The sequence below is a fragment of the Dermacentor andersoni genome, chromosome 10 (genome assembly GCF_023375885.2).
Source record: "Dermacentor andersoni chromosome 10, qqDerAnde1_hic_scaffold, whole genome shotgun sequence".
Taxonomy (NCBI): Eukaryota; Metazoa; Arthropoda; class Arachnida; order Ixodida; family Ixodidae; genus Dermacentor; species Dermacentor andersoni.
The window spans coordinates 56,145,491-56,217,579 of record NC_092823.1 but is presented as its reverse complement, the minus strand read 5'-3'; the positions used below and the strand labels follow the sequence as shown (position 1 = coordinate 56,217,579).

Here is a 72,089-nt window from a genome sequence, read left to right as displayed (position 1 = left end):
AAAATTTTAGGCATATCATGTTGCGATTGACAGAATGAAAGATACAGAATTGCTGCAAAATTAGCACGGCTACAAATACAGATAGAGTTATTGTGAACGTTTAAGACATACGACAAAGTAGAACCCCAACAAAAACGAAACCATCTTAGTGTTTCTGACAATATACCAGATCATTAAAAAAACATGTGCAAACATTATAAAAAAGGCATTATAAAATGAAAATCTGCTTTATTTTTTATCCAGCTGGAAAGAAAGCATAAGGTGGGACATTTGGTCGTCTCAAATATGTCAAGTCAGGACATGGGATATAAACTTAAATGAGGGACTGTCCCGCTAAATTCGAGGTGGTCGGCAACCCTACTCAAGATCCTCGGTGTTGCAAAAATATCAAAAGCCTTGCTGTCGAATACAGGGCAAACAGGTAAGTATGGATGAACACGAGATATTTTTCGAGGCTGGCTGCCGCAGTTGGACCGGCAGTAAGCCAAACTCTTCCAAGGGCCGCAAGATAATAATGGCCGTTGACAACTGCAGTCCACATAACTGTATTACAGTAAAGTAACACGCACTTTTGCTTGTTCACACGGACAAGAATACATAAAAGCGTAAAAATACTCATTAGTGTAAGGCAAAAGATTGAGGTAGAGGAAATCTCGCAGGTTATCAATACATTACGGTAAATAAATATTACAATTTAATCAAGACGAAATTAATTGCGGGTACATATAGTAATAAAAAAGGGATACATTAACAAAGTAATCATTTTGCTTCGCAGGTTTCTTCGACTCTTACTCCTCACGCGGCTCGCCTACTATCTCGAGGAAGGTATAAAAAGACCATGCTTTGACCCAAGTCGGACTGGATTCAGACCAGTCCTATGTGTCATCAAATAAGGCATGATCATCATCAACGGTTCTTCATACTCGGGGCAATCTCCTCTTGCTCCACCGTTGTACCCAGAAGCAGCGGGCAAGGCAGAAGGGGCTCGGCGTCCTTGTCGCCATGGACCTACGGAAGGCATTCGACAGTGTCATGCACGGGCCCGCAATGTCGGCGCTCGAAGAAACGCACCCTGGAATACGAATTGTGAACATTGTTCAATGCTTCCTGTAGCACTAAACATTTATCTGTTGCTGTAGCGGCAATAGATAGCTCACTGCAGTGACGAACACTGTAGGCGTTTCCCGGGACGCAATTTTATCGCCTAAGCTGTTCAATCTAGTTATGCGAGGACTGGCTGCCCGTCTTCGACAGGTTTACGACATCTGATTTAGCACATATTGAGGTGACGTGACACTGTGCACGGAATCTCGCGGCCTTCTCAGGCAACACAAAAAACAACGAAGGCAATGCAGAATGCACTCGACACGTCGACGACAAACGCCTGCTTGCCACAGGCGTTTTCTGCCCTCAGTGGAGCTGACCGAAACAGGCACGCAACCGTCTGCCGAGAAAACAGTACATCCTGTCCGGTGGCGTGGCGCAAGAAAAGGGAAAGGTCAGGATGTACCCTTGCTAGCCAGAAAATATAAAAAGCACCGGAACTCCACGTCGCGACACCAAGCATTCCAATTCAAAAGGACGGAGGGGCGGCTACCTAGCTCAAACAACTGGAACCTAGGTGGAAGGAACTCCTGCACCTCGTGAAGTGCATATTACAGAAGCGTGGAAGAGCACGCGCCCTTACGGCTCGCACTTTGACGTCGAGGGAATGTTGCGATGCGGTGTGCTTTGATCTCACGAAAGCAAAATATAGCAAGCTCGAAATGATGCACTGGGAGTGTCCTCGGGACTGGGCACCGGGAGTGTCACTAGGAGCATCCTCGAGGTATCAAGGGCCTTCCCCGCCACACGCGAATGGAGGACGTGCATCAGTAATCGCGACTTCCTCCACTCAGTGACATCTTAGAACTCAAAGACAGACATGACCACCGTCGCCGATACACAGGCTCTGGACCGCAGCTCTTAGAGTTGGACGGGGAACGTTAGTCGGACAGGGTGGAAGTTCTTCCTGCTGTCATTCCTTGGAACGACGTGCAAGTTCGGGTTAAGAAACCTGTCACCTGCGGTCACACGAAAGAGCACCACGGCTCTTATAGATCCAACTTCGCAGAATGGGCTGATCTAAAAGAAAATGTCATCGTCACAGATGCGGTCTGGAATCCTATTACCTTACGAGCGGCTCTGGCAGTCGTTACTGGTGAGCAGCAAGATGTCTGGACCCACCAACACCAGCAAGAACCGACTAATAAGGCACTTGAACTGCAGGCCACCCTATTTGTCATAGAGAGGCTGAGAAAAAAGGTTGGAAAGGTTACAGAAGACCACATAAGCATGCAGTTTACAATAGTCACTGACTGCTTGGACGACCTGAAGGCTCTGACCAAGCGTCGATACGTGGAAGCGTGGTATTAAGCGTGTATACGTCAACCCTGGCCTTGAGGACTACACGCACGTCCTTGCGCGCCGCGACGCTGTGCGTCCTCGCTTACGGCCCCCGTATGATGGTCCGTTCAATGTACTCAAGAGTACACCTAGATACTCTATTGCTCATCAACAGCCGAGAAGATACGGTCTTCGTCGACCGTCTGAAGCCTTCCTGCTTTAGCCACTTTAGTGTGACATTCTAAAGTGGCTAGAGTGACACTTTAGCCACTTCTGCTGTCACACTCCCTCCCGACAAGGCGAGTCCTACTCGTCGTGTGCGTTTCGAACCAGCGCCATTCGCGCTTCGCCATTCGTCCAGTTCAGGGCTTCCTCGCTAGAACCCTGTAGCGCACTACAACGTGCCACGATGGTCCTGTCACAGAAGACGACGACGACGACGACACGACCAGCACGCTGACGGCGCGCGAACAGTGGAATCGGCGGAATGAGACGGAAGCCCGATTGAGCGGGCTCGGCTAAAAATATAATTTGTGGACCCCAGGCACCATCGTCTGTCTGGTTTTCCTTCACCCGCAAGTTCATTATCTCTCTCTTCTTTCGCAGGGGTGCTCATAGACAGCTCGACAAACGCTCCTATGGCCGTAGCCTCGCGCAAATTCTCCAAGTTCGAGTGCAACATTCTTCCTTGAATGGAAAACTGTTGGCGGCATAAAAGGAAGCGATCGATAGATTCGAGTCCATTGCAAACGTAACATAGTGGAGGTAGCGTCAGACCACACCTGCGCAAATAAAGATTAAGTGTAGGGGTACCACAGCGGTATCCTTGGTAATAAAACTTAAAATTATCGCACAGAACACTACTTCCGCTCCCAAGAAAAAATGTATAGGTGCATGAATTTTACGGGTTTTGCTTGTGACAGGCATTTCCTGTGCCCAGTCGAAGAAAACTGCCTACATTTGATATGCCACGAAGACGGCGACGATAACAAGTACGTGATCCGGAATGTTAAACAATCTCCTCGTAGCGGGTACGTGCCACCAGAGAAGAGGAAGCAAACCAAGCTCTGATGGATGGCTGCAGGTGGAAGGTACTAAACATCAAATCTCGCTGCCAGCGTTCCGTGGCTGTTTTCGAGCAGTCTTAAGAGTACGACGCGCTGGTCTTCGCAAGAGTCTGGCTGCCGTGAGTATCCCTTTTCTTCTTGTTCGTACTTTAATGTCATCCTTCTTCAACAAGCGTTTTTTTTTTTTTCTCTGGCAGTAATAGAGAAGCCGGTGTAACGCTCAGTCATTACATAATAGAGGCCACACAAATAGAACTCGTGCCACGCAGGAAAGTACGCTGCAAGTCTGTCACGCTCTAACCGAAACATAAAAAATTGGAGGGCGCTTAAGCTTCGCCTTCAGGAGTGGAACGCGACAGCGTTCCCGTCGACCCGCCAAGGGGTGTAAGACAATGCGCTACGGCGCAGCGATCACTTACGAGGCGCCCCGCATCGGACTTTGCACCCACCAATCACGCAGTGAGCGTCGAGCAACGCAGCGTTCGGGGCGGCAACGAAACGTGCGCCTGAGCAAGCAGAACGAACCAAAGAACTCGGTGTCTCGGAACGTCGTGATCGGCACGGACAACCGGGCGGCAACGCGCCTCGCACCGGTCCCCGCACAGCCCCAATGCGCGCGTGGCGCGCCACCTGTTGGGGCAGCGCCGTAGATTGCGAGGAGGGGGTCTTCTATGTTTGCCGCAAGATGGCTCTGCGTGTGCGGAACGCGCAGAAGAAATGTAGCGCAAACGTACTTAGCTACGCGTTTACCTGCGACTTCCGTAATTTACATGCTCACAATTACCGATATACACAGCAGTATAACTTTCTACGGCGCGTTTGTAAGTCAACACCGCATTCACTAAAGGCGTTTTTGTCCCACTTTGAACGTTTGAACTCATGACTGAGTGATATCGTCTCCGCTTCACACTCCGGAGACCCTGATCCGATTCCCATCTTGCAAGTTGTTTTTATTTATGAATTGCCTTCCGGAATTTTTCGCTCACGCCCAACGGCGCTGACGCCAACACCGACGACACCGGCTTTTCTGCGACACGAGCTCCTTAACGCTGTCGCGTTAATACTATTGTGGCTTGCATGTGCCCCATTGTACGCAAAATTGCTTGCTGCCGCACAACGTAAAGAGCGCTTCTGCAGGGAGCGCTAGCGAGTTTCATAAAATATAGCAAGTTTGATAGGAATCAAGGCAGCGACGTAGCGCTAATGCATGGGAAGCAACAGCAATGTTCCCTGCGGCAGTAAATCATTATTGGAAGTATTTTAATGCGATTAAAATTTTTAGGGCACCTTATGCACTTTCCGGGACGTTTCTGCGTCCCTAACCGTTTTCCTGCTCCACCAGATCATAAACGCTAATATGGCACTGCTATGTAGGTTGAGTTAAATTTCTGGAGATAAAATCATAATGTGAGGTATCAATGTTAGCGTATAAAAAATTATGCGTTGGACTTTGCGGGGTCATGTCGTTCTTGTTCAAGTGATGCTCGCTCTGGCCGCGTTTCACTGCGTTCCGGCCTCGGAAGTTGCCGAGCGATCTCTGGAATGTGCGGCCCGTCACCGCCACTCGCAGATGGCCACCTACACGTGCGACCTGTGCCGAACCCTCCGTTCCGCTGCGACTCCACACCTGCGCCACCTTCCCGCTCCAGGGCAACGCATGCGGTTCGAAGCGGCGCGTGGCACCAACGGGGTGGGCGAACTTGCCGCGTCCACCGAGGGGTTGGCCACAACCGAAGGAAGTGGAGACATAGCCGACGTCGGCGAGAACCTCCCAGCACCGAAGTCTCCCTTTGTCTACCTTTGTAGCGTATGCCAAGACCTGGTCAGCTCAGAAAAACAAGAGAGTATTGGCGTAAGAGTAAGTAACTTGATTATGAAGACACTGCGTGCCTATTTTTATTTAGCACGAACTCTTGGCTCGAAGTTGAAGCACTTAAGGCATAAAAATGCAAAAACCACGTTAACGGAAACTGATTAATAAAATGTTCGAAATACCACCAAATCTGAGCTGCATGCTAATTAATGTGTAGTCTGAACATTTTAAAGGGCGTGGGAACAACACGAGAGGGCGAAAACAAGGACACCCCACAAGCGCAGCCTTTTTTGCCACCGTCCTCGCCTCTGGCGCTGTTCCCATGACTTCTCCTGTGAACCAACTTTAAACCTTTTGTAGTTTAAACAATTTCATTCATTAGTGGGATAACGCTGTAAAAGTAAGGCGAATATCGATTGGCTCGTTGGCTGGCTGGCTGGCTGGCTGGCTGGCTGGCTGGCTGGCTGGCTGGCTGGCTGGCTGGCTGGCTGGCTGGCTGGCTGGCTGGCTGGCTGGCTGGCTGGCCGGCTGGCTGGCCGGCTGGCCGGCCGGCCGCACTGGGCTCTGGGACTGTGCTACTCTGGACATAGGCTGTACGTGTTCCAATACTCGCCGTAGACGGCAGAGCAGAAGGCTACACGGACAGCGGCCATTTTAAGTCTCGCTTCAATTCTCACGAAGACGTCAAGGTAGACAGCTTCGCGAAGACAGCATCGATGTATCGATGTCAAAAACTATGCAGGCTACCTTCCTGTCCAAACAAGATGGCGGCTGAGCAGGATGCTTGGAAACTTGACAGGAACGTCGGTTACGCACGAGAAAACATAAACACGGTTTCCTATGCCTTTAATGTAGGTCGCATTGTGTTTTCCGCAGGTTCACAAGTGCAAAGACTCAAAGTACAGTAATAACGTGGGCTTTTCGCAACGTTTGCTTGTCGCCGCGAGGTGACGTCGCAGAAGCGTCGTTCATGCTTTTTCCAGACGCTTGTCAAATTGTCAAATTCCGCCATACTCTCGGATTTGGTAACGGCGGCATTTTGAGCCTTTCAGGGAGGCCGTGGCGGCCTCCTCGACCATGCTCTCGGCTAATCAGAGCTGACAAGCCGGCGAATTTGACAATATGGCCCAATATGTCACTGTCCGGAATAGCACCCCAGTGTTGAACCGCATGTGAGACTGAGACTCGGACATCAGTTATTCTTAACTATATATAGGTTTAAAGATATCGGTAGAAGTACACTTTTGCTGCATCAGGCATATGTCAATACGTCTGGCATGCTTGGCCGATATTGGTGCTTTAGTGTGCGTCGTTCTTGCGCTTACAAACAGGAGCTGCCGATGTCTGCCGTATGCGATACAATCCATTTTTATTCTATGAATTTCCTTCTCATGATGAGAGTTCCCTGTGATTAGTTCACCTAAGTAAACGTACCCCTTAACAGCTTTAGAGGCTGACTGGCAATCCTGAACTATTGTTGCCTTGCCCGGCTATTTATCATTATCTTTGTCTTCTGCACATTAATCTTAAACCCCACTCTTACACTCTCTCTGTTAAGGTCCTCAATTATTTGTTGTAACTCGTCTGTAGTGTTGCTGAGTGGAACAATGTCATCCACAAACCGAAGGTTGCCGAAATATTCGCCTTCGATTCTTATTTCTAAGCCTTCCCAGTTTGATAGCTTGAATGCTTCTTCCGAAGACGCAGAGAAAAGCATTGGAGAGATTGTGTCTCCCTGTCTGACCCCTTTTTTATAGGTATCTTCGTACTTTTCTTGTGTACAAATAGCTGCGGAACCTCTGTAGATCATCTCCAATGTATTTACGTAAGCGATCTGTACTCCTTGATTGCGTAATGTCTCTAAGAGTGCTGGTATATCTACTCAATCAAATACCTTCTCGTAATGCATGAAAGCCATATAGAGAGACTTATTGTATTCTGCGGATTTCTCGATTACATGATTGACGGCATCGATGTGATCGATTGTAAAGTATCCCTTTCTGAAGCCAGCTTGTTCCCTTGGTTGACTAAAGTCCAGTGTTGCCCTTGTTCTATATAAAGGTGGCGCAGATAAACAAGAAATAAATTTGCACTATACACGTCGCTCCGCAATTTCCTTGCTCACACAGTGCAAGCTATGGCGCTTCACAAACCTCAATAGCAACATCGCTCATTACAAAATCCGAGAAAAAAAATTATTTTTGCAGCGGTAGATGGTCACCATGCTCAACGCGCACAAACATTCATGTGCAGACTATCGGACAGGATCAAGCTGTCGTGCAAAGAGGAGAAGCAGATGACTCAGCAGTAGCGCCGCCGCTGCCGCTCTGGTCTTCATTATCGGCTGCCCCGTCTGCAGCAATGCCGAGTCACGGCATGAGGACGCCGCCAGGCGGCGAACGGATCTCTGGCGATGCGGTTTGCGCTGTCAACGTTGCCGACAGTGCGGCAACTGAAGTGGACGGATCGCAATCCGACTGGCAGTCCACGAGCTCGCATCGGGGTTTCCGGCAGACGCAACTGAAGTCTGGATACGGAAACTTGGCGTCGCCGATTCCAGGAGTAGCGGATGACGCGAGAGCTGTGGCCGCCAGTGAGCTGGTGAGCGACGAAGCATGCAGACGTGCGTTTTCACAGCGAAGCTGTATACCTCTACCGTCCAAGGAAATTTTCGTGTCGTTGTAAGCAACACTCCCCATACGTGGGTCGACCAGCGGCGGAGCTGAAGCAGACGTTAGGCACACCCCATACGTGGGCCGATCCCGAAGATAGCGCAATGCCGGGCTGACCCGCGGCGGAGATGAAGCAGGCGTTAAGCACTCCCCATACGTGGGCCGATCCCGACGATAGTGCAATACCGGCTAGACCCGCGGTGGAGGTGAAGCAGGCGTCAAGCACTCCCCATACGTGGGCCGATCCCTACGATAGTGCAATGCCGGGCCGACCCACGGCGGAGATGAAGCAGGCGTTAAGCACTCCCCGTACGTGGGCCGATCCCGACGATAGTGCAATGCCGGGCCGACCCGCGGCGGAGGTGAAGCGGGCGTCAAGCACTCCCCATACGCAGGCCGATCGCAAAGACAGTGCAATGCCGGGCTGACCCGCAGCGGAGGTACAGTTTGCCATTAAGGGGCCCACGTACATAGCTTCGCTGGTCATCCTTCACAGAGTGGTAGGGCACCGCGATTTTTTTTCTCCTAAAATCGCAAGAAATTAGATTACGTGATTACCTCTGTTTTGTTCTTATGTAAATTTCGAATAAAGATCGCATTTTATGGTTCGCACTGTTCAGTATAGAACTTGATGCTGCTACTTGCCTGTTTTGCAGAGGAAAAAGAACATTACGAATTCCCCTTTCTGAACGCCTCGCGGATGCACCCCGGAACTAATAATGGAAACCGATCTCTAAAGCCATGCCCTGCCGTATTGCAGACGCCGGAAGTGACACCGCCGCCATGCGTTAAGCATTATTTCCCGCGAGTTAAGCATTATTCCCCACTTTGCTCCTCTCTTACTCTCTTGCAATTTTAAAATGAAGACCCACGTTTACTTATACATTGTTTGAATTAGCACGGAAAAGAACACCAACACAGTACATTGTGTGTGAAACAGCTGTAAGTTCGGTGGGCCGTAATGTTGCTGCTGTAAACATCTTCCCATGGTCCTTCCGGCAAATATTTAAAACAATCCAGAAACTTGCCGCATGCCCGCTGTTGATATCGCTCTCTTTGCGGTGCGCTCTTTTGTCTCCTCTGGGGGCGTTTTCGACTGCCCAGAATTTGGTCATGCGCATGGAAGGGGCCAACAGAACAAAAATAAAGTACTTAAAAGACGACGAAAGACACAGGTGCGACCACTAAGGACTTTCTTCGATTATGGTGTCCAATTGCAAGTTCGGGAAGCACGCGTGCCTTTTGCCAGGTCACCGTAAAAAGAAACCTAAAGGCAGAAAAAAAAAAGGAAGAGAAGACAACAAACTAGAGGAGCACAAAAGGGAAGCATAAAGACATCGTCATCTAATCACCGTCGGTGTTTTCTTTGTGCTGTCAAGCAGCTGTTTGCACTCTCTATGATATGAATTCACATTGCCTTGCGGGCACGCTTCGCCACAGCTTGGCTATCGGAACGGCCAAAAGCAAAGGCATATCGAGCAGTACACAGGTTACATCCTAGCAACAGCTTTTTTTTTTTTTTTTACATTCGCGAGCACACGTCAATACTGTGTCTAGACGGTGCGCAGTCGCCTGCACGGCAGGAGTGACCCCTTCATTTATTTTACCTTAAAGACCCCACTAGGGGGCATTACGTACATAATACATAATTAAGCGCTGATTGTCCGAGGTATGACTGCCGGCAGAGAGGTACATCGCACTTCCGCACACTCATTATCTGTTTCGGACACTTCTGAGGTTGGCCTCTGCCATACGCAGCCCGTTCACCGTGACAAAGGCATACGTTCTGCTGTTTGTGTTGCGTTTAAGCCAAACACAAGTTCGAACACACTCCATGGATTGGAATTGCTCGCCCATCGTGTTGTGTTTGGTCTTCACTACTTCACGTGGTACCGAAAAGGAGATGGGCGCTTGACACCCCTGCCGAGATCGTCGTGCCGTGAACACTATCCCAAACATTCATGACTTTGCGGCGAATCTCCTCGGAGCAAGCGTTGTTTCTCACAAATGACCTGGAAAAAAGCTTGCAAGACTCCTATGGCCGATGAAGACATTGCTAAGACCTTCATTATGACCCCTGTCAGGTTAATCGCATTTCTACGAATGTCGTTCGGCCTGAAGAGCGCTGTACAGTCATTTCAATAGTTTATGAACACTGTCGTTCGTGGATTGCCGTTTGTGTTCGTTTATTTTGACATCCAAGAAGGGCACCACAAGACGCTCATCACAAGACGCTCATCTTGAACTTCTTGAGCTTATTTTCAATCGTCTTCTAGCACATGGTCTAGTCGCCAGTTCGGACAAGTCCCAGTTCAGAATGCCATCTCTGGAGTTTCCTGCCCATATCGTATGCCGTGATAGCAACAATCTTCTGCCTACCAAGATGCAAACCATTGCAAATTACGCTCGTCCGAAAACTCCATATCATAACTCCGACGTTTCTTCAGCTTAGCAAAATTCTGCAAGCATTTTATTCCTTCATGTGCCACAACAATTTATTTGTTCATTTATTTAACTTTCTTGCAGTACTATCAGTGTATAAATACATCACAGAGAGGAGGGGCATAGATAGCAAAAAGGGAACGGAAGGAAATAACAGAAAAAGAAAAGTCATAATACGGAAAACGTTACACATTTCAAGTGAAAAACCAAAGTACATACAAAAAAATAATTGTGTAGTATTCCTGCAGCAACGCATGATAGCGCATTTTTAAAACAACTTCGGTCACTTAAGTACGTTGTGGAGCCAGGCAAGTGATTCCAGCTCCTTGCGGTTCCGGGAACGAATGATTGTGGGCCTACAGTAGTTGAAAAATATGCTATGCTAACCTTATGGGGATGATAAAGCCACTGTGAGCGAAATTGTGCAGCAAGTATATACAAGGAACGAAGAGCACTTAAACCATTCGAAGACCGTCTGGCTAACACGTAAGCCGCATCATCACCAGGTATGCCTGGGCATATGCGGCAGAAAAGCCGTTCGTGTCCGTAAAGGCTCCACTACCCAAATCGACTGTCTAAATGCATCCATAGCACGATGCTCCCGCCAGACTTATGGTAGACGCTTCCGGTGTCGCTGCTACGAGCAATTCTATGGCGGTTCAGTGATGGCACCTGGAAGCCCCTTAGATGTTTCTTGAAGAACCTGTCTGGCCTTGAGACGAACTACACTGTTCTCGGTCGAGAGCTCCTTGCAGCTTGCCTATAGTCTTCTAGGCCACGCTTTCCCAAAGGGGTTCGCTTCACCCTGTTCACAGACAATGAACCACTTACCTGTGCGCTAAGTTCTCAACAAATGAAGCACTCGCCATGGCAGACCAGGTAGTTGGCTTACCTTGCTGAGTTTTCGATACAAGTTGAGTAAATCGGTGGCGCGATGAACATCCCAGCAAATGTACCGAGTCGAGCAGAAGGAAGGAAAGCTAACCAGTGATGCAAGAACAACTTGTATCAGCACAGGTCGGCAACAAAGAACTTCTGCTGAACAGAGTAACCGCTTGGGTTTGTTGCTTAGTAGAAGGCTTCAGGGCGGAAACCGACGGAGACAGATGAGGCGCACAAAGTACACAGATGCAGCACTCACTTTCAACAAAAATGTTTATTTTGTCGGTGTTCAGCTAGTTTTATAGCGAACACTTGGAAAAATAAAGCAGAAGATCACACATGCGCACAGAACCTGCTCATAACGCTATCGCACCCTGGCATTTAAATCTTGGAAGGTCAGCTGTTTTTCACACAACGCTATCGATGGACAACTAACACAGATATTTCTCGCACGTGAAATTGTGGCAGCCCCGATAATTTCGCTTGAAAGAATTGATTTCCGCCTAGATACAATATTACATTTATCGAAGACAGGTTTACATCCACAGTCGTGAAGTGCACGCCTAGATGACCTTGAATTGTGTTGTTAACATTGTTGTGGTGTTTCCTAAGCCGATCGTTGATGCGTCGGCTAGTTTGCCCGATGTAGACTTTACTACATGAGATAGTTATCTCATATACGACCCACTGGGCGCATTGTGTGAAGCGCTGTCTGTGATTAGTTTTCCTGTGGGCCTTCTCTTGGAAAACAGCACAAAGTTTGCTTACTCAGTGACACCACTTGATACCATGACACCACTCAGTGACACCACTTCCATACGCGGAAACAACATCATCATTTTCACTGCGGCCAAGCTTCTTAAGGTAGGGTGAAATTGCATGAAAATATGGAATAACCGCCTTCTTTACGTTATCACGATTTTCCACTTCTGTAAACTGTGTCTGTGCGTGACCAGCTCTTTTTACTTTCTTAAGTATGCCTTCCGCGACGCGCAACCTGCAGACATAAGACATATCTAGCTGTACTGAGGCGGTATACCTACGACCGAAAGCTTGATTGCGTCTTGTGGACACAGAACTTCTTGAAAGCATTTGTAAGGCAGGATACTACATGTCGACAATTTTTTTAGTTCTTTAGCTTATGTACAACATCTTCCATAGTTTCCGTTTTAAAGATATCCCCCTGCCCAGTACAAGCACGACCACCCGAGGCCTTTTACGCCGCTCTCACTCCGGCGAGGAATATGTGACCATAAAGTGAGCGTTTCCTAAATGTGCACATAGACGTTGTCGGACCACTTCCACTCTTCACAGCTAGCCCACCGTTATCACTTCACAAGCGTCTGTCGGTCCACGAGACAGCTAGACGCAGCACCCATCAGCAACATCATGGCAAATCCCATTGCTAAAGCCTTTGTCAACATCTGGGTGCCACGATTAGCAGTTCCAAAGAAAATGGCGACAGACCGAGGCATACACTTTGAACCTCCATTCTTCCGCCATGTTTCAAGACTCCTGGGCATCCATCATCAGCGCACGACAGCCTACTATCCACAACAGGTGGAGCGTTTTCATCATCATCATCATCAGCCTGGTTACGCCCACTGCAGGGAAAAGGCCTCTCCCACACTTCTCCAACTACCCCGGTCATATGCCATTTGCGGCCATGTTGTCCCCGCAAACTTCTTAATCTCATCCGACCCCCTAACTTTCTGCCGCCCCCTGCTGCGCTTCCCTTGGAATCCAGTCCGTAACCCTTAATGACCATCGGTTATCTTCCCTCCTCATTACATGCCCTGCCCAAGCACATTTCTTTTTCTTTATTTCAACTAAGATGTCATTAACGCGCGTTTGTTCCCTCACCCAATCTGCTCTCTTCTTATCCTTCTTAACGTTACACCCATCATTCTTCTTTCCATACCTCGTTGCGTCGTCCTCAATTTAAGTAGAACCCTTTTCGTAAGCCTCCAGGTTTCTGCCCCGTAGGTGAGTACTGGTAAGACACAGCTGTTTTACACTTTTCTCTTGGGGGATAATGGCAACCTGCTGTTCATGATCTGAGAATGCCTGCTAGGCGCACCCCAGCCCATTCTCATTCTTCTGATTATTTCAGTCTCATGATCCGGATCCGCGGTCACTACCTGCCCTAAGTAGATGTATTCCCTTACCACTTCCAGTGCCTCGCTACCTATCGTAAACTGCTGTTCTCTTCCGAGAGTGTTAAACATTAGTTTTCTGCAGATTAATTTTTAGACCGACCCTTCTGCTTTGCCTGTCCAGATCAGTGACCATGCATTGCAATTGGTCTCCTGAGTTACTAAGCAAGGCAATATCATCACCGAAACGCAAGTTACTAAGGTATTCTCCATTAACCCTTATCCTCAATTCCTCCCAATCCAGGTCTCTGAATAGCTCCTGTAAACACGCTGTGAATAACATTGGAGAGACTGTATCTCCCTGCCTGACGCCCTTCTTTATTGGGATTTTCTTGCGTTCTTTATGGAGGACTACGGTGGCTGTGGAGCCGCTATCTATATCTCAGTATTTTTACATACGGCTCGTCTACACCCTGATTCCGTAATGCCTGCGTGATCACTGAGGTGTCGACTGAATCAAACGGTTTCTAGCAATCAATGAAAGCTATATATAAGGGTTCGTTATATACCGCACATTTCTCTGTCACCTGATTGATAGTGTGAATATGGTCTATTGTTGAGTAACCTTTAAGAAATCCTGCCGGGTTTTTTGGTTGACAGAAGTCTAAGGTGTTCCTGATTTTATTTACAATTACCTTAGTAAATATATACTTTGTAGGCAACGGGCAGTAGCTGATCGGTCTATAATTGTTCAAGTCTTTGGTGTCCCATTTCTCATGACATAGGATTATGTTGGCGTTCTTCCAAGATTCCAATACGCTCGAAGTCATGAGGCATTGCGCATATAGGGTGGCATGTTTTTCTAGAACAATCTGCCCACCATCCTTCAACATATCTGATGTTACCTGATCCTCCCCAGCTGCCTTCCCCCTTTGCATCCCGCCCTAGGCTTTCTTTACTTCTTCCGGCGTTACTAGTGGCATGTCAAATTCCTATAGACTATTCCCTCTTCCATTATCAACGTGGGCGCCACTGGTACTGTATATATCTCTGTAGAACTCCTCAGCCACTAGAACTATCTTATCCATATTACTAATGACATTGCCTTCTTTGTCTCTTAACGCATACATCTGATTCTTGCCTATTCCTAGTTTCTTTTTCACTGCTTCTAGGCTTCCTCCGTTCCTGAGCGCATGTTAAGTTCTATCCATATTATACTTCCTTATGTTAGCTGTCTTACGCTTGTTGATTAACTTCGAAAGTTTTGCCAGTTCTATTCTAGCTGTAGGGTTCGAGGCTTTCATACAATGGCGTTTCTTAATCAGATCTCAGCAGTGAATCGACGCCTCGCCTCTTGGCCTCCTCACTATACGCCATACCTTCAAAGCAGACTTGCAGCGCGACGCAACACGGCTATGTTATGGAACTTCCATTCGACTACCCGCCGATTTCATCTCGCAGCAGCCCCAAGAGCAAACCCGACCAGCTCCATCATATCTCCGTCTTACCTCAAGCGACTGCGCGGCTTTGTCAAGGCTAGCCGAACGGCGGCACAGCGGCACAAGTCAACGCCAAACCCATTTCTCTTCGAGTACCTGCAAACTGGCACTCATGTTTTCTTTCGGATAGACGCAGTTCGCAAGTCACTCCAACCACCTTACACGGGCCCACACTTGATGATGGACAGGCAAGATGAACATTTCCCAATTCGTGCTGGTGCCAGAGAAGAGAACGTGCCAATAAACAGGCTCAAGCCCGTCTTCATCCAAGCTACCATGGCCGGTGCTGTAATATCCGTCTCTCCCTACCCTCCTCCGTCCCTCTCAAAGGCACCTGCATCAGAACGAAAACACAAACGCTGAGCTTCTTTCCACCGAGGGCTCTGTAGCGGAGCCGATATCCGACGACGACGAAGTGCGACAGGGCAGAGCGAGCCGAGTGAGCGCGTGCGCTCGTGAGCAAAAATAAAGTAGTTCGTCCTTGCTTCTTGAGAAAGCAACCGCTCTCTTCGCTTCGTGGTGATCCGCCGGCGTAGGCACGCATGTTCCCATTCAGGAGCACTTGCCACTGCGTTCGCGGTCTGCCACTGACTACAGAAGGAGGTATGGCGCTTTAGGTGCCTGCGTGCGCTCTTAGTATAGTGGTTAAGCCAAGATGTGAATCACTGACAGTATAGACATACTTTTGTAGGTTCGTTCTTCGGGCTTCAAAAGTTTGGGTGGGTTAGCGTATATTCAGCCCAGAAGTTACCTGCCTTCTTACCCACAACATTCATCGCAAGAAGGTATTCTAAGACTGTGTGACTTAGTCCTTATTTGATAAATTGTGGAACATTTACTGTCGAGAAAAGAAAGAGTTCAATGTATATTATCAACAGTATTCCCATAGTGTCGTCGCCCGAGTGCCGCTACAATTCGCGACACCCATACAACGTAATGTGCCGCGACTGATTCATTTGATAAATCTATTCATAAGATAAATTAGGCTCGAACGCAAAACGCTCCATTCTTCAACAACAAAAAGCAAGTCTATTGCTTAGCGCGGTGCAGCGTTGATGTTAATTATGAATTGTGACCGTTTTTTGTCGAACAGTTTAAACAAATTTAGTCAGCAAATTGTCTCGTTTTGCTTCCATTTCGCAGCTGGGTCTGGTGGAGCAAGCCTTCTGCCACCAAGGCAACGAAGCGGACAAGGACTTGATGGAGACCCCGCAGTGCCCTCTTCTGAATCGAGACGGCCTGGATGACCACTCACGACGACGGAGTCAACCTGGACGGCATAAGTGGCAAGAACTGTCCTTTGAGAACGCAGGCAACGCCTTTGCAGAAGGACCAGTCTGCCATGAGGAAAAGATGGACTACCAGGAGACAAAGGAGGAACATCTGGTCACTCCAAAGAGGGACGCGGGCGATTACTTCGGAGACCCGACGCCAAGGATGTCAAGACTGACAACACTGCTGGCGGCGCAATGTGCTTGCAAACTTCTGGTAGGTTTCTGCTTCACTCTATGCCTGCTTCCCTCGAGCGTTATCTAACACTCAGGGCAGTTTCTAGTTCTTAAAAGATGCTTCGAGTCTTGAAGGACCAGCGCCTCTCTTCTTCAGACACTCGCAGCTCGTAACGAATGCAACGTTGCGAATATGGACCCCACTCTGACGTAAAGAGTTTCATCGAAGGCGCCACCGCTTCTGTGGAACTTAATATGCAACGATACTACGGAGCTACAGTTGCCACCGTGATTTCGGTCTCAAGAGAGTTTACTTGTAGTGTTAGTGCGAACGTCATGTGTGCGCGTGTGTGCGGGAGGGGGAGGGGCGGGGGGGGGGCAGTGCACGCACTTCGCTCTCCCAAAGCAACCCTCTTTTTTTTTACTTTGCATATGACAGGGGAAGAGAACTCAACCAGAGCTGCTCGATGACGAAAGCCCCTGCCCCATTGCTCCCAAAGTGGCGATCACCACAAAATCATCGGGACAGCATCAGCTCTGCGAGGCTTCCGAGCAACCAGCATTTTCTGACGCCGGCCGCTGCTGGAGACCATCCACAGAACAGGCACAGAACGACGTCCTCCACGACGACTCGGACGACACCTTGGAACCCTTGATGTCGAAGCTCGCAGACTTGACGATCGATGCACAGTGCACGAAACGGTGGCACGTTGTCCCTAAGTATGAACAGCTACGCGCAGACGGCACTAACGTCTTGAAACCGGTGGCGCGCAAACTGGAAGACATGAAAATGAGCCCATAGCTTAGCGAAATGCCAATTATTGACACTGGAGATGAGCAGAAAGTCACCGACAGGCCTAATCCGGCGCAGTAGACACATGGGAAGTCTGGGAGGACCGTGTGCATCGAAACGAGACTTTTCGCTGACTAGTGATGAACAGATAATGGTAGTGCTCGTTGCTTGTGCGGACGCTGCGCTGCTACTAGTCCCGCCTTCGTGGAGACGATCTGATTCCACGTAGCTCATTTCTAAACTGTCAGTCAGAAATATAGATCTAATTTTAAAATCTATACAGCTATATATCCAGTTACTGCTGGCTTGAGAAAGAAAGCTAAAAGAATATTTTAAATTCTACCAAGCAAAAATAAAATCTTTGCTCCTGCTAATTTCTCTTGCCTTTTATCAACAGAGTACGTTTTCTTATAAACTGACCAACGATCCTGTAATTTCGCGTACATTTCATACTAGCACGCTTGCCTGGGTACATCTGCGTCACTAACGCTCTTTTTTCTTCAGTGGCCATCTGCACCAGCCCTTAATAAAAAAAGTTTGGCAGCATATTACACTGCTGTAACACGTGAAGGCGAAAGCCTGCTGCACGCATGGTAATGTGTCGTCTCGCATCGTCGCGTTGCTTGTTTCGCTGTTCGGATTCCTCGGCTCGTTTTCGACCCTTAGCTGCGGCTTCGCGTGCTCGTATAGAGGGGTCAGACTCGCGCCAACGACGTTTCTCTTCGACTTTGCGTTGCATCCTCTCAGCAGGGGTTTGAAGCGTATGCTGTTCTGTGTGTTGTACGGGTGATTTCAATCGGACAGGAAACTATTCCTGCGGCGCCGCAACCATCCAATGACAAGAGGCCTGACGCTACCGAGTCCAGCGTGTTCGCCAGACTGAGTCATGGCGTGAACGTCAAGGCAGGCGACGACATGGTGATAGTGCTCACCAAGCTCGCCGCAATGCAAGCGCCGCCGCAAGGCAGCAGGTCACGTGCCAAGTCACGCGCCAAACGTCGGTCGTCACAAGGAAAACGGCTGTTGACTGTCTGCAGCGCGTGCGGTAGTCTGGCAACATAGGAAAACGCTTGCAAATGCCACATGTTGGTAAGCCCGTTCAACGCTTACTACCATATATATTTTGAACGAGTAGCGTACAAACATAATTTCCTATTTAATTCACGCCGATAATTGGAGCACCCGTAGTTCGTTACTTCAGTTAGATGTTCAAGAAAGAAAGTTGCTGAAACTTGCTCGAAAGAGAACACGTCTACAAGGTTCGCTTCAATCTGGCGCCCTAGCGTCTCCAAATATGTATGCCGTAACTACCACCTGCTTTGTATTGAGTTCGGAAGTTACCTCTCTAGTTGTAACACTGACATTCCGCGAAAGTTGAATGAAAAAAAATAAAAGAAACGTGGAAGGGGAAGGCAGGACAGGCATCTGTCCTGCCATCTTCCGAGTGCTTTGTATCGAATACAAGGTCTCTCTTCATTGCTGACGTCTTACGGGTTTGACGTACCTGGTATCTGGCTATGTATGTAAGCTGTTAACCCTCTGAGTTCCGGCAAAAATTTTAAAGAATGATATCTTTATTGCAAAGCTCGATGGACAATGTTTTCCAGATTCGAAATATATTTGACATGGAGGTAGCAAATTTCCAACTTGTACCTGAAAATACACAATTTTAAAACCAGGAGGCACTGCCGCAAGGCGGCATCCATCTAACGCACATCAAAACTATCTTCGTAGTCGACGACATCATAGTCGCTGGATGTGTCTATAGCACCGAAAACACTGTCATCGCTGTGAGTGTTCTTTATGCAGAAGCAAATCATCATCGTAGCTCTATGACTCGATCAAATGAAAGCCGGCGCTTTCGCGATGGGCCCATCAATACGCCACTGGAAGCCACAATTATTTAAATCTGTACCGTACAAACATAGACGATGGTAGAATCACTAGAAAAGCAAGTTTTCCGTGACTCTAGACGAACTCAAGGTCACTAGATAAGTTGTTTTATCCGGAGACTGTAGACAAGTGGCGCCTGTATGCCCCTTAGCGGCCAAAAAGAGAACTCGCCAGAACGTCAAAATGGATTGGACCAATCAGCCCGCCCATCACTGTCACTTAAAATGTAGCGCCCAAACACGTGGATGAGACAGACCGGTCCTCGGCACGAATTGCAAAAAAAAAATGTAACCGAGTGAGACTCGTCCACGGCATATAAATGGCTAACAAAAGGGGGCAATCTCGTCACCAGGAACCAGGAAAACGAAACTAAATGCAGTTCTCAACGAGACAAGCAAGAATTAGTCACAGAGTACACGTAAAATTACCGGCACGGGCGTAGTCAGCGTCAATGTAACGACATTTAACCACATTGCACCATGTAGGCTTTATGTTGTCACGACACGTCAGTGTCGGTGTGGGTCGAACAGCACTGTCAGTTGCTGGTGGTCCGTTAAAACTTCAAATGCCCTGCCATAGAGATATTTGTGGAATTTTTTCACTCCAAAGACGATGCTGAGTGGCTCTTTCTGTACACCGATAGCGATATGACGCGAAAGCAACAGGCTTCCCTTCGCCAGTGACTACATGAGACAGTACGGCTCCTAAGCCATACTCGGAAGTCCTTTCGACGCAACAGGTGACGCTTTGTATACAATTTGTGACACGGTAGCGCCTCCGATATTGGCCTAGGTCGTAACCACACAGCTTCTAAGTCTGCTACGCTTGAGTACAAAAAAGGCAATCGTCATGATGCCATCAGCGTGGCCGTTATTGTAATCACACACACATGCACACACTAGCGTCCCACACTCAATAGCTTGCCTTGCACAAATGCTCTAGTTCACTTAGTAACTTTTAGCACAAAACCAAAAGATGCTGGATCGCCAGCTACGTGCGAAATGCGTTACATAACATTGATTTCTACTGTGAAAGGGGTTCGAATAATTGTTGTAAAGTCCCGCTAAAGAAATCAAAGGTCTTGTCCCTTTTATAACTCGCATGCCTCTATCTGCAAATACAATTAATGTATTACTACTAACAAAACTGTGCTTTCAACCACTTGGGTTGAAATTTTTTAGTTAAAGCTAACCCTAATGTGACTGTACTTGAGGATCTCTGCAACTTGTGTCGCCTTTGCAGATACCTTCAATGTCCTGTAAAGAATGCGGCATTCAGTTCAATGGCCCGGTGCCTTACATGGATCACTTGCAGAGCGCTAAACGCAAGAAAATGGCGTCTCTGAATCAGACCAACGCGTCGGCTCCGGCTTCGGACTCCAAAGGAATGGCTGCCATCAAAGGAAGCTCCACATCGAGGCACCCGCTGCCGTTTGCGTGCTGTGCCTTGTTTCGATAAACTGTGAAGCTGCCCTCATGGCACACAGTAACGTGCGCCATGTGATGTTTGCACTACTGATGCTGAAATTTGTGGTACTCGCCACGGTGGCTTAGTGGCTGCGGCATTGCGTTGCTGAGCTCGAGGTCGTGCGTGTTCGAGCTCGGCTGCGGCGGTTGCATTCCAATGGGGGTGAAATGCAAACATGCTCGGGTACTCATAGTTAGGGGCACGTTAAAGAACTCTAGGTAGTCAAAATTATTCCGTTATTCCCCGTTACGGCATATCTCATACTCAGATCGGGGTTGTGGCACGTAAAGCCCCAGAATTTAATTTGATTAGAAGTTCGTGGTATAGCCTAAATGCTTCTACAAAGAAATTTGTACACCCGCCACAGTGACTCAGCGACTATGGGGTGCTGCTGCTGAGCAAAAGGTGCTGGCCATGCTGGTGGCATCTCAATTTGGGCAAAATGCAAAAAACGCTCATGTGCTTAGGTTTAGGCACACATAAAGGAACCACAGACGGACAAAACTAATCCAGAGCCACCACTACACTGTCTCGTAGTTGCAGTATTGCTTTCGGACAAAAGAACCCACGGACGAATGAATCGACCAATGAAAAAAAATTGTGTAGCATAAAAGCTTATAAAGAACGAACTTAGTAAGTGTCAGTTCATTCTTTAATAATTCACATTTTCTCTTGCGTTTTCTGAGTCAATGTGAAGCACTTTACAAAAGAATTACAGTATAGCTTAAAGCAAAATCGGCTAAGCGAAACTTCCTCTTTAAATTGAACAGTTAAGGCATGTTCACTTAGCTTTCGCAGGTACAATGAACATCAGTTAAGGCTGATTCTTCATAAACAGATTCGCAGGGTCTGAGTAGACCCATTGTGGTAGCTTAGTAACTATGGTGTTACACTGCTCAGCTCGAGGTTGCGAGTTCAATCCCTGTCGCGGCGGCTACATTTTGATGGGCTGAAATGCAGTAACGTTAATGGTGCACGTTAAAGAGCCCCAGGTGGTCACAAGTAGGTCCCTCGCTATAGCAAGCCTCATACTGATATCTTGAATTTAGCATGTAAAACTCCAGAACATCAATATATTTTTTTCAAAGCCTGATCAGTTACGTTGCTGTAGCTGTTATGCGGTCACAGTCTTAACATGGTCTCCCCATAACCTAACCTAACCTAAGCTAACCTGAGAATCAGTACAAAAAGTTCAGGTGGCACTTCAGATAGGAGAAGCCTCCTTGCAATGACTCGTTTTCAATAATGAAAACCTATCCAGAAAATCTAAAAATTTGCTAGACCAACCCACTTCTTCACGTAAACTATCGAAGGTTAGACTCTGGAGAAAACTGTTGCTGTCTTTGAATATAACGCAGCTGTAAACTAATGTTTCCATACCCGTGTGACACGGCACCCATGAAATCCTTTGAGATAATGGTGTGTGAGAGTTAATAAAACAATTGAACCTCAAGGGAGCTGTGGTTGTGTGTCACACAGCCACTAGGAGTGTTTAACAAAAGCCATCAGGGGCCCATTGGACTCTGTTCGGTTTATGTATGCACACAGAAATTTCACCTGTAATTATGCCTAACATTAAACTAAAACTGAAAATAAACTAAGAAAAAGAAAGTACTAAAGAAACATTTAGCGAAAAATTCACTACAGTTAAACCTCGATGTAACGAAGTTGATAAAATTGGCAATTTGATTCATTATACTGAAATCTCGTTGTAATGAAATTTGACCTTCTATGCAAATAATTGCGGTAGCCGACCTATTTTTCAAACATGGAAGGAGCTGCAAAATTTTCCGTGTTGTCGGCCAAGAGAAGGAAGGAAAAAATTGGCAGTGGCTCAGCTCGGCTATGCCAGGATATACGTAGCGAAAGCTAAGGCATAGCATGGTTAGCCTTGGTTAATCTTGATTGCAAGTCCAGGTTAGTCTGGTTGTCTAGCTATGTTGCGGCGTTTAGCCAGTCGTTCGGCGCGGTATTCTTCTGTTTCCTGGGCCATTCGTTTCCTCTTCATCTCATTCCGATGTCGATTCCAGGCCTGCTCCTGCTTATCAGAATTGTCGCCATTCATACTGCCGCCTCAACTGTGGTTGCGGCGCACGCGAGCTCTCCTTTTCAATCCTCCAACATGTTATCAGGCATGCAACGCAGCTGGCGAGGCAAACGCAACGACGAGGAACGCGATGTGACGTCATGTGCCGTATCGGGGCACGGCCACGGCGAAATCGCAAGTTCGCGGCCAGTAAAGCTTTCGCTTTAAGAGGAAGCTTTAGTTCGGGCCCAACTCCGACGCACCCTTTTCAAATACATGTAAAACGCAAAAACGTTTTCCTGAGATAACCCCTAGACCGATTTTAATGAAATGTGTTGCATTTGCGAGAGCAAGTTAAATTCTAGTGACTGTTGCAAGCGGAATTTCTATTTAGGGCCTGAATTTTGTTAAAAGGATTTTCAAATATTCGACCGTTTGAAAAAATAGAAGGACGAAGTTTACAAATTCATAGCTCTGCATCAAGAACAGATAACGCGTTTCCATTAGATAATTCAAAGCGCACAAATTCTATATGTCGTTTTACATCTTACGTGAATTTGTTACGTTGGTTACAACAGTGCTGCAAAAGCTGTATTTCTATAATATTAAATTTTATTATATTCATGTGTAACATATCAATTTTGTCCCCTTTAGATGTACTATTAGATACGATTCACAGAACTGTATTATCCTTTTTCGTTGTTGAGTGACAGAGTTGTAAACTTCATAGTTTCGTTTTTTTTTAATTTTCGATTTTTGGACGACTTTTAATAAAAAATTTACGACTTAACTCAAAAATTCGTAACCAACAGTCACTAGATTTTACGTTTTTCTTTTAAATGCAACAAACCTCGTCACGTTTGGTGCAGTGGTTGCCGAGAAAAACGAATTCTCTTTTTACATGTATTTATATAGGAGCACTTGAGCTGAAGCTTCCTCTTAATACGTTCATTTTGTTCCATTTGAGAGTCGGCAACGAAAGATACAGTTTCACGCCCTGTTTACGATATTTTCACATCGTCGGTATGAATTAAAGGGACACTAAAGCTTACTATGAAGTCAAGTTAAAGTGATAAGGCAATGCTCCAGAACGTCTAAGGCGTCAATATAATCGCGAACAGAGCTTCAGTAACGGAGAAATTTAGGTAAATGCACGACAAGATTTGAGACCCCCCCCCAGCGACATTCCGGTACTAGCCCGATGACGAAGGCACTCCTCATCATAATTTGTCGCTAGTACTCAACTACTCGTATTAAAAAGATCAGTTCATTAGGTTATAAGACGGAAGAAAACACTATTTCTCTACTTCTGTTCGATTCTAAGAAAAAATAACATTTTGACGTTACCCTTCAGTAGTATGGGTGGTCGAAAGGTTTCGTTTTCGCTCGACTCTGCGCCGCGCGCGCTTTGGAGTTTCAGTTGTTTCATTATCGCGTCGTGCTGTGCTGGTTCTGCTGGCTCGCGAAACTTGCATTTGGAACAAGCAGCGAGAATTTCTCGCCACGTCCATGTGATGTCGTGGGAAGTGCGAACGGTCCGCGGAACTTGGTCAAGAGCAGCTGCAGCGGCGAATCCAACGTTACTTATCACTGTGTGTCAAGAAGTGAACCTCTCCGTTCGAAGCGGTTAAGTGCCCTACCTCTGCCACAGGGCGTTGGCAAAAAGCCGAAAAATCGCATAGTGTACTCGCTGCACTTTCGTCCAGAGGATTACGAGTTCAACGCCGACTTACTGAAGTCGTGTGGAGTGCCTTTCAAAGCAGTGCTTTCCCGTAGCGCTGTTCCGTCGGTCTTGCCTGCATTCTCCGAAGCGCAAGAACAACTGGAGGTCGAAGACATGTGGTTTTCACGTAGGAAAATCTACAAATGTGCGAATATGTACAGCCATTACATACAGTTGCCGTCGTAGTAGTACGCAACGACGTCGTCAGCGCGAGCCCTCAGCAGAAGGTCACGTTCATCAGTGCTAAAATCGCTGAAGTCGAGCCCAGCATCGCGAGCCAATGTGTCTTTGTCAGTGTCGTCCATTGCAACGAGCGTCAAAGTTGGCGTCATAAAATAATGAACCAGCTTATCGTCGCGCGCTTTCCCTACCGCTAGCCACAATAGTTCCGCTTTCGCGCTGCTGTCGGCTCTGTCTTGGCTCTGTTTCTGGCCGCGCGTTTGCGTTTTGCGCAAAAAATCCGTAGCGTCGCCTGCGGGTGCCGTTTTACTCACCGACGGCGCAACGTCACTATGAGACCATGACGTCGCCACTCCTCGATCGGAGGGCGGGCGACTTGAACTGCGCTAGAGGTACGGGGACGCTTCCGAACGCATTTTCTCTTAAAGTAAGTCACTTCTTCGCACGAAACAAGCGTTTCCAGGTTTATGGGATGGTATTTCAATAGTCCACGTAGACTTAATATTAACCTTTAGTGTCCCTTTAAGTGAAGCTAGGTACGCTTTTTCGTCTACTCCACCCCAGCGGCTAATAGCGTCTTGTCCATTGGGACGACGCTATCACGAAAAGCACTGACAGCTGGGAGTGAATGCTTCCTCTGCCTTTCGCTTCAATGCATCTCCGAAACTCGAGATTACGCAACCTCCAGTACTAAACACGCGGGAAGATAGCGCACATGACGCCACACCATCTCAGCACGCCCTCTTTGCAGGCTTCGCAGATTACCTGCGCTGACAGTTGTGTGCAGTCACGGCCGCACTAGAAAAGAAGACGCCTGCCAGGCTGGACTCCCTCCCCCTCCTCGTATGCGCGCGCCTGAGCTCACACGCTCCCCTCCCCATTTCCCCTTGCTCATGCGGGAAGACTGTGCTAATCAAGCCATCATCCCTCTCGGCTCAGCCTCGCAAGCTTTCACTCGCACCCAAACATACAGCGCGCAATCTGTGAGGTGCGTACCAAGCAGCTGCTTTTAATTGTATCATTTGACCACCTGCGTCGGCGGAAATTTCCATTCGCCTCGGTACTAGTCCTTGGCAGTTGCGGTGAAATTTCGTCATATTGAAATCGTACACAAGCACCCTTCGTTGTAGCAGAGTACGAATTTGCGCTGGTTGGTTCATGATTATGAGCAGTAAACAACGCTAAACAGGTCATGTCATCATCGGTCAATGCGGTGGTATGGAACAGTTGCAAAGCACTGCCTCCGGGGATGAGAAGGTCCGCACAAAGCACATGCGCTGCCCCTAAGATGATCGTGCAAATGACGTAGCCAGTACAGCATACTCATTGTCCCAGCAATTACAGGGAGCGTTGAACAACACAAGCTCGCCAGAAGGAAAGCCCCTCCCCAAAATGCCCAACTACTTCTTGACTGGCTTGATAGGTTGGCATCACGCACAACACTTGGTGTCGCTAATTATGTGTCAGCCCCTTGGGCGCGGTAGGCTTGGTCCACTTGCTCAACACGCACGCATTCTCCTTGGAGCGGGATATTTCGCAGCAGTCCATAGAATCCTTCCGTCGTCTTGTTCTCATGACCAAACGCTGCCACAATTTGCACTCAGTGGCGCCCAAACCTTTAAATATAAGCTTAACAATGACGTCGTGGGAGGGTCACTTACGTAGAACAGACATGCGCCCTCCTGTAAAAGTGCCGAAATTGTGAGCCCCTCGGTGCTCACGTTAGCTTAGTGTTATCCTGCCCGTGTCGTTTCGATGACGCCAGGAGCCGCCCTCCAGCCAATGCTCCAAACGTAGCAGTAGTAAGCCTGACATAGCTTTAGCATACTGCTACATCTCTTAAATTACTGCTATGGTTTTTGCCACCTGCCAGCTGTGCGCATGCTACATATAGCTGCACTGCGCATGTGTCTCGCATGGCTTAGCCAACGATTGTGCAAAGCACGCTTGCAGTAGAGGTGGTGGAGGTAACAGATGTAGTAGTGGTATGCTAAAGTTATTGTTGGCAAAGCTGCTGGTCAGTTCCACTTGGCCATGAAATAATATATACAGCAGTTTACTTGGAAAAGGTTTTTGCTATACTTAGGCCTTAATTTATTTTTTCAGACGCGGAAGCAGTTATATTCTTGCCCAAAGAGAAAACCGTCCGTCCGTCCGTCATATAAGACGATCGCTTTCAAGATAGAGCGCTCAGCAGCGAGCGACTTTACCTTCGTGCTGCCTGTCGAAGGCGAACGAAGCGCCAAGAACACAGCGATCACGTAGCTCTCAGCACACGCCGCACTCTGCCCGTTTCGCAGATCGCTTTCAAGATATGGGCCGCGCGTCTCCAACGCTAAGTGCAGCGGCGAGAACACAGCGCGCCAAGCTATCAGCAGTCGGTACTCTCTGTCGCCATCGCACATCTCTTTAGCCCGCGCCGCCGCGCAGACGTGGCCGCCGCCGGAGCGCGGTTCTTAAATATGGTTCGACGCGGATGGGCAAGGCGCTGAAGAGGAATAACGACTTATAATAACCGTAACTGCATCAGTGCATCTGGTGCCGCCACCTGCAGTAGTTTGCTTGCCTCGTCAGTTCACGTTGCACTGCCTTCCGCCGCAGTTCGTGTCGCCGCAGCGCTGTCGCATTTCCATAATAGCGCCGGGACAAATCGCGGCCGCTTACTGAAGAACGGAAACGCACAAATGCAGGGTATCGTCGGCAATACAGATTACGCTAGAAATAACTCAACGACGCTGTGGAGAGCGGGGAACTACAACACGCAACATGAGTGAACATTGCTTGGATTGGATAGCCGCCTTCGATTACGCATGCCCACTACGGGGGATTGGCCAAGATTTGGATGGTATTAGCAAGATGTCGGTAGTACAAAAACCGGTCATGTGGAAACGGATAAAAATAATGTTTCAAGAACTTAAGAAAAACGTCTTGAAACAACTCTACTCGTCCCTTCTACGTCGTCGTCTCGTGCAGGTCTCACTTAATAGTTCGGTGTTGTAAGCGCGCTTCTCCGCTTTACGATTCTTTCATGATCATTCTCGCAATTATACGTATCACACCAGCATACGACCATGAAACACCACGTCATTACTAAGGAAGGCTTTCGCATCATTTAGATAACTCCCAGAGCAGATTCTGCGAGAAATTTTTAAGAATTTGTGACAATGCAGTCTATCGCTTTTAAAATGCGGCATTGTTACAGTTTCCTTTCTTTTTCATAAATATTTTTGTTTGTTTCCTTCCTCATGCAGATCCATCCCATAATGCACACATCATATAAATCTAACAAAGCGCTGATGGTGCACAAAACATCCACTCCTGACGCGCCGCTCCATAGCGTGAACCAATATGCTTGGTTCATGGCATTCGAGTGCCATACCATGGCCGCTGGATAAAAAAGAAAAGGTGCGGCTTGCCACGTCAGGAGGGCTGCAATGAGGGCGAAGGTCTCAACCGTAGTTGCATTCTCAGCCGCTCGGCTGGGCCGAACGGCGCTAATGGTCGGGAACGAGACGCATCGGTTTCCACGGGCGACACCGTTCGAAGCGCATTCGTCACGCATTTTCTGTGCCAATCTCAAACAGCCCCCGACTGGTGGCGCCGCGGCAGATGACAGCGTTTTCGGTGCACGCCGCACCCCTTCTTTTTTTATCCAGTGGCTGTGGCCATACCGACTGCTTTGTGCACATTTTTACCCTAAATGTTCTTGCAACTTCAGTCATTTAAACGTATACCGTATGGATTCGAGTAAGAGCCACACCCCCAACTTGGCAGCCCAAAATTTTCGGGAAAAAATTTCAATGCCGAATCTTTGCTCACTGCGTACTTCAGCATGCCGCTACTAGATGGCGAGAGAGCTGCGCGTTGACCTCTGATGCAATGGCGCATCCAGGGATCCAGGGTGTGCACAAGTCAAAACTGCGCCAGCTCATTTTTACGAAAAGGTTCGGTCCCGTGCAAGGAGCGCACCTCACCGAAATTGTGGAAAAAGAAAGTGCGGCCCTTACATGAGTCTATACGTCACATTCATGCATCTTTGAAAAGTGCGAACTCAGCAGCCACATGTTGCTATAGCGCCTGTTGTCTTTTCAGAAGAGCCTACTCTGAGCACAGTTAGTGCAGTGGTAGAAGACACTAAAACTTACCGTGACATGATCATGCATTAAGCAGGCTCACCAGGCTTAAACTGTATTGCGAAATGTTCCCTCCTACTTCTTCCCTTCCTCCATGGCCGAGTTTCCTACAAAAATTACTGGAGGGAAATCTTGCACTGTGATCAGTCAACTGCCATGGGAATGATGTTGGCCTTAGCGCAAGGTTTCTCCATGTGGTTAGTACGCAGATTTGTCTATCTACGTGCTGGTAGCTTTAAGCATTGTTGCAACATCATTTATTATGCTCTCCTTTCTAAATTTACACAGACTCAGTTTTCTTAACAAAGCAAGGCAGTCGGTTACTGTACGCACGCATAAAGGTTGTGTATCAGGGCACTTATAATGCTATATGTCGCTGAAAATGATCAATTTGCAAAGTAGCGAGGTCGTCTGAAGCCACGATGACAAAGTTCAGACAAATCCATGCGCTAACCATCACTCCTATGCTCAATGAACTGCCATAGTTGCAGGTCCCGTAGACAATAGTGCAAGAGTTTCCTGTCTCTGTAAGAAACATATGCCGGTCTTGACAGTACACTGAAAAGTAGGCCCATAAGGTATGTATTTTCACACATTGCAATCTTATATGTGCATCTTAATTAGGGGTTGGCAAATATTCGAAACTTTCGAATAATGGATCGAGTAGTGTAATATGTATTCGATTCGATCTTCCGATTGAATAGTCACTGTTCATAAATGCGCATATTTTTCAAGTACTCTTCGAATATTTCAAGACGCCAAAGTAAACATTAAACAAACTCGAGCAAAAGTACGGTAAATTTTCACCCCAGCGAGCATAGTATGGACATAAAACACAAGAACTTGCATAGTGGAGCAGGATACGAGGCTTGGGCAGCCATACTTTACAGGCTGTATAACGATCATACGTACTCTCTGAAGAGCCCTGCGCATGCAAAGAAACTACTTGTTTGCTCCTAATGCTCCATTTGTGCTTTTAATGAACAATGCTTCGTAACAACATACTATGCAACGGCAGAAACTTGTTAACTTTGACACTGGGATGTAAACATAGCTTTATCATAAATGTGATGACTATTCATTATTCAAGAACTACTCTATATTTGATATACTTCTGGCCCTATTCAATTTGTATTCGATCTCAAAAATTACTATTCGCACACCTCTAACCTTATTGAGGAAGAATCGGGGGTCAATTGCGGTGCTGCTTCAACAACACTGAATAGTCAGATCCATTTCATTAGTGGAAGCATGCAGAATGCTGAGTGGCATTTCGACCATGCAAATACAACAAAACAATGAAGCAATAATGTGCTAACTTGGGTCGATTGGTACATGTCTGAGGAAAATGAGTAACAGCACAAACAATGGGACGGTACTGAGACAGACGAAGCACTAACTTTCAACCAATATTTGATTGCACAAACAGCAATACACATAGGAGCTTGAATAGGCAGGAGAAAGAGGAGAACATACCATAGTAGGAATACATTGTCAGGAAGGTAGCCACGACGAAGAATATAGAAACATCCTGACTAAACGGTCGCCATCATCCACATGCAAGGTACAGAAGTTGCTTGGTGGGGAGCGATATCGAAGGCACACACACGCACATATCGCCTTCTTTTAACGACGCGAAAGGCCTCGTATATCTCACGTGTGCGCTGGTCATCATAGCGCCTTAGTATTTTTGCATTCATTAAACAATGCATGACAACCCCAATGGGAGCTACGCATGGCTAGGTGGCTGCTAACACACCCCTCCATTAGATTGTAATGTTCTCTGAAACGATCATTAACACAACGGCCAGTTTGGCCAATGGAGCATCAACTGCACGAGAGTGGAATCTCATACGCTATGTTGTGGCAGCAATGAACAAACTTTTTACAGCAATAAGCTATTAGCGGCTCATTCCAGTAGCTGTTTCAGTAGGTGATGTTGTCCGCTGCCACTGGTGTCTATCACAGCTGTCGCCAGGCTCCTACCCACTGTGGGGGATTGGCCAAAACGTGGTTGGATTGTCTCGAGGACGAAAAAAAGCCACAGGCTGGCACGACACATGCATGACGCACTTTTGTGGCATCCCAAATTAAATCAAGCAGGCTAGGTTACAGTGTCACCACCCCATTTCAAACGAGATGTCAATAAATAATCATAACCATCATCATTAGCATCATATCATGCAACTTATCATGCGATGCAAGATGTAAACCATGTAGTGTCGATATGTGCACACTTTGCATTGAATCTGCATATTATTGCACCAGGTTGCACGCCATATTGCAGTTGCATAGGTAGTGTTACAAAGTTGTTTGGGTTTTCTACATGTAAGTGGCTCCTACCCACTTTGGTGGATTGGCCAAGAAATGAATGGTTTGTCTTGAGGAAGAAAAACAAGATTAAGGAAATCTATATAAATGCCAGAATGAAAAATATGTATAGCATACCTGAACAGATCAAGCTGGTTAGGTGACTGCCACTGCCCCGTTTCAAAGGGCATGCAAAAATCAGCAGCAGCAGCAGCATACAAATATGACACTAGTAACGCAGTGTGACATGTGCGCCGCATAGCGTTGATACATGCAAACCTTCCAATGCAGCTGCGTTGCATTACACCAGGTGTCCCGACATGTGGCAGTAGCATGTTGCATGTTGACCTGGTTAACTCAAGCAAGCTAGGTGACTATTTGCCACCGTCTAACATCAAAGGGGTTGCCAATAAATCATCGTCATCATCATATCATGCCAGGGGACAAGGGATGCAACAAGTGCACTGAATAGACTTGATACTTGCGTTTACACTTCGGTACACTTTATGGCGTGTCATCGCAAGCTATGAACCACTGCTGAAGAAGTGAATCTTACAATCGTAGAATTCGCACGGCTACAACCAGGCAATGTCAGGCTCGAGAGACCGCCTTCCGGAAAGCATCACAAACCATAGCTTCCCATCAATGCCGGGTGGACAGCTCAGATCGTTCTCGCTAAAACGACGCAAAGAGACTTCACCACAAAGACCCTCTAGTGCTTGCTGCTGAAAATAGAGCTCCTATGGAACTCCTCCAGCTTCCACTGCGACTGTGCTTGGTGTACAGCTCGGGCCTGTGATTTTTTTGCATTTCACACGTTCGAGGCCTCGTGCCTTCCCTGTTCGCTTTTTGCCACATACTGCAGAACTTTTTTGCCAAAAATACATCTCTAATGCCTGCCCTACGTGCAACCTATATTATACAAGGAGACACTCAATCAAAATAAGGAATGACTGCGGTTCTTGAATGCAAACTTTTCTCTTTTTGATTGTTATGTTTGTCAGGGTCTGGCTCCTTTAAGTCTGCTAAAAGACATTAGGCAATGGTGGACAGCAAATTGTCTGGGTAGCCTGCCACTCAGTCTAAGCAGCTGGGAATCAAAACTGCTGCATAGTGTGTGAAGGCACGACTGCGACAAGGCAGCCCCTAAACAAGATTTGGCAATCGCACACTTCACAAGTTTTGAATGCGTCGAGCTGCAAGCCAGGACATTCTTCTTGGATGGGGGTAGCGCGCACTGCCAGCACCCATGGTTAGAAAAAAACAGTTCTAGGTCAAGGAACCGAAGTTTGTTTTAATTAGAAAGTTCACTCATCAGTTTTAGTTTCTTTATGCAGGAACAAAACACATCAACAATTTGCCGAGCACCAGCAAGAGTGAACGTTTTGTGCATCATCGGCACTGTGTTAGATTTATATAATGTGTGTATAATGGCAGGGATCTACGCGAGAAAACGAAGAAACAAATAAAAATGATGTATAAATAAAAGGGGGGTGTAACAGTAACATTGCTGCATTTTAGAAGTGATACACTTTGCATTATCATTAACATTAAAAAAGAAATTAAGGTCCAAGTATACCAAAAGCCCTTTCCGAGTAGACTGCTATATATACTATTTCATGGCCAAGTACACCTGACGAGTAGCTTTGTCAACAATAACTTCACCATACCACTACTGCCTCTGTTCTTACCTTCATCACCTCTACTACAAGCCTGCTTTGCACACTCGCCAAGCCATGCCAGACACATGCACAAAGCTGGCAAGTGGCAAAAACCATAGCAGTAATTTAATAGGAGATGTAGCAGTATACAAAAGCTATCTCAGGCTTACTACTGCTACGTTGGGAGCATTGGCTGGAGGGCGGCTCCTGGCATCATCGAAATGACATGAGCAGCATACCAGTAAGCTAACGTGAGCACTGAGGTGATCACGAATTCAGCACTTCTACAGGAGGGCGCATCTCTGTTCTACCCAAGCGACTCTTCCACGATGTTGTTGTTAACCCTTTACTGCACCTTGTTGCATTTACGCAACATTCCGATGAATGGCGTTAAAAACAGAAGCAAAGTCCGTTTGGAGCTGCTTGTACACGTTGTTGCATTTTCACAACATTCGTCTAAAAAAAACGGCGCCTTGTGCTGCCATCTGTGCTCATCCTTTGCATCTTCTAGCAAAACAAACGTGGCGGAGGCTGCACGCGCCTGCATGCAGTGATACAGGTAAGTTTTGCCATTTGTAAATACAATTCTCCATAAGACAAAGCACAAAAAAAATCCTTACGCTATGCTCCCCATCCTGCTGGCTCTGTAGATTCAAAAGAACTTCGTTATCTCGGAATAGTTTGTTCCTGGCGACGGAACGTTGCTATGTTGCGTAAATGCAACAACGTGTACGTGGTTTACTTTCTTCAGAAAAGTGAAATGGCAACCCACCACTTTTATGGCCGAGCAATTCCTCCCGACAGTGAAGGCAGCGACCTTTCCAGGAGTGACAACCAAGAGGGTAAGTCCGTCTCGATTCTATAGGTGCGCAAGATGTTTTCTGGCCGAATTTGCTTTTTTTTTTTTCAAAAGGACGCGGTACATCCGCACGCTGCCGTGTCCCGTCGCCACGGGCAAAACCTTACGTCTGTGCTTCTATGTTCTAAATTTCGACAATGCGAAAACACTGCATTGTTTCCTGGCTGCACGGGGATCTGCATGACATACTGCACGAAGTGTGGGAACCACTTGTGCTGCACAAACAAAAACAATTGCTTCTTTTTGTTCCACACTAAAACATAAGTGCACCAATGATCGTCACGGGCAAATAAACATCTGAGTATGAATCGCACTAAGCCCTATCTTTCATCTTCAACTTCTTTATTTGCACATTGTTGCAAATATGCAACATACCCTTTCTCTGCAAATTCAAACCACAGAAATTCGCTAAAGTTAGTTTCCATGGGAGTGCAGCTACTTTTATGCTTCCATACAACTCCACGAATATATTTTGAGGAAACAAAAATTGTGCAGTAAAGGGTTAAGCTCGTCTTTCAAGGTTTGGGCACCATAATCATCATCATCATCAGCCTCGTTACACCCACTGCAGGGCAAAGGCCTCTCCCATACTCCTCCAACAACCCCGGTCATGTACTAATTGTGGCCATGTCGTCCCTGCAAACTTCTTAATCTCATCCACCCACCTAACTTTCTGCTGCCCCCTGCTACGCTTCCCTTCCCTTGGAATCCAGTCCGTAACCCTTAATGGCCATCGGTTATCTTCCCTCCTCATTACATGTCCTGCCCATGCCCATTTCTTCTTCTTGATTTCAACTAAGATGTCATTAACTCACGTCTGTTCCCTCACCCAATCTGCTCTTTTCTTATCCCTTAACGTTACACCTATCATTCTTCGTTCCATAGCTCGTTGCGTCGTCCTCAATTTGAGTAGAACCCTTTTCGCAAGCCTCCGGGTTTCTGCCCCGTAGGTGAGTACTGGTAAGACACAGCTATTATACACTTTTCTCTTGAGCGAAAATGGCAACCTGCTGTTCACGATCTGAGAATGCCTGCCAAACGCACCCCAGCCAATTCTTATTCTTCTGATCATCTCTGTCTCATGATCCGGATCTGCCGTCACTACCTGCCCTAAGTAGATGTATTCCCTTACCACTTCCAGTGCCTCGCTACTTATTGTAAATTGCTGTTCTCTTCCGAGACTGTTAAACATTACTTTAGTTTTCTGCAGATTAATCTTTATACCCACTCTTTTGCTCTGCCTCTCCAGGTCAGTGAGCATGCATTGCAACTGGTCCCCTGAGTTACTAAGCAAGGCAATATCATCAGCGAATCGCAAGTTACTAAGGTATTCTCCATTAACTTTTATCCCGAATTCTTCCCAATGTAAATTATGGGCACCACTGAATGCAAATTATGGCAGCATTTGGTCATGAAAATAAGGCGACAGGAGGCTTCCATGGTCCCACTCCAAGGAGTAGAAAAAGGAAGGCGTGCATGTTGAGTAAGCACCAAGCCCACCGCACGCAAGAGGCTGCTACATAATTACCGACGCCAAGTGTTATGCGTCATGCCAACCCATCAAGCCAGTCAAGAAGTTGTTGGGCATTTTGGGGAAGGGCTTTCCTTCTGGCGAGCTTGTGTTGTTCAACGCTCCTTGTCATTGCTGGGACAATGAGTATGGTGTACTGGCTGCGTCATTTGCACAATCATCTTAGGCGCAGCGCATGTGTGCTTTGTGGGGACCTTCGCAACCCCGGAGGCAGCGCTTTGCAACTGTTACGTATCACCGGATTGGCCAATGATGACATGACCTGTTTCCAAAGCTCAGTGAGGACTGGGGGCTATTTCAGTGAGGACTGGGGGCTATTTAAGAAAACATCTTGCATGCTAGATGTGTGCTCCGACACTGTGTAGTGTGCTCGCAGGACAATACAATGTAGCTGTGTGCTATGATTTAACATGTGCTTCTGCCAGCACGAGTATGCCTTAACCTGCAAATATGTTCAAACTAATTTATCCCCTACGAATGTGAATAAACCTCTGTTCGTTCCTCCAACCTCTTGTCCTCCTACTCCTCACCAAGCCAACAACTGTCTTCATGAATATACGGATGACAGCTTGGGCCAGCTTGGCTACTGCGTGATCGCCCAGTAGCATAGGACAGCTACCCATTTTCGAGACGCGCCGGCAGTGTAAACAAGACTGCTCTCTACTGTTTTACGCCCGAAACGGGAAAGGGCCAAGAAGGTCAAGACCAACACTAAAGAAAGGCTCCGATGGTACGTCAAGGGGTTGAAGGTGGCCAGCTGGGAGTACTGGTGGTTTCTTGTGGCGGTGGTATTGTTTACAGGAAGCAGCATAGCGGCAGATGGAACGGTGAATATCGGGACACAAGAAGCGATGCAGAACACAATCATACATCCTAGAGACTCTGAGGTGACATGTGGTAGGAACATTGTGCCGCTGTGCAAAGACAGACGTATATGTGTGGGAATAACCAAGAGCAGTTCATGACTGTCAGGGTGCATGTTGTAACGTTACAAGATGCCATCCTGCAGCACAAACATGCAATAGGAAGGAGAAGGCATCTGAGAAGTCTGCCGGAGAATGACATCTCACAAGTAGAGGTCACAGCATTGCTCATCTCCAATGTTCTGAAGATCAGTAAGCGAGAGCACACAGGTATATTCACAGTTGTCGGGAGACTCCGGTGGGTCTCCTAGATGACGCGACAAGCAACCAGTGCGTTCATGCAATCAGCCACTCTTGTGCACAACTGTGAATTAATCCTAGAGTAATAGGGCCCACCAACCGAGACATCCAGTAGCAGGCTTTAGGGATGAAAGCCAGCATAAGGCATGATCGTGAATTGTGAATAATTGTGAATGGGTGGCCTTACAAGTAGGGTCGAAATTTACCCATTGCCCAAATGAAAGCAAGACACTTGCATTCAGTAATGGAGTAATTGCACTCGTCTTGGGACAGAAGACAGCTAGCATACGCAATATGGTCACAACCTTGCTGGCGATGATCCAAAACAGCACGGATTCCACGACCATTGGCATCAGAGCGAACTTCCGTTGGAGTGGTCACGTCAAAATGGGCGAGAACTGGTGGCGAAGCAAGCTGCACAGTAAGCTCAGTGAACGCAGTAGCTTGTTCCAGACCCCAGACAAAAGCCATGTCTTTCCTGAGAAGTTCTGTGAGAGGATGTGCAATGTTAGCAAAACTGCATACGAACCGTTGCAAGTTAGAGCAGAGACCAACAAAGCTTCAAACATGATTGGCACAGGTTAGCACGGGGAAATTCTTGACGACGCAAACTTTCTTGGGATCAGGACAGACGCCACAAGAATCAACGAGGTGTCTTAGTGCAGTAAGTTGCCAGCAGCCGAAGTGACATTTTGATGAATTCAGCTGAAGACCAGCCTTGCAGTAAACAGGAAGAATTGTTGAAAGGCAATTGAGGTGTGTGGCAAAAGTTGGTGAAAATACAATATCATCGAGGTAGCACAGGCAGATTGACCACTTAAAACCGCAAAGGAAAGCGTTCACCATATGTGCAAATGTAGCAGGGGCATTACATAACCTCAACGGCACCACTTTAAACTGATAGAGGCCATCAGGTGTAATAAAAGTGGACTTCTCACAGTCCATGTCAACTCTGATCTGCCAGTACCGAGAACGAAGGTCTATTGAAGAAAAATATTTTGTACCATATAAACAATTAAGGGCATCATCTATTCACGGCAACAGATGTACATCTGTTTTGGTTACTTTGTTGAGATGGCAATAGTTGACGCAGAAGTGCCAGCTATCATCCTTCTAACGAGCACAACTGAGGAAACCCAAGAGCCACAAGAAGGCTCATTGATATCCCAGACAAGCATCTTGTCAACTTCCTTCTGTAAGACTTGGTGGTCAGTAGGGGAGACGTAGTAGAGCCGTCGGTGAATCTGACTGGTGTCGCTGGTGTGTATTTGATGTTTGGCAACTGACGTTACACCCAGCGGCCGGTTACTGAGATAAAAAATGTCCCAGTACAAGGCGAGAAGACAACAAAGTGCTTCCGTATGGTGGGCCAGAAGGTCAAGAGCAGTCATTGTAGTGAAAGGTTCAAACACTCGAGTTGTAGGGCCCAAACCAACAGAGGTAGGTAACACAGTATCACTAGTTAGGGCAGATATACGGTAGTCGCAAGCCGGGGCTAAGGTTGCAAGAGAGATGCCCTGAGGACAGAGGACGAAATTCACCACAGGAAAACAGGTGGCATTGTCCTTTATACAAATGACCGTGTGTGGGAATGCGATGTTCTGCAACAGGAGGACGGTGGCATTGAGCAACACAATGTAACTGTCATTGGCAACAAGTGGACCGGGTGAAACGGCAACATAGGTCACGACTCGGTAAAGTAGCCGAACGTTATCAGTGGAACATAGTCGACTCGGCGTAGGAGGACCAAGGCGAACATTATCAGTGGAACATAGTCGACTCGGCATAGGATCGGGAGGGTCAACAGCATGTGGTAGGGTGAGTCGGACAACAGCTGCAGAGCAGTCAATAACGGCCGAATGTGCCGAAAGAAAATCAAGGGCTAAGATTATTTCGTGCAGGCACTGCTCCAAGACATAAAACAAGAGAGAAGTATGGCATCCGGCTACAATGACACCGGTGGCACGCATCCCAGTGAAAGCTGAAATTCCACCGCTGGCGACCTGGACGACAGCAAGCGGGGCAGAAGTTAGGACTTGCTTTAGGCACGTATAGAGGTTCGAGTTCATAACCGATATGTTGGCTCCTTGTGTCAATCAGTGCTATTACAGGTATACCGCCCAAGTCCACGTTGATGAGGTCATGATGGCCAAGCAATGTAAGCAGAGGAAATTCGGGTCAGGTCATCATGGCAGGCTCACCTCTCTGTGCTGCACCCCTAAGTTTTCCAAAGGATCAGTGCGAGTAAGGAGACGGAGAGCGACGACACACAGGCGAGCGGGAAAGACATGGGCATGGCGAAGGAGAACGGTTTGGTCGTGCGGGCAAAGATGTTGGAACAGTGTGTTCTTCGATGTATGTCGGCAGGCAGGGACTACAAGGTGGGCACCAGGTATTTCGAAAGCTCAGCCAAGGCTGAGAGTTTCAAGGATTGCAAAAATAGCGGGAAATATGTCCAATGCATCTACAACAGAAGCAGATAGGCCTTTTATCAGAAGCGTGCCATTCTTCCAGGTTTCGATAATGAGGATGAGCGTACGAACTTCGCGGTAGATCGGGTACACCAGGAGAGCGGTAGTTGGGCCTACTGACTGGGCAAAGTGACTGGAGTCCGACGTTGGCCAATTCTTGCTGTACAACAGTCTGGCTCAGGGATATTGTAGCGTGGGCACTGTTTGGGGCGTGAACCTGGGGAGGAACTGGAGAGGCAGCTTCACTCTCCCAGCGGACCATGCACACAATACTGTCAGATGCAGCTGGCACTGGTGGGAGACAGAGGTCCTCGCAGGTAGATGTTGCGGCCGCATTAGGAAGGCGAGAAAAGTGGCGGGCAATGCAAGGGCTTTTGGCTTCTTCGAAGCAGTGGCATTCAGCAATGATGTCCTGCACTGTCGAAGGGTTCTCGAAGACAAGGAGAGTAAATGTCATCAGTGATTCCTTTGACGATATAAGTGACCTTTTCTGCTTCCGGCACCTTCCTCTCAACCTTGCGACATAGCGCAAGCACGTCCTCAATATTGGTCAATATGACTCAGTGCAAGTCTGAACTGTGCACGCATGGCCTTTCTCTCTAGCACGCCAGCAGCCAACAAGCTTGCCAAACAAATCAGTGAGCTTTTGTTTCCCAAAGTCCCAGCTGATGAGTTCCTCTTTGTGGGTCTCAAACCAGACACCGGCTGTTCCCACAAGGTAAAAGATCAGGTTAACAAGCATCATGGTCTGGCCCAGTGGTTGCTCATGCTAACCCGTTCGTACAGTTGAAGTCATACACAACGTTGATATTGTCCGTGCCAGAAAAGATTCCTGGGTCGCGCGACTGTGCCACGATGACAGTGGGTGCGTGCGTTGATGTACCCGAAGCATTCTAGCCTTGAGCTGGCATTGCCGATGCAGCCAAGGAGCACATGCAGCATGATTCTGTCATGCATCCTGGAGAGCCTACAACCTCCACCAAAATATTACGTGGAAGAGAGAGGTATAAATATATTTACAGGGTATCTACAAAGCATTCAGTGGCATACAAGATGGAAGACAGTTCACATGACGTCGTCGAGCATCATCGTCCTCTCTACTGTCCTCAGCTGGCTGTGCTTCGTAACATGTTTAACTTTTTCCCTACCAATCTGAATAAACTCGCTGATCGTTCTGCCAACCGCTTGTCCTCCGACTGCTCACCAAGCAAACAACTGTCTTCACGGAAATACGGATGGTGGCGTGGGTCAGCTTAGCCTCCGTGTGATGCCACAGTAGCATAACCCAGCTACCCGTTTTCTAGAGGCACCGGCGGCGTAGGCAAGAGCTCGAGCCTCTGTATGACGCCAGACTTCCAGACCACGGCAAAAAACCTCAACAGTACATGATACTAAAAAAATAGTGCTTAGTTGAGCAGTATTCACAAATTACACTTCTCCAACAGCCCACCAAGCATCCTCATAGTGAGAGCACTTTCAAAGCCAGAAGAGACTGCAGATACAAATAACAAGTGGCAATGCCACCCTTAGGTTTCTACTCAAGCTTGCTCCAACCTAAGAGTCTGACAGCACCTGCTTGGATGTACAGTCGAACCCACATATAACAATATTCAAGTGCCATGAAAATTCCACTGTCATGACTGATAATTGCTATAACCAGGTTGCATGAAAAAAATCAACATAGGGGATGGCAGACCTGATGCCAGAAAACTAATGGTGGGGAGGCCAATGCCCCTCCCCACCACCTTCCTCCATTCAAACTGCTGAATGTGTTCACTCTAACTACTTCCTGGGCGCTCTGATCACGTCTAACAAGCCGCGGCTGTCGGCGTTAAAGAATGCCACTGCTATAACAAGTGCAAAGAGGGGTGACTGGTAGCAAGTGATATGCGAACAACACAGAGGCATTGCTTTGGTGGCCCCGAAAGGGGCCACCAAAGTGGGGCAACATGCAAGCACCAAGCGAGCAACATGCAAGCAATCTGCGAGCAGCGCAATTGGCTTGCTCCCTTCGTGTTTCGGAGGGTGGGGCGGCTTAGAGCTATGAGCACAGCCCATTCGTGTTCGGAGGGGTGGAAGGGAAACGGGAGAGAGGTGCGCAGGGATGGCTGGACAATGAGCGCACAGCGGCTGTTGAAGCAGCAACCCATCGTGCAGTGGCTCGAATTTCTCGTTTTTGTTTTTTTTTAAGAATTTCGCATTTCACTACCTTTCGTCTCTGACATCCAGCAGCCAGACTTCATCATTACAACCGATAATGCAGCATCGGGGCATTGTAGTAAGCAGGCTATTTCACCATGGAAAACATACAAAAGTTGACGGTGCAGCAGCTCCTCATTGTTATAACAGATATATTGTTTAAATTGGTATCGTTATAAGTGGGTTCAACTGTATAATCCCTTACTGTGAAGCCTAGATAAACATTTTGCAGTGACACGTTTGCCCTAAGCAATAGTTTGGTGTTTCTTGTAGCAAATTTATTTCTGAAACTCTTCCTTATAGAAGCTCAGTAGCAAATGAAACTAGGTTCAACTCTTACATATGAATAAACTGTGTTATATGGTTGCTAATAAGTTGTTTAGATGAATTTGCTTTGTGGTGTTTACTTCTGCAGTTTTAATTTGCATAACTTTGCAGCAGCCCCACGTGCATGCTTGGGCATACAGTGTTGCGGAACGGTCAAGCAGACTGGCCAATAGCTGCACAGGCTTTGCGGTTTTGTATATAATTTCAGAAAGCTGGCACGACGGTTGAAAGAGGCCATGGAAAATTTGAGGAAAATAATCAAATGTCCATTTAAAGTAAAACATTATCCAACCAAGGCATCAAATTCACACCCTTCTGACACAGAGCTAGATTGCTAAAGCACAAGACTACAAAATGTGTAGCGATACTTTTTGATGACCTAACTGCACACACAGCTTTCAGAGTATTGCATGCGAAGTATGACACGGAACGTAGTTAATCATTTATCGGCCAGAAAGGACTATATTGCATTGAACATAAAGTAATTCACAGCACTAACCACAGTGCCAATTCATGCTGTTGGTGCCTTGGTTTTGGCGGTAAATTCAGAAAAAGGACACTTCGATCTTATCCTTCCTTTTTCTCTCTAGTAATCAGCCATATTCGGCCAAATTAATAAATATATATCGTTTCTGCAATAATGTTCTAGCTTGAATGGATTTGCTGTTGCTCTTTAACCCTGAAATGCCCAACGTATAATTTCTGCTACACATAGTATGATACCTCAACCTTCTAAAGTGCTGAATAGTGCATAGCTTACGGTAATCTTTTTGGTATTCTAGAATAAATTTCCAGTTGTGAATTGTTTGAGAAAACCAATTACTAATAAATCAAGAACTATCCTTATTAAGCTTTTAGTCAAGAAACATTTCATTCATTCTCTTTCTACCTATGTACTACCTACATCTAGAGATGAAAACGAACACCCTGTTATAAGCTTCTTTGATGTGGAGATACGTCTGGGCTTCATGCTGCATGGACAGGGGAACCAGCAAAGAGCCCTTCCCTTGCACCATGGTTCTTGCGGTAAGTATCAGTGATGTCACAGAAGACAGTGATATTTGTTGTTTCAGGTAATGTTACCTCAATTTTCTTTTCCTTTTCCTGCATTTAAGCTTGGGATGCAGGGATATTTATGCAGCGTTACTCAGCCTGTTTCCGCACCCACAACACAACCACGGTGCGCTTAGGTGTGCAATGAATATGCATTGCCTTTATGATTACATAGAACATCCCTCATTTTTAGTTAGTTTCCAGGCACAGTTACTCCACATGTTGGCAAAAATATGCAAGGAGCAACTAGCATAGTATCTCCCAAGACCTCGCAGTAGACTAACTAGCAGACGTTAATCCACTGGAATCTATGTGCTAGAAGGATGATCCACCAAACACCTCAAAATGCCGAACTGCACTAACCACATCAGCTTCCTTGCATGTGGATGTGGTGGGCAGAACTACATGTTACACCTGTAACCACACACCTGTAACCACCTGTGGTTCACTGGAATGGAGATAGATCATGGGGTTTTATGTGCCAATACCACAGTCTGAATATGAGGCACACCGTAGTGGCAGACTCCTGAAAATATGGATCACCTGAGGTTCTTTAGCGTGCACCTAAATTTAAGTAACACTGGATTTTTCACATTCTGCCCCACCTAAATTCGGCCGCCATGGCCAAGGTTCAATCCCGCGACCTTGTGCTTAGCAGCCCAACAGCATAACCACTAAGCAACCGCAGCGGGTGTTCACTGGAATGGAAGGAAGGAATGTGACACAGAACACATTTCTGATTAACACACTTCCTGAACTGGTAATTATTATAGTTGCAGAATGCTTGCCCAGAGAGTAGAAACGCAGTTGAGGATGGCAGAAAATTAGGTCGTGTCACGAACGTGGAAAATTTTCAGGCACAGGATGTAGTCGTCTGACATAAAACAGAAGTAATTGGTATCATTGAGAGATGTCTTCATCATGCAGTGGACATAATAAGCTAACGATGATGACGAATACTTGCATGCTTTAGCCTCATCCCATAATCGTCTACACTTCAGATAACGAATAATCCCGAAGCCAATAGCTGTAGCTAATCAGCACGGCCCAAACATCTACTATGCAGCAAAAGCTTGTATACCCATAGAAGCATAGAAGGTGGTGCCAAGCTGCACCAGCCATTCTTCACAATGCTAGCTCCACCAGCCAGAGATAAGCAAACACCACAAAGACTTTTCAGCCACTCAGATGTATTTCACTGCAATACCAATGGAGTAGGCCATGGACATGGTTAGACACACACACACACACGCAGGACAGTCAAGATGTCACAAAGAAGCCTGGTGATTTTTCCAGGCATGATAATGTCGCATCCTTATGCTTTGTGTCCTTCCCGCAGTTATCACCTTGCCTAGGTGAACATTACAAAGCACATCCATTGAAGCCATCACTTACGGCTGCAGGTTAAACCTAACACAAGGATCACCTCACACGTGCTGAAATCGTGCACGCTAGGCTGGAAAAAAGAATGCAGTGAGTTCACTGAAGCTAAGGTAACAAGTGATTTTTATGGGTTTTCAGGTGCCAACATGTCACACTCATTGGGAGGCAATTTGGGTCATCAATCTGTCCAATTAGCAGCAATGCCCGAACCACCACCTGGACTGAACCGATCTTCAGTGTCGTGCGGAGAGACTTCACTGGCCTCCGTACGCACCGTAGCCATCATTAGGGCCTCCGTGCTCATTATACTCGTACGAGCCTCCGTACTCGTTATACCCGCCATTAGGACCTCCGGTCACTTCGCTTTCCTGGTAGTCGGATGTTTTCTGCCTTTTCAGGATCGGCTCTTCGCGTTCGTCCTTATACCCTTGCTGTGCCACGGCCCACTGCTTGTTCTTCCGGTGTGCGTCTGTCTCCAGGTGTAGCACCTTGTACTCCATACTCTTGAAAAGCACGATGCCGCAGAACTCGCAGGACAGGTCTTCCGCCGTGGACGGCGCTTGAGTTGGAGTGACGACTGATGACGTGGCCATCGCAGAGCCAGCGTAGGACTCCTCGGTCGACTGCTGGATGGTGCCTTGACTTTTCAACGCACGTTGATGCCTTTTTCCCTGCAAGGCAGAAGTGGAAAAGGTGAAGGTTACTTTTCAGTAACGCAGTTATGGCAAAGCTTTAAGTATTTGTTAACAAGAGCTTCAAGATAGTAACATATTTAAACGGAGTACTATATTGAAGAAGCAGGCTTTCAATATCTGAGAGTACTGAATACTTCCCAGTTTCAAAAAAAAAGCGAGAACACATAACTAACGATGCAAACATGGTAAGATTATCCAGTCTCCACGAAAGACAATAATACTGACCTAAATTAAGATAAACCTGCAGCTAGCCTGAGGAGGGCATATCCTTGATTAGAAGAGTGCAAAAATATTATGCGAATAAGCTGACTGCTGCACACATTACCTCAGAAACCAGTGCCCCTGCAAAGCATTAATGTTTCCTGAAACTGTAGTTTAGAACAGTGGCTGCAGGAATGACCAAGCAGCATATTTACATTATTCTACTTCACACGTTTTTTTGATAGGAAGTATGTTCAAATTTGCATGCACGTTACAATAACTCATTCTTATCAAAATCAAAAACGAAACCGATTTGTACCAAAAATAAAAAGCTCAATACATGGTAGCTAGCCTCACTGCCATCGAATGGGCGCTGTTCGTTTATGCCTTGGTTTACAATTGCCATTTTCCAGTTTGCTGTACGCCTGTTGCAATGCTTCTGCTCGACCACCTTTTGACGAGGTAGTCCAGTAGCAGGATAAAAAAAATGTTGTTTGTTTGCCTTTGTACGGTGCATAAAATCATTTCAACATGATACGCATCAACTAAGGTTTCGTTACTTGATGTGTGCAGTAGAATCAGCACCAAGCTGTTCTTTTGGAAATTTGGGCTGTATATAACTGCGTGTTACAATCGGGGGTGCGGTAGAATCACGCAAATATGGTATACACCGAGATCTCGTTATAGCGTAATAGTCTATAATGAGATAATGGATATAATAAAAGAACCTTAATTCCCCTTGAAAGTCATCACAGAAACCCATGTGCTTAAAGTTTCGTTTTAACAAAACAAGTTTTATACTGATTAAGGGGTACAACGAAAAATTTACGTCCCAAAATGACAACCGCCCGCTTTGCACACAACATACCAATTTGTTAAAATGCGCCACGCATTGCGGGCCTTTGAATGTGGCAGTTTAAATCTGCCGCGGCTGCCCTGCATTGGCGATGCCCCAAGCCAAGCAAAGCTGACCAAGCCTAACTTCTGTTAGCATGCTATGTGCACTTGTTTGCTTTTTTTTTCGTAAGCGGGTGTAGGTCAGTCAGTCACTTTTGTTTTTATGTTGTGTTGCCGGTTACACGAAAGGAAAATGAATGACGGCCACAGCACCTGAAAATGAAAACAAAGTTATCACTCTGGATGAGAAGGCAGCTTTAATTAGAACTGTTGCATCCGGGACGAAGAAAACGCAAGTGGCCAAGGACTTCAGCATTGCGCCAAGCACACTTTCTGCAATTCTCAGTAGCAAGGAAGTCATCACTGGCGCTGTTGGACGCGGCATAAAAGGTATGCGGAAGAAGCTGCGGTCTCCTGCCTTTGAAGCAGTGGAAGGGGCACTGTTCAAGTGGTTTCTGGATGCAAGGGCTGCTAATTTGCCCGTGAGTGAGGCACTACTCCAGAGAAAAGCAAGAGACTTCGATTGCATTATTAGCTGTGACAGCTTTGTCGCAAGAGATGGCTGGCTACAGCGATTTCGTTGCGATATCGTTGGCAGGGCCATCACTGGAGAATCCCAGTCCGTAGACAAAGAGACAGCAACGTCCTGGGTGAATGCCAACGTTGGATCCCTCCTACAGAAGTATGAAAAGAAAGATATGTTCAATGCTGATGAGAGAGCTCTCTTCTACCAAATGTTGCTGCAAAGGACTCTATCATTAAAAGGAAAGCTCTGTCGCGGCGGGAAACACAGCAAGGTACGCGTCACTGTGCTCCTTTGTACGAACATGGATAGGTCGGAGAAGCTTCTACCTTTGGCGATAGATAAAAGTATGCCGCCGCAATGCTTTAAAGCAAAGAGGAAACTTCAACTGCAGTGCATATCTAATAGGATGACAAGAGAAGTTTTCGCTGGATGGCTGCATGACTGGGACAAAAAGTTAGAGGCAGAAACCTAAGAAACCAGTAGCCACACCTGATGATACCGCCGCATCAGAAGAAGCTGTACTAGCATCATGGAAGGTACTCAGTTACAACAGTGTCATAAGGTGAAACCTCCTGTGATTACGCAAGCGGGGCTGGCGACAATGTGGCAACGATGATGAGTGTCGAGGAAGACGATACTTCGCCGTGTGCAAACATGCCGACATCCTCCCAAGTGCTGGATGCGGTGGACCTGCTGCACCGCTACTTCAGCGGGCACAAAGGCAGCGAACATGGTCTCGAGATAGCAGCTGCTGCTGCGGAGGCTATCCTTCGGTTGAGGAAGATGCAGCAGCAAAAGGTCCCAGACTTTTTCCCGCCATCTACTTGAAAGGCTACGTGGCTAACGTCAAGCACAATAAAATCAGTTCCCAGCTGCGATGGGAGCTAATACCTCCGCAATGACTTACTTGTAGTGAATACACTCTCAGATACAATAATTAGCCGTATAATAATTAATCAGTGGCTATAACAAACTAATAGTTATAATGAAAAACATTCACCGCCCATTCAACTTCTTTACAAAGAGATTTAAGTTATGTCACTTTATCTGGCCTAACAGTGAACAAATGAAGTAACCTCGCACAAAGATCATTATTTATTGCTTTATTTATTCGTTTGTTTCTTAAATTATTTACTTCCTTGTTCATTTAGTTATTTATTTGCAATATGCCCAAGGCACACAACATTATATATGAGAGGGGGGAAACAAACTTATTAGCAAGGACCTAAAAGTCAAAAGAACTTGAAGACGTCATTTAAGTGTGCATTTTCATACTTAGGAAGAACGAAACGCAGCCATGCCTGACAGGGCCCTCCCACCCGGGACAACAGCTGCGCAGAGGCTGTGGCAGCAGAACATACATTTTAATCTAGTGCACTTGAACAAAATATACGCTATGAAGAGAAAACTGCAGGAATGCATCCTCACGTAAAAACAGGCTAATACACAATATGAAAAGAACACTGCACATATGCATCATTACATATAAACAAAAACACTAACCACCAGAGTTTACTAAAATAAAGATGGTTCTCCAGGATATTTAGGCGTAAGAAATTAAGCAAGTAATCTACTTAGGGCCAAACAATGAAATGTTCCTTACCTCAGTAAGGAAGACTTCATTGCGGTGAGGCCACTTTATGTCACTCTGAAAGCTTCCTTACTGAGGGAGCCTCGGTAAAGGCTTCCTTGATGCTTCCTCAGCGTAAGGAAGCTCCAAAGCTACCTTCATGCGTCCTCATGCCGCTCCTGGCCCTGAACGAGTGCTTCACCTCACTGCTTAGCTACGTGACGCTTACTTGCGCATGCGCGCTGTCGCCCACCTACGCAGAAGTGCGAGCACGGTACGTCTTGCCAGGCATCTTCGTTTCAGTTACGCGTGTGGTATGATAGCGCTGCTAGGTGTTGCTAGGCATTGCACGACGCCGGTGTGCCAGCGTTGCTGGAGCACATCAAGTTTTGCATGGTGATGTGCTACTTTTTTGCGTTTAGTAAACAAAACTAGAAGAAAGCGCCCATGCATCTCTATATTAGCTTTTCAATTTAATAATTGTGCTACGATACATTTCTTTATTGAATAATGGTGTTAGTGTAAAGCTTTTAAGCGGTAATCTCGAACCCAGGCATGCGGCAACTGCTCCTTATGTGAGGACGGCCGAAGGGAGCTTTCAGAGTACACTTGCTTCCTCCATCGGTCCTTCGCTGTAAGGAGGCCTCACGTAAGGTTAGGAAGCGCTCGAAGGAAAGGAACGTTTCATTGTTTGGGCCTTATTTCCCACTTCATTATAGTTCAGGTTTATGGTTTCTAGTAATTCTTTGCCATATCTTTGTTCTTATTCAGGAAACTTATGATCTAGTAATGTGCGCTTGTGACCTATAATTTGTCCTAGCTTTGTTACACCTGAAAGTAAAACGTCTAAGCATGTATAGTAATTGCTCAAGGTTCTGGAATGTTAGCAGAAAGGCAGGATCACTATTAAGTAAACAATGAGTAACTACAATACTACACTACTAATGGCTTGAATAGCCATTTCCCACGAAACAACTAGTGAATGTGTTTGGGTTATGCAGCTTCAGACTAATACATAATAATTAGGTATGCCAGGAAAAGAGTGAAATAGAGGAATGAACGCTTAAGAAAATGCAGAAATAACATGAAAACGTTCATATAACATGAAGATTTTTTTCCAATTATTAGTGTCCCAAATTTCCACCTCATACTAAATGCGGACCACAACAAAAATTTCTGCAAAAGGTCGGGCTCGAAGTTTTTGGTTTTGTTATTACTGCATGGCTACCATCATCCTCATCGACCTCTAGTGTACAGAAGGCGTCATCTAGAGACAGTTTGGGCTTGGCAGCCGTAACGTGCTGACACAGCAAGATTTCAAGAAGGGCGGCATTTCAAACCCGCTTGAAGGCACAGAAGATGGCTATCTCAGGGAAGAGTCTTCAGGCAAGGAACTGTCTGAAAACAGCTCAACCGAGGATGACAATAATGGAAGCACACGGTCCGAGGTAAATAAATGTTTTTGCTCAATTTGCCTCACTCATATTATACGCATTTCTTTACAGTACATACCAAACACTAAAGAACAAGATTAGCACAACCTCAAAGCACAAAATAAAGATGCACACAGATACATAATACGTCATGCAAAACAAAACAATAAACTGCATATGGCCAAAATGCAAATGCACAGGGCCAAGAAACACAAGCCTGTAGACACGCACATAAGAGTAATGGCGCATTTCAAACACAAGAGCGAGAATAAAAAGATATTGACACATGCAAATAAATGCATAAATTAAAGGATTAAATTGCTCAGCAGATCACAGAAATTGTCAGGGTTGCTTACACTAGCTATAGTGACAAGTAGGTGGTTTGTATCACTCTGTGTGCTAGGGAGAAAAGAACAAGTATTTGGCAATGTTTCGACAAGTAATGTGCACTTTGTAACGGTGATCATGACGAAGTGATATTGGTACACTGCTCAGCACAACAATGAGCAAGAGGAGCAGGAGTTTGGGGCTGAGGACGACGACGCTGCAGTAACTGGCCCGCTTTGAAACAATATAACAATATATTGCACTATTCTAACGAGCACTTTTTTTTAATAACAGGTGCGTTCAAATTTGCATACACATTACAGCCCTAACTAATTCTACTCAAAACCAAAATTAAACCAATTCTTACCAAAAAAATAAAGTTTGACACAAGGTACCTAGCCACACTGGCATCGAACAGCTCATCTGAAGAAAGTGACACTCGAAGACATTGTAAAGGTCAGTCTATGGTGCGTGGGATGCCCTGCAGTAGACGATGGTAGCATGAGGCTCCAGAAGTGTAGCACTTCTGAAGCATTAAATGGAACTGAAGATTACTTTCTGTGATCGGTAGACAGCGAAACTGTCGCCAAACTTCTAAAGCCAGCCACTAGCTCATAAGATTCAGCTGTGTGCGTGTGTGTGCCTTTGCATGTTCGATAACATCATTTCAACAGGGTGCGTATCAATTCAGGTTTCGTTAGTTGATGTGCGCAGTAGTCTGCACCAAGTTATTTTGGGGGGCATTTGGGTGGTAATATAGCTGCATGTGACAATATGTGGCACGGTGGAATCGTGCAAATACAGTAAAAGAAGCTGAATGAATTTAGCAAGTTTTGAAAGCATGATTATGGTGATAGATCTTTAGAACATGACACATGCAAGACTGCTTTCTATGAGCAACAAGAGGTGGAAAATTAACCATTTAACACCGAAATTATGAAAAGCAGGGCATAAAATATAGTTGCAGGCGACTTTACTGAACCCATGTACTGGACTGCCACCGATATTTTGTGTGAAGATGTAATTTTCTATGCGAATTCACGACATCCGGCACTTAGGTAAAAAAAAAATTTGTTATACATCACAAGATAAAGATGCTATTCTGAGGCAGTTCCTGGATTAACTTGTGCAAAACTGTTTATTTTACACTTAAGATGACCACATACTTAACAAATGGGCCACAAGTCCTTGTCTGGTAACCTATGGCTGTTGGAAATACTGCAACAATTCACACTTTTGCTCAGATAGAGGTGCACACTGCACTTTGCGCACATAAAGAACTGCCTGTCCCTTGCCCCCTGCTCACTTGCACGGCTGGCGTGTGCTGTCGACGACTGGCAAGTGCCCGGTGCTGTCAGTGCCAAAACAGGCTACAGGGAGGTGGCATAGCCAATGAAGGGGGGAGGTGTGCCAATAGGGACGTGCTCTCCACATCCCTTCCAACTGCCTACCTCAGGAATTTACGTGAAACAGGGACACCTGGCACTAAATGATATCATAACAAGCCAACAAACAATGACGACAAGGACAACATAGGGGAAATTAGTTGTGCTTAATAAATAAAATAAAGAAACGACAAATTAATGGAAATGAAAGTGGATGAGAAAACAACTTGCCAGAGGTGGGGAACGATACCCAAGAAAGTGGATGGGGAAACAGCACCACGGTAGCTCAACTGGTAGAGCATCGCACGCGAAATGCGAAGGTTGTGGGATCGTTCCCCACCTGCGGCAAGTTGTTTTTTCATCCACTTTCATTTCCATTAATTTATCGTTTCTTTATTTCATTTATTAAGAACAAGTAATTTCCCCTACGTTGTCCTTGGTGTGAGTGTTTCCTAGCTTCTTGTGATATGATTAATAAAAATCAGCCCCTCGGTTGGTTACGGCTGCTTTAGGTAACATAAATTGAATAAGAAAGTGTGAAATAAGTGTGTGAAATTTTAATTGAATCAACAAATATTGCCATGAAACTACACGTGTAAGGAACCACCAAAATGGCTACTATAAACTACCACCTATTTTACCTCTACTACACCACCAACCGAACGCCAAAAGACGTGTTCGTTCATTCAACGCATGTCGAGAGCACCCATCGACACCATGACGTTAAAAATGACGTAGGCCGGAACTATTAGATGGCACTGCTTATTTTCCGGTTTTGCTAAAACCGCCGATCAGAGTGTGCCGTTGGCGGAGGCGTGGCTAAGGCGATAGTTTCGCGGAAAGCAACATTTCAGAATACGGGCCCTGTGTTACCATTTTGCCATCAGCATTTCAAAATGGCCGCCTCGTACGTGCTTCGAGCCTAGCTGCCATAGCTTCCTCCATGTGCTGTAGTACTTGTGCTTGGGACCGTCTGTCTTCCCATTTTCTGTGTTTGCTCTATCAACATGGAAGTGCCAAATGCGAAGACACACCGAGTATTCATCAAGATGCTGCAATTACAAAGAAAGTGATGTGACTGGTGGGAATCGGGCCGCATCAGAGGCGTTCGGAGTTCCCGAAACTTGCATGCGGGACTGGCGCAAACAGGTGAGGTTCTACTTCAGCGTAGGCACGGCCGCAAGGCCCCTACATTGAAAGCTATCTACAACAGAGACAGTCTATGCATCTAGACACACAGTGCTGTGTTCTCGTAGCTTAGTTCATGTTGAAGCGAGAGGCCACACAAAGCTCTGTTCCTGCAACCAGTTTCTCACTCCAGCGTTCTGATAAAAAGTTTTCGCAGTCGTTGAGTGAGACGTGTTCATGTTTGCTTGTGCGCACGTGACACCATGCTTGTTAATTTAGTTAGTAAGCGAATGTCTAAAAGTTTATCGGCCAATAAAACCAGTATCCTTACTTTTAGCACAGCTGTCTACTAATTTGCTATCACAATCCATGCTTCGCCTTTCGGGCAAAACTGCAACTTTCTTTATTTATCGCAACTTTAGTCCATCGGGAGTAAATCTGTTTTTCCAAATGAGAGAAAATTGTAGTTCTGTAAGAAATAATTAAGTGCGCGGTACTGTAAAGGACTTTTTTTTTAGGTCACGGCAAATGGGCACGCGTTACAATCTAGTGTTTTTTTTCCCCCTCTTTTGGTCACGAAAAACAGGTGAGCGTTACAATCGAGTAAATGTGGTAGTGTCCATTCCCTGCAGAAAAGCAAAGCAGTTTCCTGGTTTTTATCGCGATGGCAATCATATGGACACTTCAGATGCATTTGCGCCGTCGCCGCCGGCATCACTGTGAGGTTCCACATAAAAGCCAACGGCAATAAAATCGCAGCCGTGCACTGTGTGCTGTATGTGCAAGTGAAAGTACGCGAGAGTGATTAGGCGATTGTGGCTCAATCTCGCACATGCAACAGAGGAAAGCGGGGAGGAAGTGCGCTCTCTTCCGTCACGCGCAAGGCTTCAGGGGGGAGGGGAGGGTGGGGGGGGGGCACGTTCTACTCGGGACGGCACGGGTGGCCGCCCGGCTCGCTGTATCTTGAAAGCCATTGGCGACGGGTACAGAGTCCACACTGCGTTATGTTATGTGGCCATGTTCACGTTGATGCAAGTGGCAGTATGAAGGTCGATTTGCCCGCTGTTGCTGTCGTACTTCCTCACTGCAGCATTTTGACAGTGACTTTCCACAGTCATCGAGTGACATGTGTTCATGTTTGCTTGTGTGCGCGTGAAGCCATGCTTCTTAATTTAGTTAGTATACCTTTAGTATGCCTATGTTTACAAGTTTATACAGCCGATAAAACTACTGTTCTTACTTCATATAGCTGTTTATTAATTTGCTATCGCAATCGATGCTTCGCCTTTCAGGCGAAATTGCGACTTGTTGGACAACATATTGCTACAACCATTAAGTTTTGCAAATGTTGCGAATTCGCTACATACCGTAACAAAAGGGGTAATGCTAAAATTAACTGCATTCTCAAGCTCGAAACACAGCATCATATCTGGGATGTAAACAATAATAAAAAAAAATTTTGGAAGCATGAACTGACTTTTTTTATGTTTGCAAAACCTCCAGAAAAAACTTGCATTGCAGGTATGAGCACATCGTCGATCGCGACTGCAAACAACGGTTCCCAGATTCCTACTATTATTCCTAGATGGCGCCGCATGTCAACATTCAAAAACACTGTTTGTTGTGAATGCATGCCAACCGCCACTTGAGCCAGAAAACATATTTTCAGGGCATAGGCTGTACTTAGTACGTCACAAAATCCCAACCACCTGCATTAAAGGGTTAAACGTGCCCTGCGCCACTCCCCTGAAAGCGTGCTAGGCGGCACCGATAATATCATCATGATGCGGGATTTCATGCACTGGACACAACGTCAATCTGCGGTACTGTGGTGTAAAGATGTAATGTGCAATTACCTTGCCATACCAAGTACTGTGTAAAATGTACAACATTATGTTTTACAGCCATTTTAATTATCGCTTTATCACCATGACAGCAACGTGGAAGGCTTTGTGACCATGGAAATGACACTATCAACAAGCTACACCATCAACAAGCTGGGCAGACTTGGGAACCATGGCACGCCAACTTCTACTATGCAACGCCAATGCACTGCTGCTATTGGGTGCCACAGTTCTACGTCATAGGAGAACAAAATGTGACATCCAGAGGCACAAAAATTGAAGTCAAGGATAACGCTCTTCTGTATGTATTTCGAAGTTTCTGTGGCCAATAACTTCGTCTTATGCGAGTTCACCCATTTGAGAAGTTTCAGCACAGTGTGTCACAAAGTGCATGTACCCCTCGGTGTAACTGCTCCGACGCCAAGAGAATCCGCCACTGCGTGCACAGCTCTGGGGAGCAAATATCCTTGGATCCTGCGAGCCTCAAGACTGGTTCATGTGGTAGCCAGCATGCGACGAGCAAGAGAGATTGAGAGAGAGAGAGAGAGAGAGAGAGGCGGGTGAACCGCAGCGAGTGGGGCAAGTTTGATGAACCGTAGAAGAAAGCGGCATGTGTATAGGAGGTCAGGTGAAGTTGTGGACAGTGGCCTGAATTCTCGTAGCCGGGGCCCACTGACACGGACCCGAGTCCGTTTCTATATTCGGCAGGGTAAACAAACAGAACCAGAGCATGCGGAAATATTTCAAAGTTTTGGGCAGCTTACAAGGTGTCAACAAATATGGACTGCATGCATCAAAAATATTCCACAAGGAAGCAAGTTTGACAATTTCACACGTGGCACAAGTGCAAACAGCTAGGCAGTTCAGAATTTCTCCCAATATGAATCATTATTGCTAAAGAACTATAAAATTATTCACAAAGTGGCCCCATTTACTGACAACCACTGAGCCACAGACGAAATTAAAGAGGGCAGGGATGGAGGAGACTGCCCCTTCTCTCCCAAGATGTGCCCAACATTTCCCCTGAAGAGAAAAACCACTCTAATTTGCCAGTGAGCTGTGAAATATGCTTTTCGCCAACAATGCAACAGTGAAAGTAGACGACGCTTGTTTTCACAGAGGAAAAGCGAGGAGCTGACCGCGCTAATATCGTTTCGTTGTTTGCATGTTGCAGTGATGGGAATGGCCAAGAGTGTAGTGAAGCAGGTTTTGTACCAACAAAACTGATGATTTGAAGCTGATTTTGTAGCAGTCAACAATGATGACTCTTAATTATTGTGGGCCGGACACTATTCCTGCACGTCAGAGATGGTTCCAGAGTACCGGTGCACATCATAGCAAATATTCTCAAAAAGATAATCCATGATGAAAATCTGTGAAAAAGATAATTCGTGAACGGTTGCGCATAGAACCGCTCACGAACAAATTACGACCATCACGTGGCTACGCCGAGTCCACCGTCAACCTGTATGCTCACAAAAGAAAATACTGCGTATCCTTAGCAGTAAAGCAAGCCACTCAAAGGCACAAAAGAACTGACAGCAATACAGTCATGTGGTATGCAGGATGGCCAATCAGACCAATATTATTTCAGGCCTAAGGTCGCCTAGTAGCTAGTAAAATGGCAGGCCCACCAATCCACTTCATTATAAGCGCACACAGATAATGCACGAAGTCCACGCCATCGGTTGAGGAACACCTCTCTCACCAAGGCCACACCAGTGGTACAAAGTGCACATGCAAGACACACCAAAAACGCGAAATGGGCAGTGCCCGCAATACTAGGCCCGACAAAACTTCATCCCAAACTGTGCAACACCCGCGAACATGCGCACGCGAGCATGCACTGGATTAGCTCAGTGACCCTTTCACTTGTTTAACTTCATGAATGGCAGGAGGCAAGAGGGAACTCTTTGCGCAGGGTAGTGGCAACCGCTACCTGGCATTGACTGCAACACCTCTGCCTCTTTGCAGTGGACTCTGAAATTGCATGGCACAGTTGATCTTGGAGCAGTTTCTCTCGTTTGTAGCATGGATGTAGAAACTTTAATGGAGGTTAGTGGATTGGAGCAATTGTAGCAGCATTCTCATCATTCATGCTGGTACAGTACAGTCGAACCCGACTATATCGAACCCGTTTACATCGAATTATTCTATATATCGAACAATTTCTGGTCACGGTATAGTTACAATGAGTATATATAGCAAAAATTACGCTTACATCGAACAAATACTATTTGCAGTCAGGGTTCATGCAGATGGTCCAGCAACACCAGAGAAGTAAATTTCCTTTTAGGCCAGAACCGTGCCGCCAGGCATTTGGTTCCGAAAGTCAGGACAATATCCAAGCCATTTCACATCCAATAAATTTGTCTACCACAGGATGAATACCTCGATGCATCCTGTGGTTCATCCTGTGGATGAGCCAAGGAAGATACAAAGTGAAATCAGCTGCCTCACAAAAGGGTCCCAGCTGTTTTGTGCATAAAAGATTTTCTCGTCTCCTTAGTTTCCTAGTCCGCTAGCACACACACACACAACGCTCGCCCAGTTCACAATGTCAAAAGAAAATCTTTTCAGCCACTTTTCTGCCCACACTTCCATTTCCTATGTCATAAGCCACTTTCTCGAATCCATAACCAGCGGTCATTTTTGAAGTACCACAGCCAGGTCAATCCTACTGCAACTGGAAACAATGGAGTACCAATGCCCAGATGGGCCTGCAGTCTGTTGAACAGAGCCGCTTCTAGTAGGAAAGCGACGGTGTAAATGTATTGGGGGCGTAGAGTACTTGAAGACGCCACTTCGAATTGGCATTGACCATTAGCATTCTCGTTCCATCTGTCTAGGTGCGTTACTTCATTCACACCAACCCATCTGTCACCTGTCTAGAACATTTAGTCCAGCATATCAGCTTTCAATCTGACGCTGGAGATGAAGTCATACATTCCCTTAGTTGCCTTGCATACCGATCCCAGAGACTTGGTGATTGAAGCCTTCTTCAATGAGGCAAACTCCTTTGTTCTTGGGGTGAGACAAGAGTTTGTGACCCATTATCATCTGAGGCAAAGAGAAATAAGCACTTGCAGTGGTCAGACACGGTACAGGCGGTTGAGTTTCTCCAGAAGGTGGAGGCCGTGATGAGTGAGAACAATTAAAAAACGCTTATGGGCATTGCCAAGCATTTTCAGGTGGCTGAGTCCACAGTCAAGCTTCCTGTGCAATCAGACACAACGCTTGAACAATGCGTTTGCTTCCCCCCATAGCACCTACGCGACCCAAGAGTGACTGGTTATGAACTTCTGCAGCACCACCAACCTGAATCTAACATCCTAGTTCCGTAGGTCCAAACTTGTACGACACTACATATGGTGGATGTGCAAGTTTAAAGCAAATAGTCCTGGAGAAGAAGTTACAGGCATCACTGAAGAGAAGAATAAGCCGTCATGCACTGTTAAGAACTCGTTAAAGGATGCCATTATAGAAGCACTGCCCAACACCAACATGCTCTATTTCATTCGAGTATGTAGCTGTTATCAAAGCTGAATCCAGTTAACAATTGATGATAAAATGCAGCAAAAGAAACACTAATAAATATTTCGAACGAACATATAGAATAGTCTGAAACATCATTGCTATTATTAAAGTGGAAAGTTGGGCGAGTTGGTATACATTCACAATGGGAAGAGCGCAAACCAGACGACGATGGAGTGTCCTGTGTCCTTTCACTCCGTCGTCGTCTTGTTCGCGCTGTTCCCATTATGAATCATTGCTATTCCTGAAGTTGTTACTATGTTCTCAAATACTTCGCACACCCAGTATAGACACCAAGCAAGTTGTATAGAACTAACTGGTAGTGGCAGCGTGTGGTCTTGACTGCTGCATAGTATGGCCCTTCTCGTAGAACAAAATGTAGAAATTCCCAAGCAGCAAAAGAACATCTGCGAAAGATCAACCCTAGCGAGAGAGAGAAAAAGCATTGTATTGGCATTCAATGGAGTGGCGACCAGAGGGGACTAGGAAGGCAGATGAACCATGAGCCAGGAACTGAGAGGATGAAGCCGGACCATCACCTCGCTAGAGATGCGGCTCCGGATTTTAGCCATGACAGCCTGTGGCGACAGTAACTAGGACACCTATGACTTCCCACTGCATGAGCTAAGGGCCCTCTTGTTTTCTTGAACTTCACACGAGAAGTGTACTCATCGCGAATAACTAACCTCCCTTTGGAGGCACGCCTCCCAGGAAGTGTCATGCAGAGGATAGCATGACCGTTTATTACTTTGGCACGTTGTTGATTGTACTGAATTCTTTTTTTTTTTTCACTAGAATCATGCTTTATTAAAATGTCATGTTCCCAAAATCACATCTGCATCAGTCGGCTGCTGATACAAGTCTGGTAAGCATTAAATTTCTACTTTGCATAAAGCCGTAATGTTAATTTTACATTGATTTGCTGCTTTGATGTAGGGGGGTGCAAATAATTTTCAAGAGCAAATCGAATACGATTAGAATAGCAGCAGAAACAAAAAAATCTTACCAAATGTTGAATAATTTTCTCATAGTTTTCAAATAATGAACTGCAGTCTTGAGAATCAATATAAAACAATGTTCGCATCTTCAATTTCATTATGTTAGCAAGTTTGTTATTACATCGCGTGCTCTGAAGCACCATCTATTTGAACCACAAAAGGAGCATTAGGAATCCAAAGCACTTATTGTATTTGCACAGGACTCTTCATGAAATGCAAATCATTGTTGTATAGCCAGTAATGTGTGGCTCCCTAAGGGCCTGCTCTGAGTTATGTTTAATGCCTATACTATGCCGGTGTGGATGAAATTTATCGTATCTTTGCTCTAATTTTATGTTTCACTGTGCCCAGTTGACGTGTTGAAATATTCAAACACTATTAGAAAAATATCTGCCTTTAGTAATATCTATTCAATTTGAGCGCTGAATCGAACTCTACCTGATTTGTTACTAATATATGTCGAAGATCCACATACCCTTACTTTGAACCAATAAAAACTGAGTATGAGTCAGATATAGGGGCCTGTTAGAATAAGGTAAATAGTGCCGAATAAAGCAGCAGTGCATTTGGAGATTTTTTTCTGCTTCTTTATTTTGAGGCAACAAATAATTTGGTCAATTTCATCCGTTCCATGAAGGCTGAATTAATCAAGTTGACTTTAATACCACAGACACATAGTCACCTCTGTGAATCTTTCATCTCAAAAGGAGATGCACCCAGTGTCACACATTTGCCCTTACACTAAGGACTTTAATGGTGCTTTGGCAAAGGGAGTATAGTCTTGTTCTTGCAGTGCTTGAGAAGTAACTGAAAAGTTCAGTTTTCTTTGCATCACTGCAATTACAGCCAATCTACGACCTCAGCAGCAAGAGTAAAAAATTAGCAGCCAGGCCACCCTGAAGACGAAAAACAGGAGTAAGCACGAGGTTGCCAGCAGTGCTGTTACTATCACTACGTTAAGCGAGTGCACTTCACTTATAGTACAGTTAAACCTCGAAAAACGAACTTCAATATTGCTACGGAACAGTATCTGCGATGACGCGAAGAGGCGAGCAGTGTGAAGACGACGACGACGACGATTAGAGGCTAGCCCGGGCTGTTGCCTCTTGGCCAAGTGCGGCGTATTTCCTTGTAAATATACTTGTATAAGCTTTTCGTCTGCATCTTCCTACGTAACCTATCTGGTGGAGGTGCGGGGTAATAAGATGCAGGACGGGGAGGAATCGAAGAAGCCGGGTGGGTATCAGGGCGATGGGCCGAGCAGATGGCGGCAACGTTCGCTACGCACCTCGAGCGCCTCTCAGCAGTCCTGGACGTTTTTCGTCGAGCCAGTCTGCAACTCACAGCATCGAAGTGCCAATTCGGCCGTCGCCAGATTACCGTCCTTGGACATCTCGTTGACACGAACAGAGTGCAACTGGACCCAGGCAAGATCCATGCTGTTACGCACTTCCCTGTTCCGAAGTGTGTCAAGGATGTGTGCAGCTTCATCGGGCTTTGTTCGTACTTCCGCCATTTCGGGAAAAATTTCACGCCCATAGCTTGACCACTAACAGAGCTTTTGAAAAAAAAAACGCCCCTTTCCGGTGGGGTGATAACGAGGCCTCTGCATTCTCGCATCTAATCGACCGACCTCCTCACAACGCCTCCCGTTCTGGCCCATTTCAATCCTTCTGCGCCTACCAAAGTCTGTACTGATGCGAGCGGTCACGGAATTGACGCAGTACTGGCACAACGCCAGCGTGGCAACGACCGTATTATCGCTTACGCCAGCAGGCTCCTCTCACCCTCAGAGCTGCAACTATTCCGTCACTGAGCGTGAGTGTCTGGCCCTAGTTTAGGTGGTTGCGAAGTTCCACCCATACTTATATGGCCGACCCTTTTCCGTTGTCACAGATCATCACGCGCTTTGCTGGTTATGCTCACTGAAAGATCCTGCAGGGAGACTTTGTCGCTGGGCCTTACGCCTCCAAGAATATTCGTATACAGTCACCTACAAATCTAGCCGACTACACAAGGACGCTGACTGCCTGTCTCGCTACCTGGTAGACGAGCCTGACGACGCCGATGGTAGTACCGCCAACGGCATTTTCTCTGTGTCTGCCTTCGCTAACATCGCCGATGAGCAGTACCAAGACCTATCGCTGTGAACACTCATTGAGCGTCTGCACTCTACACCTACCGACGCATCCGTTCGCCGATATGTCCTCCAGGGCGGCATTCTGTACCGAAGGAACTTCCTCCCTGACGGATCTGATCTTCTTGTCATGCCAAAACATCTACGACAGACTGTGCTCTTTGAGATGCATGACGCACCCTCTGCAGGACACCTTGGGGTAGCCCGCACGTGCCACCGCGTCCGCCGCCGCTTCTATTGGCCTGGTCTCGCTCGCTCCGTCAGATGCTATGTTGCTGCCTGTGATCCCTGCCAGCGTCGGAAAATACCTCAGGTGCTACCTGCCGGTCGTCTCCAGCCGATCACCATCCCTGTGGAACCATTCTTTTGTGTTGTATTAGACCTCCTCGGTCCCTTTCCCACGTCATCCTATGGGAACAAATGGGTAGCCGTCGCAACTGATTACGCCACCTGATACGCTATCACGCGGGCTATCCTTACCAGTTGCGCCACTGACATCGCGGACTTCCTCTTGCGTGACATTATCTTGCTTCATGGCGCCCCGCAACAGCTGCTTACTGACCGTGGTCATAACCTCCTCTCGAAAGTTATCGCCGACATTGTGCGTTCCTGCTCCACTCAACACAAGCTGACTACCTCATACCATCCTCAAACCAATTGCCTGACAGAGCGGTTAAACTGTACTCTTACCGATATGCTGTCCAAGTACATTTCCAAAGACCACCACGACTGGGAAATTGCCCTTCCTTACGTCACATTTGCATATAATTCTTCCCAGCATGACACCGCTGGATTTTCTCTATTTTATCTACTGCACAGTCGCGAACCGACCTTGCCCCTTGACACGGCACTTCCTCCTGCTGCGATCTCAAAAAGAGCGTATGCGCGCGACGCCATCGACAACATGCGCGCCAGCTTGCCCGTACTCAACTGACGGCCTCGCAAACCACTCGGCAGCGTCAGTACAACACCTGCCACCATGACGTACAGTTTTCGCCTAGTGTGCTCGTGCTCCTGTGGTCACGCTCTTGTCACGTCGGACTTTCAGAAAAGCTCCTTTCGCGATACACAGGGCCCTACCGCGTGCTGCGCCAGGTGACACCTGTGACGTACGAAATTGCTCCTGTGAGTGCAACCTCGTTCTCTATGAGGATAGCAATAGGGGCTTGTTGGTACGGCATATCTTATATTGTATATTTAGAACCTCGTTCTCTACTCTGGCATCTAGTGATGTCGTGCATGTCAGTACGCTTAAGGCCTACTACACTGCTTCCGAGTCCGGCCTTTAGTCGCTCCGGGACGGTACTTTTGCCGCCGGGGGTAGTGCTACGGAACAGTATTTGCGATGACAAAGAGGCAAGCAGTGTGAAGACGACGACAACGATTGGAGGCTAGCGCGGGCTGTTGCCTCTTGGCCAAGTGCGGCGTATTTCCTTGTAAATATACTTGTATATAGCTTTTCATCTGCGTCTTCCTACGTACCAATATAATGAAATTCTCCATATAACTAATTATTTACCTTTTCATAACTTCTTGTTCACAGAGCACCATATATTTAGAACCTCAGTATAACGAAGTGTGTTTACACATGATTTCGATATAACGAAATTTCAATGCCACCACGAAGGAATACCGTGACACTAAATGGGAGTTTCTGCTGATGCAGGTGGTCAAATGGTTGAATTGCAAGCAGCTGCTTCGGTACACACCTCACAAATTGCACGCTGTATGCTTGGATGCAAATGAAAGTTTGTGGGGGTGAGCCAAAAGGGCTAGTGGCCTGATAAGCACCGTCTTCCAGCATGAGCAAGGGGAAAGGGGAAGGGTAGCGAGCGAGCTAAAGCTTGTGTGCACGTGCGTTGTCAGGTTGGCGTGCGTCTCTTTTTCTAGTGCGGCAGTGGCTGCATATGGCTGTCAACGCAGCTGCACGCCCTGTTTGCATGAATGGCTGTATGCAGCCCGCACGCCCTGTTTTAGAGGTAATCTGCCACGTGTGCAAAGAGTGGGCATGCTGAGATGCTGTGGCGTCATGTGCGCTGTCTTCCAGTGTGTTTAATACTGGAGGTCGCGTAATCTCGAGTTTCGTGGATGCACTGAAGCGCAAGGCAGACAAAGCATTCACTCCCCGCTGTCAGCGCTTTTCACGATAGCATCATCCCAATGCGCATGACACTATCTGCTGCTAGGGTGAAGTAGACGCAAAAGTGCACCTAGCTTCACTTAATTCACCTCGACTATGTGAAAATATTGTCAACGGGGCATGAAACTGTACCTTTGGTTGCCAACTCTGAAATTCAACAAAATGTATTTCTCAAACTTCCTTTCTTCACTTGGCCGATTTGGAAAATTTTGTAGCCCCTCCCATGTCAGAAAAATAGGTTGTCAACTATACTTATTTGCATAAGAGGTCAAATTACTACAGAACTAAACTTCAGTATGATGAAGCAAATTGCTTATTTGATCAACTTCGTTACATTGAAGTTTAACTGTAGTGAATTTTTTGCATAAAGATTCTATATTTTCTTTTGTTGAAACAATATTACATTTAATAGACTTAGGCGTAATTTGAGTTAATTTCTGTACACATACATAAACTGAACAAAGTCAATTTTGTTAAACACTCTTAGTGGCCGTTTGACACAACCACAACTCCCTTGAGGTTCAATTGCTTTAGTGACTCACACGCTTACCTCAAAGGATTTCACGGGTGCCCGTGTCACACGGGTATCAAAACATTAATGTACATCACCGTTATATTCCAAGACAGCAACAGTTTTCTCTAGAGACCCACCTTCGATAGCCTACACGAAGAAATAGTTTAGTTTAACAAACTTTTAGATTTTATCAATAAGCTTTTATTATTCAAAATTAGTCATTGCAAGCAGGCTCCTTATATCTGATGTACCACTCGAACGTTTTTTTAATGGTACTTAGACCTTGAAAAAATTAAATTATATTCTAGGGTTTTACACGTGATAATCAAGTATGAGGCCTGCCATAGTCCAGATTAATTCTCCCCACCAGGGGTTCTTTAATGTTCACCTTTAACGTTACTGCCTTTCAACGCATCAAAATGCAACCACTGCGGTTGGGATTGAACTCATAACCTCAAGATAGGCAGCGTAACACCACAGTTACTAAGCTACCACAGTGGGTTTACTCAGACCCTGCAAATCTGTTTTATGAAGAATTAACCTTAGCTGATGTGCAGTGTACTCTCGGAAAGCTAAGCATGCACCCCCTAACTATTCAATTTAAACAGAAAGTTTCACTTAACCTAGTGCAGTTCTTCTGTAAAGTGCTTCACTGACTCAATTTGAAAACAGAAGAGAAAATCTGAATTCTTAAGGAATCAATTGGTACTTCCCAAGTTGGTTTTTTTATAAGCGTTTATGCTACAAAAGCTTTTCATTGGTCGATTGATTCGTTCAGGGGTTCTTGTGTTCCCAAGAAACACTGTAATTACAAGACACACTAGTGCAGGCTCTGAATCAGCTTTGGCTGCCTGTGGTTCCTTAATGTGCACCTAAACCTAGGCAGGTGAGCGTTCTTGCATTTTGCCCAAATTGAGATGCCACTAGCCTGGGCAGCACCTTTTGCTCGGCGGCAGCACGCCATAGTCGCTGAGACACTGTGGTGGGTCGACAAGTTCCTTTGTCAAAGCATTTATGCTATGACATGAACTTCTAATTAAACATTCTGACGCTCTACATACCAGAACCCAAATCTGAGCTTGAGGCACACCATAGCAGGGGGCTCCGGATTAATTATGACTACATGGGGCTTCTTAATGCCTTCCCTACAACGCTACTATCCCGAATGCTGACCAAAACGGAACAAATTATTTTTAAGGACTCTAGATGCCAACATGTTTTACTTGTTCAGATCGAATAAATTCGCTTCTGCTTGCGCAGTGCCGTGGATTGTGTGCTGCTATCTACCAAAAGCATGACAGAGCACTGAGATGACACTAGGCTCGTCCATGGCATTCCTAGAAAATGCAAACTACAATCGACGAGCTGAGCTCGTCCTTGACCGTTATTACCAGAAATGCGTGGACGAACACAGCTCGTCCCAGGCACAGATAGGGGTTAACGTGCACCGAAGTCTAAGTACACAAGCATGTTTGCAGCCGAGCTCTAACAAGCACGACCTCGAGCTCGGCAGTGGAATGCCGCAGCCACTAAGCCACCGTGGCGAGTACCACAAATTTCAGCACCGGCAGTGCAAGCTCCACATGACGCACCTTATTGTGGGCTGTCAGGGCAGCTTCGCAGTTCATCGAAACGTTGCACAGCTTGCACGCGAACGGCAGCGGATGCCTCAATATGGAGCTTCCTTTGACGGCAGCCACTCCTTTGGAGTCCGTAGCCGGAGCCGATGCGTCAGTCTGATTCAGAGACGCCATTTTCTTCTTGTGTTTGGCGCTCTGCATGTGATCCATGTAAGGCACAGGGCCGGTGAACTGCATGCAGCATTCTTTACAGGACAGCGGCATCGAAGGCATCTGCAAAAGCGACACAAGTTGCAGAGATCTTTAAACATACACTGACACCAGGGCTGGGCTATAACTAAAAATTTCAACGCAAGTGATTGAAGATTTTATTTTGTTAGCAATTAGATTTGCAGATACAGGTATGCGAGTTATAAAAGAGGCAGAAGACCTGTAACTCCTTTATCTGGACTTTGCAACAATTATGCAGATCCCATGCACCGTAGGAATCAATGTTATGCAAAACATTCCACATGTAGCTGGTGAACCAGTATCACTTGCTGTTGTGCTAAAAGTTACTAAATGAACTAACATGTTTCTTCGAGGCAAGCTATTGAGCGTGTGATGCGGGTGTGTGTGTGATTACAGTAACAGCAATGTAGATGGCATGATGACTGACCTTTTTGTACTCAAGCGAAGAAGCCTTACAAGCTGTTTCGTTACGACCTAGGCAAATATCGAAGGTGCTACCGTGTCACACACTGCCTACAAAGCGTCGGCTGTTACATCGAAAGGACTGGAGAATGCGGGCCGATCCCAAAGGTGGTGCATTCTAGCAGTGTTTCAGAGTGCTAGCTGCAAGGTGGGAAGATTAAGAGAAACTGGCAATCTCTCTATTTCGTAACCAGCATGGTGAAGTTAAATTCTGGGGTTTTACACGCCAAAGCCTCAATTTTGTTATGAGGCACACCGTAGTGACAGAGGGACTGCAGATTAACTTTGACCACCTCGACTTCTTAAATGTGTACCCAATGCATGTTACACAGGCATTTTTGCATTTAACAGCCACCACGGCAGTGCTTCGATCCTGCACGGTTGGGCTCAGAAGCGCAACATCACATCCATTACGTCGCCTCAGTGGCCAACATGTTATGTGAAGTGGTGCACGTGAAAGACAGTGGCAAGGTTGAGCATGTGTGCACGAGAGCATGTGTTCTTGCACATACGTGCTTTTTTGCTTAGGCTGTGCGACACAATGCACACATTATTCATCTTCAATAGATAGTTGACCCTGGCACAAGAGAAGTATTCATGTGACTGTAGCCTAATCACTAGAGGACAGGGTTGTTGTGCGGGAGAGCATGGTTCGATCGCACCCTGGGACCAATTTTTTTTATTTATTGAAGATGTCCCGAGCTAGGCGAGACAACCTAGCCACCGATAAGTGCCTGGGATGAAGCAAAGAATACTTCACGCTAAAGAGACATGCGATTTCACTTGACCGGTTGTGTCAAGTCAGTGAAGCTTTGGTGGAGTGGACATACCTAGTGTACCAAAACCACTTGGATAATGAAAGGTCTAGGTACGGATCCAAAGAAGCTTAAGGGAGCACTAAGGAGAAATACTGAACCAGTTTAGATTGATAAAGCATTCTTGAAGGACTCTACTTTCATTGATTTTCCTGTAATACATTGCTCATTGGACGAGAAAACAACAACCAAAACATAAATTGTATATTGGTGTCTGTGTGAAAGAAGTTTCCGTGCTCATACACTATATCAGATATGTCATTAAACAAGGCCAGAAGCCAATCCTCGATAATTTGTAAACTTCCCATAAAAATCGCAGGGCCAGTATGTCAATGTGACATCACCAATTGCAAAGTATTTTTTCGCATTTGTGCCACTGTGGTTCAGCAAAGGTTATTGACACTTCCTTTCCATCCTTCACTTCCTTCCTTTCCTCTTTTAGAATACAACGAATTCCATTTTTACCAGTAAATGTTAAATTAAGCCCACAGACAGCTTCAATATCCATAACATCACAGCAGACTCGTCCGGAAATTTCAAACGCTGCCCCTCTTTCATTCTCGAGTCCTTTCTGGCACACCAAGCATCATCTTACAGTAAAGGCGGCTCATTTGGTATTGCGAAAACATGATTTACTAACAGCTAAAATCATTTTTCTCTTTAGTGTCTCTTTAACTTTCTTTGGGAGTAGATTGCTTATATAAGTCAAGCCAGCTGTACTACAGAGGTGCTCTGTTTGGCACTGAATTTTCCTTCCACTGGTTTGAAGTGCCATGTCCATGTCCTTCTGCCCAGTAAAACTCACGGGTGCCATATTAGTCGCAAAATTGTAACTAGTCTGTCGTTCCCTTTCCTGGTGTTGAGCAAACAAAGCCGTGGCATTGCCTGCCTTGCCTTATTTTGCTTTTGCAACCTAAACAATCTATTCCCAACTGAAACTAAAGCATCCATAAATGATTTGAGAAATTAAACTGCCCAGCCCTAATTTAGATGCACACTTTGAAAGAAGGAGGAGGCCAATAACAGGGCAGCAAAATTTCATGATGCAGTTTTATTTCAAACAGAAGTTATTGACCGCACAAGGATGGCTAATCGGGCAAGTTAGAGCTTATCCATGATAGCAGTGCACAATAAGGAAACAGGTGACATTTCTTGAGTTCTTGCAACTTGTCCGCAACCTTCTTAACAAACTTGCATTGATGCGCCACTGTGGTCTTTTAGATTAGTTTTTGTTGTTGTTCTTTTCATATGTGTCATGTTTCATTTCCAGTAAAGTTTCACTTGCCAGGCAATGCTTATCCTGTCTTTGCTCCTTTTTGTGTCATCGTTTTGCCATGCACTGCTATCATGGAGCAGTTAAAATCATGTAAATGGGCTAATAGACTTATTCCATCACTTTGGTTTCGGCATAGAATGATGCAACAACAGGAAAGAATCACCAGACTATAGTGACTGCTTATTTTCATTAAATCAATTACTGCAAACAGCAATTACAAGCCCTGACTTTGGGTTATGTTTAGAGAACCCTATGTTATCTTCATAACAGCTACTCACTCTCCAAGAACACATGGAATGGTTTCAAGTGTCACAGGAAGATCTTAACAACGCTAAGAGGTTCTGCTGCAATCTGAAGGAGCATGCAAGTTCAACATCAACTAAATTTCACTGATGGAAAACACTTGGTCAAATACAAAGAAAACAAAATGATAGCCCTACTACCATACACCATAAAGACAGCAAATATTAGAAAGCAACCATAATGCAAGGACAGTGCAGGTGTGAAAGATCGCACCAACTCACCCAATTTCTTGTTCATTTAAAACAAGCTGCTGGCATGCAGCAGCAAACGCATAGAAGTTTTTATATGCCAACTCTGTTCACATACTGTTCTGCGGCGATGTCAACCTTTGAAATGTTATTTAATGCTGCCAGCTAAATTAGGGGGTACGGCCTTTTCATTATATCTCTAGTGAGCAACACAACACTGGCCTTTTCTTAAAAAGAGTTTAATTGGGTTCATTTATCACTGGAGCAAAAGAATAGAGGCAGTTACCAGGCAGTCAGAATGTGGAATGCAGAGGGGAGAACGTGCCCAGATGGCGAGGCACAAAAGGATACTTTATTTGCACGAGGTTCACAGCGGATGAGGAGGGCTGTGTAGATGGAGGATTCAGAAGATGTGCTCAAACAGCGAGAAGTGTTGCATGAACTGGTAGCACTTCCTTTCAATCCTTCTTGCAACAGAAACTTTCAGAAAAATTTAGTAATGTGGAAAGCACGATGGCCTGCCCAAGAGGCCACCCAGAAAGCAGCGTCGCAGTAGCTCAAATGGTAGGAGCATTGCACATGTAATGTGAAGATGTGGGTTTGTATCCCACCTGCGGCAAGTTGTATTTTAGTCGACTTTTATTTTCTGTTTTTTATTTCTACATTTCAATTAAATACCCAAGTAATTCCCCCTAAGCTTTCCTTGTCACTGTCTGTTAGAATTATGTGTTTCCTTTCTTCTCGCTAAGCATAACCAGAGTTAGACACCGTTACACTGATGAGCAGCTTTCTCTTTTTGTTTCGACTAGCACGCTGGAAGCTTACACGGGGGAGGTAGCAAGGGGGTAAGGCCCCACGCAGAAGTTGAGTATCTAACCGGTGAGTTAGGGCAACGCCTTCTTGACAAGATAGGGTCCTTCTACGTCCTCCTCGCATACCGCTCCAAGGAGGATATCTAAGCCACTGCAGCCCCCCCACCCCTCACCCCCCGTGACGACTGTGGCATTGCGTTATGCAGCACGCAGCTGCTATCTTGGAGGCCATGCAGCTACACACAACTGTCATGTGTAGACCAGAAGTGCCAAAATGAAATGCTTTTTCTGTCTTTTAGATATTGGAGACATATACATATTCTTCATTTATTTACCTCAAAATCAGCAATATCACTATTACTGGGAATGTTCTCGTGATCACGAAATCGGCCAATAGCCGGTGGTGGGCTTCATTGCTTGTGATGCAGACATCACAAAAGCGAGAGCAGATGATTGCCTGTGATACAAACAATGCAAGAGCGAGAGCAGACAATTTTTTCCAGTTTTGATACAAGATTGTTAATTCCTTGCTGCACATAGTCCAATAATATTTGGCTCACATGTTCACAGGAGAATTTTATACAGATCAGCAACGCATTCTTACTATCTTCAAAAAGTGTTTTCCAGCCTCTATAAATATATCATACCGAGTCTAGACTTCCTTCAGTGCTAGCCTGCAGAGCCTTATGTATCTTTTCATCGTTCTGATCAATAACTGTCACATTACACCTGTACTAACTCAAGTTTATCTCTCTTGTTTAGCTTTACTACAACGACCCTACCCTCTCACTAAAGGGGCACTAAAGTTAATCAGATTCTTAAATTATCTGAATCCAGCAATTTAATCCCAATTTTTTCACCCTGTTCCATGGATTCTACTAACGTCCTGAAAAAGGTGGACTGAAGTAAGCCTGCTTGCACTTCGCGCCCTTCAGTCGATGAGAGGTGAACAGCCAAAGTGCTGACAAGCTTTGTTAGAGTACATGCTACCAGAGCCATGGGATTACCTTTCACTTGCCTTAGATTCAATCCATTAACTTAGCTAGCTTGATTTGCTGAAAATGGATGTGGACGAGGAGACGCCTGCGTGTAACATACTCAGCCCATGGCTTTTCTCTCAAGTGGTCTCTTCAGAGTGCAGGCAGGAAGCCTCAATCTAGGAGGCATGCCGGGACGGACGCCAACTAAAAAACTGTTTCACCCTAGCACATATGAATAATGCTCCTGTGCGCAAGTCCCTCCAAGCTGAGGCACGTCACGATTTTGAATTCGCCTCACAGCATGTAGTCAAAGCATCCACTAGAGCCTGCATCATACACTGCAACAAACAGTGCTGACAGTAGCTGTAGCGAAGTTTCGCTTAAAGCTGTTCATCAGCCTGCTAATTCTACAATTAACTTACATTTGCATTCTTATTTTGAAGCATCACAGAAACAAATAAAGCATAAGTTAGCTTCCTTTAAAATGGAATAAAATGCAATTGCACTGGATGTCAGTGCTGTCAACAAAAATAAGACAGTGTTGACTCGTGCCTCACAGCATTTCTATGCCAACGCTAACAGAGTCAGCAACTGCCTCCTCTCGCTTCACATGTTATTGAAAAATTTGAGCTCTAGACTCCAGCGAAGTGCTGCATTGACACTTATACAAATTGATCTACAATTAAAGCGCACCCAAAACTTGAATTTTCTTTGGTGTCTCGTTAATACTAATGAGGTAATGTCGCCGGCCACATTGATACAAATTCGGAATCACACCCAGAATTTCCTACAGTCAGGAAGCGGACCACTGTAGTAGAAGATCAGTAAAGTGGAAAGTTGGGCTAGTTGGTGAGTAATCATCATACCTTGCTGGTGAAGCAGCGCACTGACACGGACACAGTGAAGACACACAAGAAAAGATGACACTCGCTCTTGTGTGTCTTCACTGTGTCCGTGTCAGTGCGCTGCTTCACCAGCAAGGTAGTAGAAGACATGACTCACACCAAGACATATATGAGTCCCTCTTAACTGCACTAAGGCCTGGGACATCAAAGATAAACGATAGTTCCTCAATGAGTCCTACTAGGCAAGCGTTACATTACAGCATTATGTTGTATATTGCCAAGTTTGGTTTCCAGTGGCCAGCCTGCTCTGATCTAGGGTATTTAGATCCTAGATCCTAGTATTTAGCATCCTATGCTATGCAGCATGTCCGACCACTGTCTTGACAAAATGTTCTGCGCCCACTGGTAAATGAGAAGGGTTGACTGTGATGAGTTTCAGGTTAGAGCCACATGAATATACAGAAAGTTAAAGGATAAGCAGTGGCCTTTTCTGGCAGTTGGTTGGCACATGTTGAACCATCAAAAGTCAAAGGCAAGGAGAATTGGATGCAGAATCGCAGGCACATATATGAAAGTATTAACCAGTTCACAGCAAAACCGCGACTAAAGAAATCCCGTTTGCATGCTTCACCACTTTACATCAGATCAAATATTGCCAACTGAAATGTGAAAGGATGATACACTGTGGTTAAGAGGAAAATCTCGTTCGCCCGGCACGAATTCGAATTTGTGAGCCACTTAATTCGCAGGAAGTGTTCTCATTTGCACTGGGAAATTATTCCGGAACTAACGTGCACAATATTTCTCTAGACTACCAGTTTGAAAGAGGCACTTGCCGATGTTGATTATTATAATAAATTTTTACTTCATTTTCAATCATATGCAATTAACGAATGTCAATGGGCACCACCGCACTACGATAAATGCGGGAATGCAGCGAATAAGAGCGTTAACATGGGGCATGCATGCATGCCAGCGGGCGAGTCAAACCACACGGAATTCACGATTTCAGCACTAATCATGCACAATGCAGCGACGCGCAACGAAATTTTAGGGATGAGCGTTGCAAGGCATAGGGCTTCCGTGAGAGGTTATTCACACAGCGGGAGTTCGAACACAGCGAGTGCGTATCGTATAGAGAAGGCAGTTCGCTCCAACAGAAACAGCAACCGCCAAAAAAGAACAGCCTAGTGAAAATTCCTGCAAGGTTAACACTCACCCACGACCTACTGTATAAAGTAGGTCGTGCACTCACCGTGCAGCTTTCAAAGATGTCAACAAAATTGCGTTCTCTAGGCACACTCGGTAGGCTCTGCTCAGGCTCTTCCTAAAGAATGGCCCCGCCGGTACTGTTTCCTCCGACGGCCACAGCTCTGAAAGCCCCGACTCTGGAGTCGTTGAACGACTGAAACACGCTGAAGTAAACCAGGCTGGTCCTTTGCGATTTAACACTGGTACGGCACAATTAACGTAACTGCGAAGCAATTAGCCGCGAAATACAAAGCAAAATGAGCCGTGGGCCCCTCGGCGCTGAGCCGGCTGCGGCTATACCTCCAAACCTGCTGGTGATGTTGATGTGGCTGCACTCTTTAGAACGGGCTAGCAGGGCGGGCGCTAGTGCTACGCTTGGATGCCGTTAGCGCTTGTTAAAACACAGAACACCTATGTTAAAACAGCTAGCGCTCTCTCTTAGCGATCCACACATTAAGACCCTGGTTGGCTCAACCAGTCTAGTAACGTTGGGTTGGCTATGATACAGTAGCTATGGCCCCCGAGATGCAGCTACTTAAAC

The 72,089-nt window shown here is 46.1% G+C and overlaps 2 protein-coding genes across 2 annotated transcripts; one reads left to right on the top strand and one right to left on the bottom strand.

Moving 5' to 3' along the window:
• Nucleotides 1-3,444: 3,444 nt before the first annotated feature.
• LOC126543784 (uncharacterized) lies at nt 3,445-17,471 on the top strand. Its single transcript, XM_055078438.2, has 5 exons — nt 3,445-3,571; nt 5,023-5,310; nt 7,519-7,866; nt 16,000-16,344; nt 16,744-17,471. Exons 2-5 carry the CDS (start codon nt 5,023-5,025, stop codon nt 17,104-17,106), a joined length of 1,344 nt encoding a protein of 447 aa, XP_054934413.2. The 5' UTR covers nt 3,445-3,571; the 3' UTR covers nt 17,107-17,471.
• A 25,792-nt stretch (nt 17,472-43,263) lies between these two features.
• Nucleotides 43,264-71,881, bottom strand: LOC126543783 (zinc finger RNA-binding protein-like). Its single transcript, XM_050190910.3, has 3 exons — nt 71,553-71,881; nt 64,398-64,658; nt 43,264-44,147 (listed from the first exon to the last, which is right to left on the bottom strand). The coding sequence occupies exons 2-3, from the start codon at nt 64,656-64,658 to the stop codon at nt 43,731-43,733; spliced, it is 678 nt and encodes a 225-aa protein (XP_050046867.1). The 5' UTR covers nt 71,553-71,881; the 3' UTR covers nt 43,264-43,730.
• Nucleotides 71,882-72,089: the final 208 nt, after the last annotated feature.

Bases quoted from the DNA above. Each gene is read 5' to 3' on its own strand.
- LOC126543784 (XM_055078438.2), top strand. From the start codon at position 5,023: ATGGCCACCTACACGTGCGACCTGTGCCGAACCCTCCGTTCCGCTGCG. The intron at 5,311-7,518 runs GTAAGTAACTTG...ATTCATGTGCAG, and splicing joins AAGAGAGTATTGGCGTAAGA to ACTATCGGACAGGATCAAGC. The intron at 16,345-16,743 runs GTAGGTTTCTGC...TGCATATGACAG, and splicing joins AATGTGCTTGCAAACTTCTG to GGGAAGAGAACTCAACCAGA.
- LOC126543783 (XM_050190910.3), bottom strand. From the start codon at position 64,658: ATGCCTTCGATGCCGCTGTCCTGTAAAGAATGCTGCATGCAGTTCACC. The intron at 44,148-64,397 runs GTGCGTCATGTG...TCTGCCTTGCAG, and splicing joins CCCTGACAGCCCACAATAAG to GGAAAAAGGCATCAACGTGC.